The following is a 72,089-nucleotide window of genomic DNA, read 5'->3' as shown; positions in this document are numbered from 1 at the left end:
TATTGTTCAAAGTAGAAATTCTTCTTAAACTGCCATAGGTACATGACCCATCCTCTTGTGCCATAACTCTGAATCTGTGATCCCTCTTACTGCCAAAGACCTCAACTGCTCCTTGATTTCAGCATTTCCCTTTGGTCACAAGATATAGAGTTCTTATTCTTTCTTACCAATCCCCTTCACCCTCCCAGTGAAGAGGTCCTAGAAGATAAAGAAATCAGGATAGAAACTAACAAAGCACTGCAAAGCTTTAGTCAGTTTTGAAACTGATAAGAGGTTGAATTTAAAAGTTGGTACACACAGAACATCTTTAATGAAATCACCTCCTGTCAAGTGGCAATTTCCTACATGAGTAATTTGAGTAGAGTCTCCAGTAGGCATTTGAACATGTCTTGAATTTCCTACTTTAGTAGCATCAACCAACAACCGTTCATTACCTGTCATATGATTAGTAGCTCCTGTGTCTACTATCCAAGTAGGATTAGAATCAGAACCAGATAGAGAAATACTTGCCATATTTGCACTAGGTTCACCAATTGAAGTTTTATTCAACAAATTGAGGATTTGAGAGTAATGTTCAGGTGTAAAAACTGGTGCTATCATAAGTGGAATTGGACGATGAGTTGGAGCAGCATATCCATCTGATTGTGCTAGATTTCCACTTGGCAAAACACCTCTCCTTTTTGACTTAAAATTAGAAGGATATCCTATGATTTTATAACAATTTTCTTTCAAATGTCCTTTCAGTTGCAAAAGTCACATTTCATTAACTTGAAGCAATTCTCTTTGGAATGGCCTCTTGTGTGACAGTATTCACATTCCAGATTATAATTCTTCTTCCCTTGCTTCTGACCATATTGCTTAGTAGTAAATAGGCCAGTAGGTTCCATGTTTTCAGTCAACACACAGTGCCCTCCTGCTACCAGTTTTTGACTCTCATCTTGAAGCAACATCACATATGCTTGATTAACATTAGGAATCATCAAGGAAAGGGAAGGCTTATACTACCGCGGCGGGAGGTCGTCTCCCAACACATTCCCCCTATAGTTGATCTGCCACAGATTGAGGCATATCTTTTGGAGATGGTCACGTCAGCGGCGGCAAGTGGATCATTCATGCGCAGACTTAACTGAAAAAGAAATATTCCCTTTTGTTACCGACCTTCTTCCCTTGACTGGTGTTTTAGGTCTTCTCATCCAAGAGGACACTTTAATCTTGCTTTAGAGGCCCGAATGCTTATCATTCTTTCCTTCTAAACTTCTTTATATCGAGGGATAGGGAACCATATTATCCTGCATTCCTTAAACCTATGTAGTGAGTCGTGTAGGTGGCTTGTTTAAATTAGGATCCGGTCAACTTCGATTCGCCCGGCCAGTAGGCGTGCGGCGTGCTTATCTTGTGTGACAACACTACAGAGCGAGTTGCTCTTCTAGGCGGGCAGCTGTTCGAAGAATCAAATTATCACTATATTTATTCCTTTTTCTACTTCTTCTTCCAAGTGCAGGATAACCCCAAGGGGTTGTGGGTTTTTTTCTACCAATTGGGGCTCTCCCTTCACCACCCCCATGGGGATGGTCTACATGGTTCATAACTACTCCTCTTACTACCCTTTTTATGAATTTTATGAAGGGGACCGGGGGAAGAATTTCATTGTCAAAGTAAAGGGGAAATCCTTATTTCTTTTTTCTTTCCTTTTGGTAGGAGAAAGACATATGCGGTTGGATTAGTACAATTATTGGTAGCAAAAAATCTAGTTAAGTAACTACTAGAACCAAATAGGCTTTCTACATATGCATCGTGTAAAACAACGATTTTTATCAGCTGTAGCAAAGAAAGAAACTTCATTGAAGTCAAAATAGGAAAAATGTTATTTATACCAGTAACCGATTTATGGATGAGTGCTCTTGGAGTAGTCGATCTGGCCCTGAACCTACGTGCCTATGACTTTGTTTCTCAGGAAATTCGCGCAGCGGAAGATCCTGAATTTGAAACTTTCTACACCAAAAATATTCTCTTAAACATGAGATTTCATTAAAATCTGGCTGCGTGCTTGACTATATCCATCATTAAGGCCCATAAGAAACAGTAATAAGCGCTGATATTGCAGATGATTAGCATACTCCACAGATTTTGCACATTCACATGAAGAAAGCGGCATCAATGAGTCATATTCATCCCATAGGTCCTTCAATTTAGAGTAATACACAGAAATAGAAGAAGTTCCCTGTGTTAATGTGAAAATTGCCTTATGCAGATAGAATATACGAGAAGTTGTCACCTTATCAAAACGCTCTCGCAGATCCTCCCAAATAGCGTGAGCACTAGAACAAAATAACACTCCACTAAGCAAATCTCGACTAACATTATGTATTATCCATGATTGTACCATGGCATTGCAACGACCCCAGTGATTAACAAAATTCTGTCCATAAGTGTATCTTGTAATTGTTCCTTCAACAAAACCTAGTTTGTTTCTGGTGAGCAAGGAAACTTCCATGGATTGTCGCCATAAAGTGTAATTCTCCATTCCGATCAGAGGCATTCCGATCGAAAGTGAGCTCGGAGTATTAGAAACATGCAAATACAGAAGGTGATTGTAATCGATCACAATCACATTTTGCGCAGTAGTATCATCCACCGCCATGAGATTTAGGGCACAAAATTGGTAAAAAAAACATAAAATTCACCAAAAAATACCTGAGGAATCTCTCGATCTTCAACTGTCGTCGCAGAAAATCCCTAGATTCACTCAATTAAATCTCCACTAATTGGTGAATTGATCTGTCCGTAAATGCACTCAAATGGAGAAGATGAAGAAATTAAGAAGAAGCAAAAACAGAGAAGAATAGAGCTTCAGTTTTCATTACTCCACGTGCTATCCTTACAAGGCTGTATATATATGCATCTCTAACCTAACTATTGACAGATGTAAATCAACTAACTAATACTCCACTAACATAAGTTAGTTAACACTGCTAGCAACTAACTAACCAACTGACCATGGTTAGCTAACTACAGTCAACTAATCTTCAGTCAAGTAATTGATGTGCAATTGCTGTTTAATTCTTCTACTGTATAGGGATAAATTGAGTTTGTGTATGGAATTAAATATGAGGTGATATATCATGACAACGTGGACTAGTAGAAGAGTGACTGATTGTAACGACCCGACCGGTCGTTTTGGGCCCTAGCATGTCGTTCAGCAGTCAGAGGCCATGAGCAGCTTCATTTCAGGTGTTATGACTTGTACGCATGGTCGGAATTGAATTTCGAGAAGTTCGGAGTTGATTTGGGAAGACGATTCTCATTTTGGAAGCTTAAAGTTGAAAGAATTAACTAGGATTGGATTTTTGGGTAAACGACCTCGGAATCGGGATCTGAAGGTTCCAGCAGGTTCGTATGATAATTTCAGGCTTGAGAGTATGCCCGGTTCGGGTTTTGGATAACCCGGGAGTGTTTTGGCGCCTATTGTGGAAGTTAGCATTTTTGAAGAAATTTCATAAGTTTGTCTTGAAATGCATTTCAGTGTTATCGATATCCGTTGGGGATTCCGAGTCTGTGAATAGCTCCGTATGGTGATTCTGGAGATGGGAGCGCGATCAGAAGTGAATTCGGAGGTCCGTAGATCATTTTGGAGTCATTTGGCTAAAGATAGAAATTTGAAGGTTTTTAAGAAGTTTGACCGGAAGTGGACTTTTTGATATCGGAGTCGGAATCCAATTCCGGAAGTTGGAGTAGGTCCGTAATGTCAAATATGACTTGCGTGCAAAATTTGGAGTTATCGAACCTGATTTGATAGGTTTTAACATCGAAAATAGAAGTTTGAAATTCTAAAGTTCCTAAAGCTTGGATTGGAGGTCGATTCGTGGTTTTAGCGTTGTTTGATATGATTTGAGGCCTCGAGCAAGTCCGTAACGTGTTTTGAGACTGGTTGGTATGATTGGTTGGGGTCCCGGGGGGGCTTGGGTGGATTCCGGATGGTTAACGGATCGAAAATGGAATTTTTGGAAGGCTGAACTGGCTGGTTGCTGTCATAACCGCACCTGCGAGAATTGGGCCGCAGGTGCGGAGCCGCAGAAGCGGCCAAAGGAGCCGCAGATGCGGTTTTGGGCTAGAAGAGAAGGGACCGCAGATGCGGGACCGCACCTGCGGTGGAGAAGTCGCAGAAGCGGAAATAAGGGGGCCTGGGAAGGACCGCAGATGCGGTAGGGTGGCCGCACCTGCGGAACCGCAGAAGCAGTCATAGGACCGCAGGTGCGGAAATTGCTGGAGGCAGAAGGGTGTTTTAAAATCGAGGTTTGAGTTCATTTCACCCATTTTTTCTCTTGGTATGGGCGATTTTGGAGAGCTTCAAGTGAGGATTTTCATCATCAATGATAAGGTAAGCAAATCCCACCTATTTTGAGTTAAATACATCAATTATGTATGGATTTGAGCATGAAATTTGTAGAAAACTTGGGGTTTGAGGGAAAACCTAGAAAACTAACATTCTTGAAATTTAACCACGATTTTGGGGATGGAATTAAGAGAAAATCATATATTTGAGTTCGTGAGTTCATGGGTAAACTTTATCTTCGAGAAATTTCAGAATCCGGGCACGTGGGCCCGAGGGCGTTTTTGTCAACTCTTCGATCGGGGTTAGGAATTGTTATAAATTGGATTATAATGAGTACCTTAGCATATATTAATGGGTTTACATAATTATTGACTAGTTTTGGAGCGTTGTGCATCGATTCGAGTCTTCGGAAGGGCGTGGAATGCCGGTTATGGATCTTCGGAGCGAGGTGAGTCTCCTTTCTAACCTTGTAAGAGGGAATTGTCCCCATAGGTGAAATAATTGATTATGTGCTCCTATTTGTGGGGGCTACGTACACACGAGGTGACAAGAGTCCGTGCATAGCTACTATTATGCTATTGTCCGGGTAGTTAGGACCCAAAAGCATGCTATACTTGGATTATTTGTGAACCTATCGATAGCTTGAATTGCTTAAGCACCTTGAATTAGTAAATGAATTTCTAAAAGGATTAAACTTCATTTTTCTTAAATCGTTAAAAGGGAATTAGCCTTTATTTGGATAAATGTTCCCTGATAAATTCGCAATTGGCCATTTGAGCTTGTATTTCTATGTGTACCTGCGTCACATGTATGATTCGCGAGCAGGTATTTGTTTATTTTATGTTGACTGCGTCGCAGGATAGTTCGCGAGCGGGGTAATAGATGCATCTATGGTTCGCGTCGTTCGACCTTCGGTAGTGCACAGTTTATTTTCTGTTGGAGCGGGCCGTACGCCTCGGCATAATTTGCGCATGCTTGTATTGCTGCCTTGAACTTATTGAAGTTGTTATTGCCTCTTCATGGCTTGAGAATATTTGGATATATAATGTAAAGGAAATTTTGGGAAACTTCCTATAAAAGAAATAATTGTTTACTTGTTTCCTCCTATTGGATTAAAAATCATGTTTATAAGAGTCCACGATTTAATGAATTATTGACATCATTGTTGGACCACTAGTAAGTGTTGAAGTTGACCATCTCGTCTCTACTTCTTCGAGATTAGACGGGATACTCATTGAGTACACGTTGTTTTCGTACTCATACTACACTTCTGTGCATTTTTGTTGCACAGGTATATGTAACTCTAGTGGCCTACTGGGCGTAGCAGCACGGATGATTCGGGGACTAGGTGAGTTGCATTATTCGAGGCGGGCCGCAGCTAGTATAGTCCCTTCCAGTATATTGTATTTACTTTCTGTCCACTGTATTACGGACATATGTTGTATTATATCATTTCTTAGAAATTGCTCATGCACTTGTGACACCGGGTTCTGGGATGGTTTTGTAATATTTTGTATTAATTGCTTGTTATTTAATTTGAATTGAAGCAGTTGCCTCTTTACTTATGAAATTAGAAGGAAAATCTGGGTTTTCAAAATTGTCTAAATTGGAATCTAATTAAGTATTTTAGTTGGCTTGCCTGACAGCAGTGTCCGGCGCCATCACGACCCTTAGTGGATTTTGGGTCTTGACAACATGGTATCAGAGCACTAGGTTCCTAGGGTCTCACGAGCCATGAGCAAGTCTAGTAGAGTCTCGCGGATCGGTACGGAGACGTCTGTACTTATCCTCGGGAGGCTGCAGGACCGTTAGGAGTACTTCCCTTCTTGATTCCTCGAGAGGCTGCAGAACCGTTAGAGATTCAGTATTTTATTCCCGGCAGGGGAAAGGCAATCGGCCTAAGAATGGTCAGATGTGGGCTGGTGGAGTAATGAGACTTGGTATTTGCAAGCGTGGTGGAGCTTTCTTCTATGTTGGGTGTCGTTGTCCTAATTGAACGTACTAAGTTTGTCGGTGTTATGATCTTCCACAATTCGCCTTTCGGGGCAAGATATTGTGAAACAGTATTGGAGATACAACTGTCAGATTATCGCAGGGTGCGGTGGTTTAGGATTGAATCAGTATTTCTAATGTTGACAGTTCGAGAAAGATGACCTTCAGAATGGTCTAAAGTTAGTAGCAATTGTGGGTTCAAGTGCCACGAAGATAGATTTTATTTAAGGCAGCATCTGAGCAGCAAAGGATGAGGAAAGGCATGTGGGAAGTGTTAGGCGGTGGCTAAAAATTTCTAGAAGGCCGAGTATAAGAGGCCAAGGGTCGAGTAGTCGATTAAAGGGATGAGTTCCGCCAAAGTGGGAGAGTGGCAGAGTTGCATATGGACATTAGGGTAGGATGACTATGCGCCTTAAGGAGAGTCGGGGATGACTTGGGAATTTTAGTGATTTGGTGATTGAGGTCTACAGATTTAATTCTGAGCATGGGCTATTATGCGGCAGGAGATTTGATATAACGGGAAGGAGCTGCTGGAAAAGAAGAAGGATACAACATAGCTTTGAACNACCGGGTTCTGGGATGGTTTTGAAATATTTTGTATTAATTGCTTATTATTTAATTTGAATTGAAGCAGTTGTCTCTTTACTTATGAAATTAGAAGGAAAATTTGGGTTTTCAAAATTGTCTAAATTGGAATCTAATTAAGTATTTTAGTTGGCTTGCCTGACAGCAGTGTCCGGCGCCATCACGACCCTTAGTGGATTTTGGGTCGTGACAACATGGTATCAGAGCACTAGGTTCCTAGGGTCTCACGAGTCATGAACAAGTCTAGTAGAGTATCGCGGATCTGTACAGAGACGTCTGTACTTTTCCTTGGGAGGTTGCAGGACTGTTAGGAGTACTTCCCTTCTTGATTCCTTATCGTGCGATTTGATCCTTGGAGGCGTATGCCTTTAATCATTCCTACTAAATCTTACGCGACGCGAACCACTTGTTATAAATCGAGAATTGAAGAACCGTAATGGTACTACAGATGTGATACGGGATGTTTCTCCTTGTATAGCTGATCGGATTATTGTCGTCGCTTTGTAGAAGGATATTTTATTGTTTCAGCCCAGTAGCGGTACTTCTGAGGGCTCTGAGGCTAGGCACAAGTTCCCATGATGCTTACGAACGATGTTCCGCAGTATTGATATGATGGTAGGACGTATGCCTACGTGTCGGGGCAATGAATGACTTGAAGGGAGGTTTACTCAGTGCATAATCAAGAGATTCAGTATTTTATTCCCGGCAGGGGAAAGGCAATCGAACTAAGAATGGTCAGATGTGGGCTGGTAGAGTAATGAGACTTGGTATTTGCAAGCGTGGTGGAGCTTTCTTCTATGAAGGCTGTGATAATATCATTGATTTGAGAATATATGCCTGGAGGGCACTCAGTCTATTGAGTCGTGGACTGCGGATGATTTCTCCGAGTATGATGGATGTTCTTATGTGTTATGAGCGGAAGAGGAGTTATTATGGACCTTTGAAAGGTAATTAGCCTAGTTCAGTGCGATCAGAATTGGCTTGAGGTCGGTGGATGGATTCAAATGTGAATATGGGCTCTATATCAGGCCAAACGTGTTCAATTCAGTAATGCGCTCCTTATGGAGGAGTAGTCAGGGTGTTATTTTGTTGTCAGATATTTCATGTAGTGATACAGTGCGCCGTGTGAGTTGGGAGGCGGCTTGAGAAATTGCTTATGTGTTAAGGATCCTAGTAGAGATGATGTTATATGAGCAGGATGGCTTTTGAGATTTCAAATCGTATATCGCACCTCAGTTGTGCTTGAGTTTTGTGGCTTCTGGCGCTATATGTCTCCCCGGGGATGGAATTATGCACTTAGTGTGCTTGTGACCAATATTCGGTATATTATTGAAATGAGCAATCTAGCTCGGTGCATATCTCCTTATGCGAGTTCTATGGGTGGATCGGTAGCACGGCGCCATGGTTATGTTCTTCGGATCGGGTTGCACACCGTAACAGTGTGAAGCTGAGTACAGTTCCCAGTATCTGTTTTTATGTGTTTTGTTTCCTATTTTACGAGGAAAGCTTATATTAGTTGTGTGCCCGCGTCGCATGCATGATTCGCGAGCGGTGTTGTTGAATTTCCTTCTCAAAGTTTGCTTTCCATTATATCGCGTTCGATATGGTAGCCTATTGGCACATTGTAGCATCATATGGGACTTTTGGTCATGTCGGGGTGGCTTATTGCCTGAGCAATTCACACTGGGTGAGACGTGATCATTGAGTTCGAGATCAGTGCAATCTGAGTATATGAAGTATATTAAGAGCTAAGACCATTGTTTGGTTCAGAATGAGGTGATAGTTCTTGCCAAGAGTATAGACCCAATGAATTGTTGTTTCGGCAGTGGTTATGAATTTATACAGATCTCATCCGTCGTGTCGGTATTGTAAGAGTTAGAACAGGACCTATGTATGTCATACGGTGCAATGGGAGCATCAGATTCGTGGAATTTCGATTAAATTGATTAGAGAATGTTATTGTGGTCCTATGAGTAAAGTGGTGCAAGTTGTGAATTCAGCTAAGGTATGCAGTCGTGTTTTGGGGATGCGTGTAGTTATTGGTACGATGAGCGTATGTTGGAAACAGGTCGGGCATAGAATTTCCGATGTTGGAATTAGGCTCTAAGGCTTATCTGCTTGAATAAAAGGAAATATCTTCAGAATTGATCGAGCTAATGTGCTCAACTGAGTTGTGATAGCACGGGAAGGTGCATGAGGTGTTAAACGATGATTTCAGACTGCTTCATTGCAGTTCTCAGCACGTTCGAGGACGAATGTATGTTTAAGTGGGAGAGAATGTAACGACCCGACCGGTCGTTTTGAGCCCTAACGCGTCGTTCAGCAGTTTGAGGCCATGAGCAGCTTCATTTCAGGTGTTATGACTTGTACGCGTGGTCGGAATTTGATTTCGGGAAGTTCGGAGTTGGTTTGGGAAGAGACTTCTTATTTCGGAAGCTTAAAGTTGAAAGAATTAACTTGGGTTAGATTTTTGAATAAACGACCTCGGAATCGGGATCTGAAGGTTGCAGCAGGTTCGTATGATGATTTCGGACTTGGGCGTATGCCCGGTTTAGGTTTTGGATAAACGGGAGCGTTTTGACGCCTATTGTGGAAGTTAGCATTTTAGAAGAAATTTCATAAGTTTGGCTTGAAGTGCATTTCAGTGTTATCGATGTCCGTTTGGGATTCCGAGTCTATGAATAGCTCCGTATGGTGATTCTGGAGTTGGGAGCGCGATCGGAAGTGAATTCGGAGGTTCGTAGGTCATTTGGCTAAAGATAGTATTTGAAGGTTTTTGAGGAGTTTGACCGGAAGTGGACTTTTTGAAATCGGGGTCAGAATCTGAATCCGGAAGTTGGAGTAGGTCCGTAATGACGAATATGACTTGTGTGCAAAATCTGAGGTCAATCGGACGTGATTTGATAGGTTTAAACATCGAAAATAGAAGTTTGAAATTTTAAAGTTCATTAAGTTTGTATCGGAGTGCGATTCATGGTTTTAGCGTTGTTTGACATGATTTGAGGCTTCAAGCAGGTCCGTGTTATGTTATGGGACTGAGTTGTGTGATTGGACGGGGTTCCGGGGGCCTCGGGTGTGTTTCAGGTTGTATTGCGCTCTTATTTGATGTTTCAACGTCGTTTCTTTGGACATAAAGGGGTACCGTATTAAGCAAATGAGCTCCAAATTAAGTTTTTATTGAACCATTAGATCCGTATCGTAATTATGGAGCCATAGCAAAAAGAATCGTCGAATTTGGACATCGTATGAGGGAGTTATGCTCATTTCCGTGTCGGGAAAAAGTGCTGGTTGCTGTCATAACCGCAGATGCGGTCATTTTTCCGCAGATGCGGGACCGCAGGTGCATTCATTTTTCCGCAGATGCGGAAACTGCTGGAGGCAGTGGGTTTCTTTTAAAAATCGAAGTTTGGCTCATTTTCACTTCATTTCTTCCATGGGAGCCGGTTTTGGAGCAACTTTGGAGTGCCATTTTCATCACCAAGCATGAGGTAAGTGATCTCTACTAGTTTTGAGTATATACAAGGGTTATATATGGATTTAGACATTGAAATTTGTAGAAAACTTGGGGTTTGAGGGAAAACCTAGAAAACTAGTATTCTTGGATTTTGACCACGATTTTGGGTATGGAATTTAGAGAAAATCATATATTTGAGTTCGCGAGGCAATGGGTAAACTTTATCTTCGAAAAATTTCGGATTCCGGGCACGTAGGCCCGAGGGCATTTTTGTCAACTTTTCGATCGGGGTTAGGAATTGTTATAAACTGGATTATAATGAGTACCTTAGCATATATTAATGGGTTTACATAATTATTGGCTAGTTTTGGAGCGTTGTGCATCGATTCGAGTCTTCGTAAGGGCGTGGAATGCCGGTTATGGATCTTCGGAGCGAGGTGAGTCTCCTTTCTAACCTTGTAAGAGGGAATTGTCCCCATAGGTGAATTAAATTGTTATGTGCTCCTATTTGTGGGGGCTACGTACGCACGAGGTGACGAGAGTCCGTGCGTAGCTACTATTATGCTATTGTCCGGGTAGTCTAGGACCCAAAAGCATGCTATAAATGGATGAATTGTAACTTATTGACAGCTCGAATTGCTTAAACCACTTCGAATTAATATATAATTTCAAAAAGGATTAAACATCTTTTCTTACATTGTTAAAAGAGAAAGTGGCTTTTATTTGAATAAATATTCCCCGATAAATTCTTAATTGGCTATCTGAGCATGTAATTTTATGTGTATCTGCGTCGCACGTATGATTCGCGAGCAGGGGGATTGTTTATTTCATGTTGACCGCGTCGCATGGATAGTTCGCGAGCGGGGTAATAGATGCATCTATGGTTCGCATTGTTCGACCCTCGGCAGTGCACAATTTATTTTCTGTTGGAGCGGGCCGTACGCCTCGGCATGATTTGCGCATGCTTGTATTGCTGCCTTGAACTTATTGAAGTTGTTATTGCCTCTTCATGGCTTGAGAATATTTGGATAAATAATGAAAAGGAATTTTGGGAAACTTCCTATAAAAGAAATAATTGTTTACTTGTTTCCTCCTATTGGATTAAAAATCATGTTTATAAAGAGTCCACGATTTAATGAATTACTGACATCATTATTGGATCACTAGTAAGTGTCGAAGTCGACCATCTCGTCTCTACTTCTTCGAGATTAGACGGGATACTCATTGAGTACACGTTATTTTCGTACTCATACTACACTTCTGTGCATTTTTGTTGCACAGGTATATGTAACTCTAGTGGCCTACTGGGCGTAGCAGCACGGATGATTTGGGGACTAGGTGAGTTGAATTATTCGAGGCGGCCTGCAGCTAGTATAGTCCCTTCCAGTATATTGTATTTACTTTCTGTCCACTGTATTCCGGACGGATGTTGTATTATATTATTTCTTAGAAATTGCTCATGCACTTGTGACACCGGGTTCTGGGATGGTTTTGAAATATTTTGTATTAATTGCTTATTATTTAATTTGAATTGAAGCAGTTGTCTCTTTACTTATGAAATTAGAAGGAAAATATGGATTTTCAAAATTGTCTAAATTGGAATCTAATTAAGTATTTTAGTTGGCTTGCCTGACAGCAGTGTCCGGCGCCATCATGACCCTTAGTGGATTTTGGGTCGTGACACTACATTTATCTGTTAAATTTCTTTTGGATATTTACTGATTATGGAATTTACCTGTTTATTTCTGTTTATTTTTAAATTGTGAAAATAAATAATTGGACTGTTTTACTTAGCTCATTACTACTGCTCAGTTCCTTAGTTATTTCTGTTACTACTGAGTCAGTTGTACTCATACTACATGCTACACTTTATGTGCATATCCAGGTGAGTTAGAGCACGGCGATCGTTGAGTTCAGGCCATCTATCTTTGGAGACAACAAGGTAGCTGCTAGCGTCCGCAGGACCTTGTTACTCCTTTTGTCATTTCTTCTTTGGACAGTTAGACAGTTTATATATCTTAGTTCATAGTTTTAGGCGCTCATGACTTAGTGACACCCCGATGTTTAGGGCTCGTTTTCCATATTTTTCTATATTACATTTAGAGTTGATTTAGTTTATGAAAAATTTAAATGTTGAAATGTTTTATTAATTTCTTATAATCGCTTTAGTAGTAATATTTTGGGAAGTAAGCTTGCCTTGTAACACGGTAGGCGCCATCACGACCATGGTTAGATTTTGGGTCGTGACAAGTTGGTTCAGAGCCTAGGTTACATAGGTCTCACTTGTCATGAGCGGGTTTAGCAGAGTCTTGAGGATTGGTACGGAGACGTCTGTACTTATCTTCGAGAGGATGCAAAACCTTTAGTAAAACTTTACCTTCTTGAATTCTTATCGTGTAGCATTGATTCAGCTTGAAGTGTAACTCTTTGAATTCCTTCCACGCATTCGTATGCGCACATGAGCGCTCGATATCAGTTGTGCATCAACGGATTGTGATTCCTTGGATGAGGTGCGAGATGTGATTTTTGTGTGTTGATATTGGGCCAGTCTGGATGACTTGAGGCCGGGTTTTGACTGTAGATTGAGCACTGAGGTGTTCATTGTGTGAGCGCATGCTTGTGGACCTATATGTCCGGTAGTATCCCTATTAGTGGAAATGGTGGCTGGATGGATACATGATGAGTATGATGTGATTGCGAGATGAGTTCATATTATTTAAATGCGAGGAGACACATATTTGAGACTCCAGGTATGTTTTAGACTCGTTCGAGGACGAATGTTTGTTTAAGAGGGGGATAATGTAATGACCCGGTCGTTCGCTCTGAGAGTTATAGCCCCGTTCCCCCCATTTCTGCTTCTTTGTGTAGTGTTTAGCTGTATTGAGTTGTATCAAGTTGGTAGGTTTGGGTTTGGAGTAGTTTTGGAGTGAAATGAACACTTAGTCTCTTAGTTAGAAAGCTAAGTAAAGTCAACCGGAAGTTGACTTATGAGTAAACGAATTCGAATTTGGAAATTTATGATTCAATTAGATTTTAGACTTAGGAGTGTGTCCGAAATGTAATTTGAAGTTCCGTGGTAGAATTAGGCTTGAATTGGCGAAAGTTGGAAGTTTAAAAGTTCTAAGGCTTAAATTCGAGGTTGATTTGGTGTGTTAGTGTTGCTTTGGGTGTTCTGGAGGTTCGACTATGTTCATATGGTGATATAATGACTTGTTGGAATTATTGGTTGAGGTCCCGAGTGTCCACGCCCCCTTTTTCCCAAGAAATCGCGTTTACGACATTTTTTTGGAAAAGACAACTCTATTCCCGTTTGGGAATTGGGTTTTGGAATTGAAGAGTCGCCACCTAATGATTATAGTGCACTAGGACACTTTAAAAGAATTTGAGATGAAGAACCAGAGTTTGGGTAAGGGCTAGAAATTATCTCGAGGGGAAGGTGTTAGGCACCCCTCAAGATCTACTAGTGTGGTTCCCGGCCATGTTACAATTGTGACTTTAAGTGCAAACAACAAGTAAACAAGCAAGAATTACAAATACGAGGGGGTTTTCATATAATAGTTGCAAATAATTTGAAATTAAACGAAGTTAAAGAGGCTGAAATTTGAGAAGAAAGTAGTTTTTGAAATAAAAATAAACAGATAAAAGGAGAGGGGTCCTATGTTTATAAATAATATGGATCACCCCACACAACACCCGGTAGCCGTTTATACACGTGGTGTTATCGCGTGGTCATCATATCCATATCTACCCTTCCCACCCCATTAAGGTATTAAAGCGCGGAATGTCTTGTTATTTATTGCATGCTAGTACCCGTCCCAATCCTATCAGTCCCGGAGGCATTTGGACTAACTAGTTCTAATGGGAGAGGGGTTTGGGGCCTTGTGGAGAGTTTTCAAAGGACAAAATACTAAGGCGTCAATCAAAACACATAATGCAAGTAAAGGGGAAAGCAAATAAGCAAGTAGGGCTCACATAAGCCTCCTAAAATCAGATAAAGCCATAGAGTTTAGCATGTCTTGCACGTACTGGTTTAGTCTTAAATTAAATTAAATTAAAGCGATAAGCGTACTGGTTCAACACATATTTTTGGACAGGAAGTCTACATTAGGCTTACTCGAATGCAGTTGTCTAAGACTGATCCAGTTGATTAGTTAACCTTTTTTGTCTATGTGTTGGATAGAACTATTGATTTTAAAACCCAAGCTGATTTTAAAAGAAAATTTCAGAGAAACAAAAAGTTTCAGAAAAAGGGTACGCGGTTTAACAACTAAACAAGTTCCAGAATGCAGATCGGTTGGGAAATGTTTACCAGAGTTCATGCGAGTGGGTTTAGAAAGAAAAGTCGTTTGTTTTAGTAAAATCAACACTGTTTTGAATAAGTGAGACATTTTTTGCTTTCGAAATCCCTATAGGCATGCTTTCTATACGTGATACCTTTTTAAATACTAATGGAAGCCTTGTAAACCAAGATATCTACATATGCCATTTTATTATTAAACCTATCTGTTTGCCTAATGATGCTATTATATGCAGAGATGCAAACCTCTATAGGCATGGTATCTACATGCGTAGTTGCAGAATTCAGAAGTTAAATCCTATAGACATGCTTTCTACGTATGAAATTGCACAAATTAGAGACAAAATCCTATAGGCATATTTTCTACCCTTTGTGCATAAAAGTAACCCCTCCCTTTTTCACTAAATCCCCATGAGTTTATACAATTTATTACAGACCAGTAGAACAAAACTGAAATTAAAAGTACATCAGAAATTATCAGCTGCATCCGAGGGACCTAATTCAAACTTAGTGTCTAATAATATGAGATTGAACCACTTCCGAGATCAAGATTTCCAAAGCCTTCTCTTATCTAGGGTGTTTCAGAGATCCAAGGAGTTTCAGGAACCCCAGGCAGTGCTTACACCCAAGATATTAATCAGAATGAGTTATAGTGCAGTGTGGAAGAGCCAACCCTCAGGTGTCCAAGTTCAGAGGGAGCTCAGGGGTCCCAAAGCAAGGCTCACAAGAGAGGGGCAGAATTTAAATTCTAAGAATGAGTGCAAGTGAAAGGGGGGGGAGGAATGCCAAGGCAGGCTGGTGGTCATACCTAACCATGAGGTAGGCTGGCACACCCCTGACCAAGCCTGTTCAGCCAGCAAATAAGAGCACAGACCTATTGAAGGTCAGACTATGGTCTAGACAGTGATTAGGACACTGCCAGACCAAGGTCTTAAGCTCAAGATACATATAAAGGGGAAAGGGGAATGGGAATTGAAAGAGTTTAGGACTCAGGGAGTCCAGTCCATATACATGAACAACAATGTCAAGTGTTGTCATGTTTCTGAACCATAACTCAACATACAAAAGGGATTGGGGGATAGGGATTCATGTAGGAGCATAGCAAAGAGACAAACCAACTTGCAAAATTTACATTATGGAAGCAGTAAACCCAATAAAGAATGAACTGGAGAATAAACACATAGGGGAGTGGCAGAAATTAAACAAAGGTAACATACCAGTTGCAGAAGAAGCAAGCAAAGAGAAGCAGGATACTTTCAAACCAAGCCACAATCAAAAGAACCTTAAGCTTATGAGTACAGAGAACTCGAATATTTTTTAAAGAAAATCTGAGTGTATTTTGAGAGAAGAAGTGATGACTTGTTCATGTTCCAACTCCCTTGAAAGGGAAGAAGTACAGGTATTTATAGTTTTGAAAACGAGTAGAAAACAAGGTAACAAATACAGTTTCAACACAAACATGGAAATAATCACAGTCAAAATCAATTAACACAGGTTTTCCCTTTAATCAAGGGATTACTGCTCAACGGGCACTTAACAGGATTAATATAAGGAAAGAAAATCAATTTGTAAGCAGAATGATTGTTGCCATAAAAGGAGCGGTAAAACCATATAGTAGGGGATTAAGTCTAAATACAGGAGTGTACTTATTTTGGAAAGGATCTGGTAAGGCCAAACAAAGAAGGAGAATCAATTAACCCTTAACGGGCGAGTAAAAAATCAGAACTGCACAAGGAAAAGTTTTGAAAATCAATCACGAATTTGAAAATCAATCACAGAAGGGACTCAGTATATAAATGAGGTGCACAAGTAATAGACATGTGAGGCCAAGCTATGGCAAGGAGAGGTAGCATACAGTAATAGCATGATAGTCATGTAGGTCAAATTTCGTTGGCTTAGTAAGAGAGAAAAGATCAGAAGCATGCAAAAGGTTAGGTGAAAACCTTTCTGAAAACATAATCGAGTTTGACAGATAGTAAGAAAGCAGACGCAAAAGAATCACACAAAGAGATGCTGAAACCTTCAAATAAAGTAGAACAATTTCAAATAGGAGAATCGCACAAGTAAACTTCAGGAACTTGAGTAAACCCCGATGAAACTAGGGTTTTTCGAAATCAACCGAGTTTAGAGGCGATAAACAAGTAAAACAAACAAACAGTCTCAGAAGCTCGAATAAACCCCCAAAATTAGGGTTTTCGACACTAATCAGGTGCAAACAAAGTAAATCAAACAGATAGACTCAGAAACTCAAACAAATCTCCAAAAATTAGGTTTTCAACACCAATCAAACTTAGAGATGATAAACAAATGAATCGAACAAAATATTAACAAACAGACTCAGAAACCCTAGTTTGAAATCAAAAGATTTTAAAAAGGAAAATCGGGGAAAATGTTTAAAACATCACATATAGCACAGATCGAGCACAGATCCGAACAAGTAAACGAAAAAGAACCTCGAATAGGCTAGGGTTTCTGAGAACCCTAGAAACGAGAAAGGCTTGGAAGAGACAAGATCAGATCCGGAGTCGATAAGGTCGGAATCAGGCTCAGGAGGCTAAGACACGCCGGAGCAAGGCCGGTGATGGCTGAAAACATCGAATCGATGAAGGTCTGAGCGAGGACCTTCGAGTTCTGGCCTCGAACCTTCAGGTATCAAGCACGTGAGAGCAGTAGGGGGTGAGAATAGGTCGTCCATGGTTAGAACAGCCATAGATTCCGGTGGATTTAGGGGTGGAGGTGGCAGAGAGCGATTAGGATTTCGAGAGAGCTCGAGAGCTTTTGAGAAAAGAGAGGAGTTAGAGGCGGCGCTTCTAAAAGAATGGGGTAGGGTTTAGGGGTCGTTTGGAATTAAAAAGGAAAGAAGAGATCTGGGCCGTTGATCAAAATGACCAATGGCTCAGATTTTAAAAAGAAAACGGGCGGGTTTGGGCGATTGGATCAAGTAATCGGGTTTAAATTGATTTGGGGGTTGGGATTGGGTTCAATTGGGGTGCAAATTGGGTTGTAATTGAAATGAAATTGAGGCCAGATTTTAAATAGCCACTTTTCCTCCGTTTTATTTTATAAAAATAGCAATGATAGTTTTAAAAATAAATTAAAAATACTGAGTAAACAAATATTACATATTTATATTAACTTAAAAATACTGGAACTAATTTTGTAATTATAAAATGCTATTAATCACAAAACAGGCTATAATTGCAATTATATGCAATTTAGCTTTAAAAATACCAAATAAATTTGTAAAAATATGCAAAAATTACCTTAATTATATTTTGGTGCAAATGTGAGAATAAAATGAATTATTCGCCAAAATGATAATTTTGGGAATAATTATTGGATTTTGTTGTATTAAAATGGGCAATGAATTGGTTTAAAAATCATTAAAAATGCCAGAACTCTTGGGTGTGCTTATATATGCACATATATGCTATTTTGGAAGTATTTTGAGTATAAAATTACTAGGGAAAAATTGGGTATCAACAGCTGCCCCTCTTTACCCGGGAAAGATGGAAGAGTTGTCGGGTAAAGATATGATGGCCAATTTTGACCGGAAGCGGCGATTTGAAAAGAATTTGACCGAGCTCTGGTTTCCGAGCTGCCAACATATCCCTGGTTTTACAGGAATCAGGCCGTATGTAGTTCGGGAACCATTGGCGAACATGCCGATGGAGATTTGAAAGAGACAGACACGATGTTTAGGGGGCAAGAGGTATTTGGAATCTGATTGGCTGCGGGAACCGGAGCGGGATCGCTCCTGCTGAGGCGGTCGTTGCTAGCCGATGTACCTGCAAGTGAGCAATACGGGCGTATATCGTGCATAAACTTAAACGTGATGCAAGTTCCCATTGGACCATGAATGCTGTCTTTGGACGTTTAGGATGACGTCTTTGGACCATGATGTCCTGGGCCATGAAGCGCAAAATTAAAGGATTCGCAGGCTATGAAATGATGTTCTCGGGCTATGATAATGGTGCCTCCGAACCATGATGCCTTTAAATAATGCAGTGCAGGATATAAAGTGGGGTCCTCGGGCCATGGCATGGTGTTCTCGGGCTATGAAGATGATGCCTCCGAACAATGACACCCTCGGATGGTTTGACGGTATTTCAGCCCATGAAATGCAAGATTTGGTGGTATTTCAGCCGATGGAATGCAAGATTTGGTGGTATTTTAGCCGATGGAATGCGAGATTTGGCGGTATTTCAGCCGATGTAAAAAAATGTGTAAATGGCGATATTTCAGCCGACAGAAATTTTAAATAAAGCAGCGATGTTTCAGCTAATGCGAAAAATGTAAATGGCGATATTTCAGCCGACAGAAATTTAAATAAAGCAGCGACGTTTCAGTTGATGCAAAAAAAAAATGTAAATGGCAATATTTCAGCCGACAGAAATTTAAATAAAGCAGCGACGTTTCAGTTGATGCAAAAAAATGTAAATGGCGATATTTCAGCCGACAGAAATTTAAATAAAGCAGCGACGTTTCAGATGATGCAAAAAAATGTAAATGGCGATATTTCAGCCGATACCGAGAATAAAGTTGGCGATATTTCAGCCGGTAAAGAAGGGTGATTATAAATTGCGACGTTTCAGCCGATAGGGATTTAAACAAACATTGGCGGTGTTTTAGCCATGCAAGATTTGTATGAAGATGGAGGTATTTCAGCCGATGCAAATAGAGGTGGCGATATTTCAGCCATGCAGATGGAGACAGCGCTTAGTCTCGAAAGGCAGAAAGGTAGCCTTATGCAATGCAAGAAAATGCAGGATGGAGACAGTGCTTAGTCTCGAAAGGCAGAAACGTAGCCTTATGCAGTGCAGATAATGCAGATGGAGACAGTGCTTAGTCTCGAAAGGCAGAAAGGTAGCCTTATGCAATGCAAGAAAATGCAGGATGGAGACAGTGCTTAGTCTCGAAAGGCAGAAAGGTAGCCTTATGCAATGCAGATAGATGGAGACAGTGCTTAGTCTCGAACGGCAGAAAGGTAGCCTTATGCAATGCAGATAATGCAGATGGAGACAATGCTTAGTCTCGAAAGGCAGAAAGGTAGCCTTATGCAATGCGAGAATGTAAAAGGACGAGTAGTAGTGAGACTTCTTAGCTGATAGCTGATATCGTGACTGCTGGGGAGGTTGTGTATGGATAGCAATTACGAACAAGTGATGATTCTGAGAGGTTGCGTTCTTGAGAAAGTATGCGTGCATAAATATACCTGACGATATTGTTAGTCTGGTGCCTGCATCCAAAGAAAAATCGTGAGTTTTGTAAGGGCGAAAGGCTAGTTCGTTTTCCCCTGGCTTTCGGCGTCGCGTATCATTGGGGTAGCGTTGCTAAACAGAAGCAATTCAAACAATAGTTATGCATGATTTAGTAAATATAACGTAAGTAGAAAATAGTTTTCTTTAGATGAACCAACGACTGCGACGTGGTTCAAGACATTGCAACCTTTCTTGCTTCGGAATTTTGAGGGTCCTCCTCAAAATTCTGCCCTAGTTTACTGGGCTGGCGCTTCTGACGGCTGCGCTGAACGGCTAAAAAAAATCAACTTCGGAATTTTGAGGGTCCTCCTCAAAATTCTGCCCCAGTTTATTGAGGTGACATTCCTGGCGATGAATGGCTGAAAACTAACTTCGGAATTTTGAGGGTCCTCCTCAAAATTCTGTCCCAGTTCCAATAGAAGGGAGGAAAAATGGAATTTTGTTTAAATTGTGACCGACCCTATAGGGCTGCCTACGTATCCCCTCTTAAACGGGAATCAGTTCAGGCGTAGTTCAAATTACATCATCATAAGAAATCATAAGTGGTTACACATAGTATCGTTTCACTGCATCTGAATTGATTGGCTTTGGCCAAACTTCTCCGTCCATTTCTGCAAGAATAAGGGCTCCTCCAGTTAGAACCCGGTGAACCATGTACGGACCTTGCCAGTTGGGAGAGAATTTCCCCTTGGCTTCATCTTGATGTGGAAATATTTTCTTCAACACCAGCTGCCCCGGTGTAAACATCCTTGGCTTAAATCTTTTGTTGAAGGCTCTGGACATTCTGTTCTAATACAACTGACCGTGGCAAACTGCAGTCATCCTTTTCCCATCTATAAGGTCTAACCGCTCGTAGCGACCTTTTACCCATTGTGCATCGTCCAACTCTGCTTCTTGTATGATCCTCAAAGAGGGAACTCTACCTTGGCGGGGATGACCGCCTGTGTACCATAAACCAGCATGTAGGGAGTTGCTCCGGTCGATGTGCGGACCGTGGTGCGGCATCCCAGTAGAGCGAATGATAATTTCTCATGCCATTGTTTGTGACTTTCGACCATCTTCCTTAATATCTTCTTGATATTCTTGTTGGCTGCCTCTACAGCTCCATTCATCTGAGGCCTGTAGGTGTAGAATTCTTTTGTTTGATCTTGAATGACTCGCACATGGCTTTCATCAAGTTGCTATTGAGATTGGAACCATTATTAGTGATGATTGATTCTGGAATCCCGAATCGGCAAACAATACGGTCACGGACGAAATCTGCCACAACTTTCTTAGTCACTGGCCTGTATGACGCTGCTTTAACCCATTTGGTAAAATAATCAATTGCCACCAGGATAAACCTGTGCCCGTTTGATGCAGAAGGCTCAATAGGTCCAATAACATCCATTCCCCAGGCGGCGAATGGCCATGGTGAGCTTGTTGCAGTAAGCTCGTTTGGAGGCACCTTTATCATGTCGGCATGTATCTGACAACGATGGCATTTGCGAACATATTCCATAGTCTTCCAAAAATATCCTGCTCGGAGTATCTTCTTTGCTAGGACAAAGCCATTCATGTGCGGCCCGCAGGTCCCTGCGTGCACTTCGTCCAATAGTTTGGATGCTTATTTTGCTTCGACACACCTTAGTAAACCCAAATCGGGAGTCCTCCTATATAGGATTCCCCCACTGTGAAAGAAGTTGTTGGATAATCTCCGAAGTGTGCGCTTCTGAGTGGCGTTGGCAAATTCTGGATATTCTTCTGTTGTCAAGTACTCCTTGATGTTGTGGAACCATGGTTTTCCGTCCGCTTCTTCCTCAACGTGAGCACAATAAGCTGGCCGATCATAGATCTTTACTGGGATGGGATCAATGAAATTTGTGTCTGGATGCTGGATCATGGATGGAAAAGTAGCTAGTGCGTCAGCGAACTCGTTTTGGACCCTGGGGACATGTTGAAATTCCGTTTTTGTGAATATTTTCCTTAACTCCTGTATGTGATGCAAGTAGGGGAGTATCTTGGAGTTCTTGGTTGCCCATTCTTCTCGAACCTGATGTATGAGCAAGTCTGAATCCCCGATCACTAGCAGCTCCTGAATGTTCATGTCNTTTTACCTATGGGGACAATTCCCTCTTACAAATTTAGAAAGGAGACTCACCTCGCTCCGAAGATCCATAACCGGCATTCCACGCCCTTCCGAAGACTCGAATCGATGCACAGCTCAAAACTAGTCAATAATTATGTAAACCCATTAATATATGCTAAGGTACTCATTATAATCCAATTTATAACAATTCCTAACCCCGATCGAAGAGTTGAAAAAAACGCCCTCGGGCCCACGTGCCCGGATTCCGAAATTTCTCGAAGATAAAGTTTACCCATGAACTCACGAACTCAAATATATGATTTTCTCTTAATTCAATCCCAAAATCGTGGTTAAATTCCAAGAATGTTAGTTTTCTAGGTTTTCCCTCAAACCCCAAGTTTTCTACAAATTTCATGCTCAAATCCATACATAATTGATGTATTTAACTCAAAATAGGTGGGATTAGCTTACCTTATCATTGATGATGAAAATCCCCACTTGAAGCTCTCCAAAATCGCCCATACCAAGAGAAAAAATGGGTGAAATGAACTCAAACCCCGATTTTAAAACACCTTTCTGCCTCCAGCAATTTCTGCACCTGCGGTCCTATGACCGCTTCTGCGGTTCCGCAGGTGCGGCCACTCTACCGCATCTGCGGTCCTTCCCGGGCCTCCTTATTTCCGCTTCTGCGACTTCTCCACCGCAGGTGCGGTCCCGCATCTGGGAAAATATGACCGCATCTATGGTCCCTTCTCTTCTAGCCCAAAACCGTATCTGTGGCTCCTTTGGCCACTTCTACGGCTCCGCACCTGCGGCCCAATTCTCGCAGGTGCGGTTATAACAGCAACCAGCCAGTTCAGCCTTCCAAAAATTCCTTTTTCGATCCGTTAACCACCCGAAATCCACCCGAGGCCCCCCGGGACCCCAACCAATCATACCAACCAGTCCCAAAACACGTTAGGGACTTGCTCGAGGCCTCAAATCATATCAAACAACGCTAAACCACGAATCGACCTCCAATCTAAGCTTTAGGAACTTTAGAATTTCAAACTTCTATTTTCGATGTTAAAACCTATCAAATCACGTCCGATTGACTTCAAATTTTGCACGCAAGTCATATTCGACATTACGGACCTACTCCAACTTTCAGATTCTGATTCCGACCCCGATATCAAAAAGTCCACTTCCGGTCAAACTTCTCAAAAACCTTCAAATTTCTATCTTTAGCCAAATGACTCCAAAATGACATACGGACCTCCGAATTCATTTCCGATCGCGCTCCCAACTCCAAAATCACCATACGGAGCTATTCACAGACTCGGAATCCCTAACGGACATAGATAACACTGAAATGCACTTCAAGCCAAACTTATGAAATTTCTTCATAAATGCTAACTTCCACAATAGGCGCCAAAATGCTCCCGGGTTATCCAAAACCCGAAACGGACAAACGCCTAAGTCCGAAATCATCATACGAACCTGCTGGAACCTTCAGATCCCGATTCCGAGGTCGTTTACTCAAAAATCCAATCCTAGTTAATTCTTTTAACTTTAAGCTTCCAAAATGAGAATCATCTTCCCAAATCAACTTCGAACTTCCCGAAATTCAATTCCGACCACGCGTACAAGTCATAACACCTGAAATGAAGCTGCTCATGGCCTCAGACTGCTGAATGAAGCGCTAGGGCCCAAAACGACCGATCGGGTCGTTACACTGATTGGCAAAGAAAAAAGGCATGAGCTTCAACAGGCACGGGCAGAGGAAGGATAAAAGCTCGTACCTATTGATATTCAGCAGTTATATCAGAAGAATGAACTTTTATAGTAAAAGTTGTACAGATACATATTATTGGTAATTAATAGGCATTAATTACGGAAAGCGTTAAGGAATTTGTAGAGAATCAGTTATGATTAACAATTATAACGTTACATTAATGTCATTAATTGTCACAAAGACTCTATTACTTCGAGGTAGCCATAAAAGGGAGAAGATTGAACATTTGTAAGGACATGAAAAATACTATGCAATATACAGATTTATTTTGCTTTCTTCTGCTTATCAAAGTCAATTCCTTTTATTCATTATATATTTGATTATCAGTAACCCGAATTCTTCTAAAACAAAGCTTTGACCGAAATCCCAAATTTTGGTTAAACAAATTGGTTCCGTTGCCGAGACTCTGATAATCTAATCCTTCCTACATTAATCTTTTTATTCAATCAATCATGTCAAATGTCAACGACAACAACAACCAAAGATACCGTTAACTCCAGGAGAATTTGCAAGGTGATGGAACCCCTGCCCTTTCTCCACAAAGTTCTCCTCGACAATCTCGAGAAGGAACTCCTGATGAATCTCAATCAAATAGAAATAATCAATTGGATAATGATGAGGCAATCAACGAAGCTTTGCAAAAGTTAATTGCTCAATGGGTTAGCAAAGCTCTTGAGGCTTTTGCTAGCCAATTGCCGAGCGCACCACCAACACCAACTCCGAATAATAATACCTTGGAAAACCCACGTTCTAGGCTCGTTAATTCAGGCAGTGGTGGAACTCCCAGCGAATCTCGCGATGGAGAACCAGGTAACCTAGTTAATTCTGATTTACAAAATTTAGTATTAACCTTGCAGAAACAACTTAAGGAGCAGAGTGATCACATAGAGCAAATACCTGGAGTACCGCCCGTAATCAAGGGAATAGATATAGATCAATATTCGTAACAACCTTGGAAACCCAATGTTGCTCCTCTACCGATTCCTAAGAAATTCAAGATGCCCGACATCCCAAAATACGATGGCACAACTGATCCACGAGACCATGTGACTGCATTCACTACTGGCGTAAAGGGCAACGATTTAACCAAACAAGAAATTGAATCAGTGCTGGTCAAAAAATTCGGTGAAACACTTACTAAGGGAGCATTAACATGGTACTCACTTTTGCCTGAAAATTCTATAAATTCCTTTGCTGAGCTTGCAGATTCATTTATTAAAGCACGCTTGGGAGCTCAAAAAGTCGAAAAGAGAATGGAGGATATTTTCAAAATAAAGCAAAGAGATTCGGAGCTACTCAGAGAATTCGTAGACAGTTTCCAGCGTGAACGGATGACGTTGCCACGCGTACCTAATAATTGGGCAGCAATGGCATTTACCAGCAATCTAAATGAGAAGAGTTCGGAGGCCACAAGACGACTCAAGGAAAGCCTACGAGAATTTCCAGCAACAACCTGGAATGACGTTTACCACAGATACAGCACGAAGTTGCGGATTGAAGAAGATACTATGACCCAGTTTCAAAAAGAAGAGAGGGTAAGTTCAAGGTGTGTTGAAACTGAAAAAAGGTCCGGTAAAAATAGGTACGAACCTTATATGGGACCAGCGGGACGAGATTCACGATCGAAACAGGATAATTCAAGGTATGATCATAGGTCGAGAGACAGAGAGTCAAGTTCATCATCAAGGTTTAGGAAAGAACGAAACGCACGAGAGACGTGTGATGATGACGGAAGCTCTAGGGCAAAAATCGGCGGTTACAGTTTCAATGTAAGCACAACTGAATTGGTAGCAGTAGTAAGAAGCATGGGTGATAAGGTGCGGTGGCCAAAAGAAATGAGATCAAATCCGAATAGGCGCAATCATGATCACTGGTGTGAGTTTCACAATGATCATGGTCATAAAACGGCAGATTGTAGATTGCTACAAGGAGAAGTAGACCATTTATTAAAGCAGGGATATCTTACTGAGTTCTTTAGTGAAAAAGGTAAACAAGCATATATGAAAAACAGGCAGGAACCTCCTAACCTCCTTCACCAAAAAGGATCGTTAATGTTATAAGCGGGGGAGAAGAAATTAATGGCGTGACGTACACGGCAGCCAAGAAAGTTTCAAAAGTTTCAGTTACACACGGGAAGCGGGTCCGATATATTTTAGAGGAGGGGAGTATTACATTTGATGATGCAGATGTAGATGGCATGCTAACTCCACACAACGATGCACTGGTAATATCTCTACTTGTACATGATACTAATGTGAAACGAGTTTTAATTGATCCAGGTAGTTCCGTGAACATCATTTTGCTAAGAGTATTAAACGAGATGCAAGCCAAAGATAAGCTAGCACCTAAGGCACATACGTTATCTGGCTTTGACAATTCAAGCGTCGTGACAAAAGGGGAGGTAGTACTTACAACATCCGCAGAGGGAGTTGTAAAAGATACAAAATTTCAGGTGGTGGAGATGGATATGGCTTATAATATGATTCTCGGGAGACCATGGATTCACGAAATGGATGTTGTGCCATCTACCTTACATCAAGTCATTAAATTCCCATCACCATGGGGAATCTGTCAAATCCGTGGTGATCAACAGACGCCTGGGATCATCAATTCCGTAGCAGATTCAGAAAAATAGAAATTACAGAATCCAGTTAAGGATACTACAATGCAAGCCTCAACTGAATATGGACCAACAGATGTGGATTCAAGGCCCGACTGCATCTAAGAACCGGAAGAAAATGGAAACATCAAAACAACGATTGAGGAGTTGGAGGCTGTAGAACTATTCACAAAAAAGCCTGAAAGGAAAGTCTATATTGGGGCCAACTTGAGCCACGAAATGAAAGGTAAGATAACTGAATTTTTGAAATCTAATGTAGATTGTTTTGCCTGGTCCCACTCTGACATGACAGGAATACCTCCGGAAGTAACGACTCACAAGTTAAATGAAGATCCATCATATACACCTATCAAACAAAAGAAAAGAAAGCAGGGAGCGTTCAAAAATCAGGTGATTCAAGATGAGGTGCAGAAACTTTTAAAAATCGGGTCTATTCGAGAGGTAAAGTACCCTAATTGGTTAGCTAATACTGTAGTAGTACCAAAAAAGAATGGTAAATGGCGAGTTTGTGTAGATTACACTGACCTCAACAAAGCTTGTCCAAAAGATTCTTTTCCATTACCACATATAGATCAACTAATTGATGCTACTGCAGGGCATGAATTGTTAAGTTTTTAGATGCATATTCAGGGTATAATCAAATCAAAATGGATCCTCTAGATGAGGAAAAAACTTCATTTATAACAGACAGGGGGCCTACTGTTATAAAGTAATGCCATTTGGCCTCAAGAACGCTGGTGCCACATACCAAAGGTTGGTGACCAAAATGTTCCAAGAACATTTAGGGAAAACCATGGAAGTCTATATAGATGATATGTTGGTTAAATCCCAACAATCAAGGAATCATATACACCACCTGTCTGATACATTTCAGATTCTCCGTAAATTCAATATGAAGCTGAATCCCGAGAAATGTGCATTTGGCGTTTCATCAGGTAAGTTTTTAGGTTTTCTTGTTTCTAACCGTGGCATTGAAGTAAATCCCGCACAGATTAAAGCTATTGAAGAAATTCCTGATATGCTTACAAGTAAGAAAGAGGTACAGAGACTGACGGGAAGAATAGCAGCCTTGGGAAGATTTATTTCCAAGTCATCAGAAAAATGCTTTAAGTTCTTTTCAGCTCTTAAAAAGCAAGATCAGTTCGAATGGTCTGGAGAATGTCAGCAAGCACTCAAAAGCTTGAAAGCATACTTGTCAAATCCACCGTTGCTCGCAAAACCAAAAGAGGGGGAAAGGTTGCTTATCTACCTTGCTGTTTCAGAAGTAGCGGTGAGTGCTGTTTTGGTTCGTGAAGACCAAGGTAAACAATCTCCTATTTACTATGTTAGCAAATCATTACTAGATGCTGAGACACGGTATCCTCAACTAGAAAAGCTTGCACTTGCATTAATCATGGCATCTAGGAAGTTAAGGCCCTATTTTCAATGTCATCATATCTCTGTAGTAACTGCTTATCCCCTACGTAATATATTACACAAACATGAGTTATCAGGTAGATTAGCCAAGTGGGCCATAGAATTAAGTGAATATGACATCACATATCAACCTAGAACTGCAATAAAGTCACAGGTGTTAGCAGATTTTTTGGCCGATTTTAGCCAAGGGATGCAACTAGAAGCAGAAAAGACTACAAGTATTTAATGGATCTAATCTAGGAACCTGGACCTTATTTACTGATGGCTCATCAAATGTGAAAGGAGCAGGTCTGGGTAATTGTTTTAGTACCACCTACGGGTGAAACCATACGACAAGCTATAAAATGTCATCCTGTGACTAACAATGAAGCAGAGTATGAAGCTGTGATTGCAGGTTTAGAACTGGCACGCGAACTTGGCATAGAGCAGGTCGTAATCAAAAGCGATTCGCAGCTTGTAGTTAACCAAATGCTGGGGACTTATACAGCCAGGGAGGCAAGAATGCAGCAATACCTGGAGAAGGCGCGAGATCTGGTGAGACAATTCCAAACCTGGAAAGTTGTGCAGATACCACGAGAGGAGAATGTTGAGGCAGACGCCTTAGCTAATCTTGCATCTGCGGCAGAAGTAACGAATGATGAAAATGCCTCTGTAAAATATCTATTCCATTCAGTACTCGACCAAGATAGAAATGAGGTAAATTTCAAGAACTTAACTTGGGATTGGAGGAACGAGATTGTCGCTTTTTTGCAGTATGGAACTATCCCTGAAGACAAGAAAAAAGCTCACGCACTTCGCAAAAAAGCTGCTCGCTACTGTTTAAAGCAAGGCAATCTTTATCGTAAAATGTTCGGTGGTCCTTTAGCAAGATGCCTCGGACCTTCTCAAACAGATTATGTGATGAGAGAAATACACGAGGGACATTGTGGAAATCATGCGGGAGGAAGATCTTTAGTGAAAACCATGATTAGAGCAGGCTATTATTGGCCCAAAATGGAAGAAGAAGCGGAAAACTTTGTAGCTAAATGTGACAAGTGCCAAAGATACAGCAACAATATGCATAGACCCGCGGAATTGTTACATCCAGTCATTGCACCGTGGCCTTTTATGAAGTGGGGGATGGATATCGTGGGTCCACTACCACAAGCAAAAGGCAAGGTAAGATTTTTGCTAGTACTCACTGATTACTTTACTAAGTGGGTAGAAGCAGGTGCTTTTAAATAGGTACGAGAAAAAGAGGTCAGAGATTTCATTTGGCGAAATATCATATGCCGATTCGGCGTACCAAAGAAAATCGTATGTGAAAATGGCCCACAATTTATAGGCGTGCAAATCACGGAGTTTTTTCAAAGTTGGCAAATCAAAAGGATTACCTCAACGCCTTATCATCCGGTGGGTAATGGACAAGCTGAATCGACGAATAAAGTCATTATCAACAATATGAAGAAACGATTGGAGGAATCCAAAGGCAATTGGCCAGAGGTGTTACCTGGTGCTTTATGGGCTTATCGCACGACAGCAAAAACAAGTACGGAGGAAACACCATTTTCACTGGTATACGAAGCTGAAGCTTTGATCCCAGTCGAGATAGGGGAGCCGAGCAAGAGATATGCACAAGCAACTAAGGAATCCAATAATGAAGAAATGCGAATAAACTTAGATTTACTTGAGGAAAGGAGGGAAGCTGCGTTAATAAGAATGTCAGCACAAAAACAGGTTATGGAACGATATTATAATCGGAAAGCTCGCCTAAGATACTTCAAGATTGGGGACTTCGTACTCAAAAAGGTTTTTCAATCCACGAGAGCGGCTAACGCGAGAAAGTTAAGTCCAACTTGGGAAGGACCTTATAAGATTCACGGTATCACAGAAAAGGGAGCATACGAGCTGGAAACAACGGATGGTAAGATTTTACCTTCACATTGGAATGTCGTTCATCTGAAAAGATATTATTTCTAAGGAAAAGAAGTATCCACTGGCAGGTACCCTCATTTTCGAATTTTATTTTTTAAATTATTAAAATTTTACCAACGATTTTAGATGATAGGCAAAAATCTAACCCGTACTAAATGATGAGTCACGACCTGCAAGACACGCGAAAAAATATAAATTCTCGGTCTAGGGTTACAATTTATTCTGATAGAAATTCAAACGGGTTTAGCAGTCTTCATCTATAATCGCACCTCCGAGTCCCGTATGTTTTTTCCTTTTCAGGAAAAGGACCAAATAAGAGGAGTAAACAAGTGCTCGAGATTTCATACTTCAAAGCTCAAACACTTGAGGGACTATATAATATACGACATACATATAAAGAAGGCAAAGAAGACTAAAAAGATAGTCGAAAGTACAAATCAAAGCCTCAAAGTCTACTCATCGAATGAGTCAAGTTCAGAGCAAAGTTACGAGCCAAATAACACAAAGCCATTCGAAAAACCTTGTAGATTTCAAAAATCAGGTTAAAGGCAATGTATAGAAACAGGTTGTAAAGGAAAACCTTGAGTTTTATTTTCTCTTTTGAAATCTGTTGTAAAAGAAAACAGTTACGAGAAAAGTTATAGAAGTTATTTGAACATATGTAAGATGATATTTAAACTTGACAAAGTTCAAATAAAAACTTTATCAAAGTTATTTCAAGAAACATGTGTGTTCCTATTTCTTTTGTCGTACGTTTACACCATTATGAAGTTGAGACGTCTTCTTCATTAAGTGTCGAAAATAAAAGGGCCCTCTTTTATAAAATTCATGTGTGATTCGAAAATCCATGAAGTTAACACAGCATTTTATAAGACAAATAATGCAAAAAACGGGTAAAACATAAACCCACGAATTAATTAACAAGTCATTAAAGTATAAAGGCAAAGACAAGCAAAACAGAAGCTCAAAATAACTAAGTTAAAACAGAAAACTTCTTAATATTAAAAAGTTCAGACTAAACTTAGTCATAAACTATTTGTCATTTATACAAAAGTGCCCCGAAAATATCTGGGGACTTATCATTTCCAAAAAAAACTACACCCCCAAATGGGACCGGGGGTTACAACCACATTCACAAAAAAAAAAAGGGAAAGTAACATGTCATAAACTTTTCACTGAGGGGTTGAAGAAGGATCTGAAACAGGGTCATTAGCAGCAGAAGGTTCGAGATGGCTTGAAGGAGTTGGAGCATTCACCATACCCACATCATCTTTAATGTGCTCGGGAATATCAGTCATAGGAGAAGGGAAGTCTTGGTTTTGCTGAGTTTTTTCAATAGTCTCTTTTATTTTGGCTAACTCAGCATCCAAACTAAAGCCCTCTTGGCCAACTTTCACTAGGGTATCGTGGCGTGTGTTTAAAATTGCCCAACTCACTTCCATTGCAGTCTTGTCCTCAAGAATCTCGTAATCTTGTTCCCACTGATCAATCTCGTTTTTAAGCTTTTCATTTTCAGCCAGGGCAGAATCATAAGAAGCTTGCAGAGGAGCGAGTGAACTCTCTAAAAACTGACCTTGTTAGAAGACTCATGAAGATCTTCTTGGGTCTGAGAAAGTGTTTGCACGAGTTCACCAGCATAAGCTTCCTTCTTGCTTAGAAAGCCTTCAGTTCTCTGATTTCTTCACTAGCTTTAGAAAGCTGCTCAGAGAAAGATGTTTCGAGGAGATTCTTGTCCTTATCAGCTTGATTTGAGGAAGCCTTCTCGATTGCTAACTCTGAAGTTAAAACCTTCAGTTGCTGCTCTAAGGTACACTTACTCTCTTCTAACACTTCCATGTCAATTTGAAGACCTTCATACTGTTCTCTCCAGTTGTCCGCTCCAACTTGATAATCATGCATTAATTGCTCCGTGTGGGAAATTCTTTTCATCATCTCCGTGCCAACTAGATTGATCTAAAAAAGGAAAAACAGTAAGAACCTTAAATAGAAGAAGGGTGGAGTAAAGTATGAAAAAGAATACCTTTAAAGATGATTGCACTATGTCATTCATCCAAGTCAAAGAGTTGTGACTCTCAAGCTTGGATTTCTCAACTGGACCAATTAGAGGCTTCAACCACACATCAGCCCGACCTGATTTCCTCAAAAGGTTACCATCGGCAGGAACCTCGATGATAACCTGCCTCATAGCTTCACTTCCACTGGAGGAACCAACTTCAGTATGATGGACAGCTGTAGGAGGGACTGTGGAAGGAGTCAAAATAGCCTGGGGGCAGAGCAGCGACAGCAGCGGTCACAACCGGTAAAGAAGATGCCACAGGAGCAGGCATGGAAAATGAGGCAAGGGGCGCTTCATCAGAAACTGGATCTAAACTTTCACTATCAAACCCACGAGCAAAAAACTGATCAACAGAATCACGAGCAGTCGCGGGAGTGTCATCATCAGAAATCACCAAAGTGGCTTCAACAGGCTCAATTAAAGGAATAGAACGAGGGGGAGATGCTTCATCATCTGAAATAATGCGTCTTCTAGCTCGTGGCCTTTTTATCAAAGAACCCTCATCTTGTTCTTCCTCTTCTTCAGAATCTTGATCAGCGGAGGCTTTCCTTTTCGATGAAGAACCTAGAACAATATCTTGGGCTCTTTCCAAAGAAACTATGGAAGCTATGACGGCCTCAACACTTATGCCTCGAATGGGAAATCCTGATAAAAAGAAGGATTAAAATAAGTTTTAAGGAAAGAAGTAAATAGAAATACGAAGGATATAAAGGAAAAGCATTTACCGTGAGTTTTCACGTTCCAACCAAACCGATGAGAAAGGTTTTTCCAAGATCTACCTTCCATCAGAGCAAAACTTAACAACTTTTCTACCCAACCACGGAAATTGGAAATTTCATCAACAATTCCCATGGTTGCTGAAAAAGAAGAAGAAGTTAAAATGACAATCATCAAAAATAAAAAGAGAGGCATAGAAAAGTTATGAAAAGAAAACTTACGTGCAAAATTCTATTTCTCAGGAAATGGAACATTCCCTTCACCCACTAAACCAACAGCGGGGGCAACAACAAACCTGGCATACCAGCCACGGTCTTTATCGTCCTCTGGGCTGACCAGAACTCTTTTACTTCTCGCTACTAAGGTAAAAATTACATGACGGAAAAGTTTGGGAGAATAAAGATGGATTAAATGGAAGAAAGTAAAAGGCAAGCCAACTATGTTGGCCAAATGCCTCAAACAAGCAACGACCCTCCACGCGATAGGGCCAATTTGTCCTAAGCAAACATCGAAAAAACGACAGAATTCGAGGATAACCGGGTCAATAGGAGGTTTGAAATTCAAAGTAAAAGGGTATGTATATACGAAAGAAAACCCAATCAAATAAGAAGTGATTCTTTGGTTTGCATTGGGGATTATAATGGGAAAATCATGACTCCAGTGGCAATCCCTACGAACCACGGAAATCAAACCTTTAGTGATCTGAGTTGGGTAAATATCAGCACGATCTAATGAAGACATAGAAGAAACTTGGTTTCTGATGGACTCTCTATCATTATAAAAAGATAGTTCAGCAGGAACAATTTCGTCAACCAAAGGTTCACAAAGAGGTTCATTGGGCTCTTTATTTCTAGATGAAGACCTTTGAGAAAGGGAACCTCTAGTTCTAGAAGGTGGATTTGAACTCGTAGAAGGAAGAGAAGGACCCCGAGAAGATGAAGAACCTAAATTACGAAGTCTTCCTCCTCTCCTACTCTTAATAGGAGCAAGAGGAAGGTTATCAACGATAGGAACTCTACGAGGGTTAGGGTTTGAGGAAGACATAATAGTACGAGGAAGAAGAAGACAAAAGTTGAATATTCTGAACCTTTTGTAAAAAAGACAAAGATGAAGGCTTATATTTATACTCAGAAGCAACCGTCAAAGGAAAAGACACAATGATAGAAACGTCATGATGAAAGTTGTCATTTCATAATTAATGAAGCCGTTAAAAAGCCCTAAAAAGCGCTGAAAAGTTGCAGAACCAATCGGGAGGTGCCACGTGTCGTGAACATTAAATGGGAGTGATATATGAAGCATCAGTTCCAGAGAAAAAATAATGGCGGCAAAAATTCCCGCTCTAATGAGATCCACTTCCCAAATATTCTATTGAAGAATAAATGGCAAGTGGGGGGACTACCTGTATTGGGAAAAATTGAGTTCGTGTATGGAATTAAATATGAGGTGATAGACTAGTAGAAGAGTGACTGATTGGCAAAGAAAAAAGGCACAAGCTTCAACAGGCACAGGCAGAGGAAGGATAAAAGCTCGTACCTATTGATATTCAGCAGTTATATCAGAAGAATGAACTTTTATAGTAAAAGTTGTACAGATACGTATTATTGGTAATTAATAGGCATTAATTACGGAAAGCGTTAAGGAATTTGTAGAGAATCGATTATGATTAACAATTATAACGTTACATTAATGCCATTAATTGTCATAAAGTCTCTATTACTTCGAGGTAGCTATAAAAGGGAGAAGATTGAACATTTGTAAGGACACAAAAAATACTATTGCAATATACCAAAGTCAATTCCTTTTATTCATTATATATTTGATTATCAGTAACCCGAATTCTTCTAAAATAAAGCTTTGTCCGAAATTCCAAATTTTGGTTAAACATCTACATCTTTAATGTATCATAATAGCTTTTTAATTGATCTCTTAAAGTTAATAAACTACTCTTCAACTTTATATGCTATTACGCGTTAAATGTTTAGGCCTAGCATTCAGCATGCGAAGTATTCTGAGGTCTCTCCTCTTTAACTCAAGAAAAAACGTGAAGGCTAATGTAAACAAGATTGTCTCAGTCCTTAACGACATCACTAAAGAAAGACTAATCGTCCAAGGGACTATTCTTCATGGGCATTTGATAAAAACAGGCATTTCATCTCAGAAACACATTGCCGTTAAGTTGCTTATTATGTACCTTAAATCCAGAAAACCAAAGGAAATTGGTCAGATGCTGAAGGAGTTTGATGGGTTCAATTTAGTTGTGCATAATTGTCTGATTACTGCGAATCTTGAGTGGGGAAAGATGGATGAAGCTCGTCGGCTGTTTGATGAAATGCCTGAGAGAAATGAGGTTTCTTGGACTGCTATAATTTCGGGGTTTTTGAGGTTTGGAAGAGTTGATGAGGCTATTTGCTACTTTGAGAGAAACCCATTTCAGAATCTGTTTTCGTGGACTGCAACTATAAGTGGGCTTGTTCAAAATGGGTTGAGTTTTAAAGCTATGAAGCTGTTTGTAGAGATGCTTCAATCTGGAGTAATACCCAATAATGTCACCTTTACTTCTGTTATGAGAGCGTGTGGAGAGTTGAGTGATTTTTATTTGGGAACGTGTGTATTGGGTTTGATTGTTAAGGTTGGTTTTGAACATGACTTGTCAGTTTCAAATTCTTTGATCACATTTAACTTGAGATTGAATGATGTTGTTTCAGCTAGGAGAATTTTTGATAGGATGCAGTGTAGAGATGTTGTTTCTTGGACAGCGATACTAGATATGTACGTTCAGATGGGAGACTTGGCTGAAGCTCGTCGCGTCTTTGATGAGATGCCAGAAAGAAATGAAGTTTCTTGGAGTACAATGATCTCGAGGTATAGTCAGAATGGTGATGCAGAAGAGGCGGTGAATCTCTTCCATCGCATGGTTCAACAGGGGTATAAACCAAATAAGTCATGTTTTGCTAGCGTAGTAAGTGCATTGGCCAGCCTGGAAGCTTTGATAACGGGAAGGATTGTTCATGGACAAATTTTAAAAATTGGGATTGAGAGAGATGCTTTCATTGGTAGCTCACTGGTTGACCTGTACTGCAAATGTGGAAGCTCAAAGGATGGACGTGTAGCATTTGATTCGATATTGGAGAAGAATGTTGTTTGTTGGAATTCAATGGTCAGTGGTTATAGCCTCAATAACCAACTTGAAGAAGCTAAGGAGCTATTTGACAAGATACCCCAAAAAAATAACATCTCATGGAATTCGCTAATAACAGGTTATTTAGAATATGAAAAATTCGATGAGGTATTTGAAGTTTTCAGTGACATGCTTCTGTCTGGAGAACAACCAAGTAAGTCTACTTTCTCCAGTGTTATATGTGCTTGTGCGAGCTTAGCTTCATTAGAAAGGGGGAAGAACTTGCATGGTAAGGTCATTAAACTTGGCTTTCACTCTGACGTTTTCGTGGACACTGCCCTTCTAGATATGTATGCCAAATCTGGTAATGTTGAAAGCTCTAAGAAAATCTTCAAAAGGATGCCCAAACGTAACGAGATTTCCTGGACAGCTATGATTCAAGGGCTTGCAGAAAACGGCTTTGCAGAGGAAGCACTTGCTGTATTTGAAGAATTTGAATGGACGAAGTCCATTACGCCTAATGAGCTTATTCTTTTAGCAGTTTTATTTGCTTGTTCCCACTGTGGTCTTGTAGACAAAGGACTCCATTACTTCAATTCAATGGAAAAGGTCTATCATATGCAACCGAATGCTAGACATTATACCTGTGTAGTGGACATGCTGTCTCGTTCAGGACGCCTTTCTGAAGCAGAGAAGTTCATCTTGGACATGCCTTGTGAACCAGAAGTTCAAGCCTGGGCAGCTCTCTTAAGTGGTTGCAAAACATACAGAAATGAGAGGATGGCAGTAAGGGTAGCCGAAAAGATTTCAGAGCTGGCAGAAAAGCATCCCGAAGGATATGTGTTGCTCTCAAATGTTTATGCTTCGGCTGGAAGATGGTTGGATGTCTTACACACAAGAAAAGAAATGAAGGAAAAAGGACTGAAGAAAAGCGGGGGATGTAGTTGGATTGAAGTGAGAAACCAACTCCATTCATTTTATTCCCAGGATGGTTCTCACAGTGAGTCCACAGAGATTTACGAGGTTTTGGAACTACTGAGGTCAGAAATGCAGCTTATATAGATTGCTTCATATTTTGAGGGGCAGTTAACTGAAGCCAGTTGCAGCACAGAGGTCCATTTTGGGAAAATTGAGTGAATAAATTATCTCGTGGAGCAAAAGGTTTTGAACCATTGCTGCAGAAATGCCTGCCTGACACTGTAATTTTGTAAAGTGAAACTGACTTACTGACAATGTATAAGTCTACCTTTTGACCTTTTCCGCCATAGACAAAGGCTCTTTGGATTAATATATTCATTGATTATTCCATACAACAACAACGTCGCCTCAATCCCAAGCAAGTTGGAGTTGCTATATGAATCATTATTGTCCATGTCACTCCTTCAAAGCTCATCTCGGTCAATATGATATAATCCATTGATTATTCCGTCATTTGTATACTTCCATAATACTCCTACTTCTCGGAAAGATGATGATTTGACACAGGAACACTGGTTACTTGTAAATGTCTATCGGTGGCAAATTTTGGAGGATAATGGAGAGTGGTTGCCGAAACTATGCTCGTCTTAATGTGTATAACTTCTATAGATTGAAAGTGTAAAATTTTTGTTACTTTATTAGGTCACTTACGAGAGATCTTCATAGTAACCGTTCATAAAAAGTGAGATCAGTAACTTGGAAAATGATGCAAGTTACTTGTTACTACAGTTAACATAGTGTAATTCTTTTTTACATTGCATGTATATACATCCAATAAAATGATTTCTTTGCAAGGGGATATATATAAGTTTGAGGTGTTTTAATAACTAACACGAACTGATACTCCACTATATTGAATCAACACCTACGCTCAATTCCAAATTAGTTGATGTTGGTGTTATATGATTCTGAAATTGCTTTAGGAACTCATTCTCCATGGTTAGCAGTTTGAGCCAGTGGCGGACTTACGTTTTCAAGTATGGGTGCTGAAGCACCCATTGACTTTGGCCAAATTATGTTATCTATTCATAGATAATATTTAAAATTTTGAATAATTGACCATGAGCACCCACTATGATCATATTTGATCATTGTAAATTTATGCTAAAATTAGTGAAGCACCCACGACATATAAATCCTGGATCTGCCACTGGTTTGAGCTAACAGTAAAACTAAAAAGAAATCCTGTCTCTATTTATTATTAGAGAGATGATTTAATTAAGTTTCCTCAAAGATAAGATGAAGTTTGAAAAGAAAAGAACGACATAGTTGTTAAAAAATAAAGGGAAGCGGCGCCGTTCGGCTAATTGAGATTAGCGGGTAATTCAAAGTTAACGACTAATTGAGGTGGTTGTTATATTACATGTGTAAGGACGAGATCAAGAGAAGGTGACGGTCCAGATTAGCCCAGTTAAACATATATATACTCAGAAAAAGCGTGAACGAATTTTGGCATGCTCGCCTCTCCTTACTCCTGCTCTTCTGTAATTATCTCTCCCAGTTTTTCGATTCTTCTTCTCTCTCATCTCATCTAAATTTTTCTATATTCTCCTTCATTCTTCGATGATAATCACCCCCTACTTATCGAGCTCCATTGTTACAGGTTAAGCTCGAAGTTGAAGCTGTTTCGACGGTGCTTGTTGCAGATTATTGAGTTTAGTGTGTGTTAATCAATTTCTTCTAATAATTCTGTATCAATTGACAATACAATCAATCTATTTAATCTTTTTAATTTTTTGAAACATTTTTTTAGAGAGCTCCATATTGAGGTTGTATTAATGTTTCAATCCCTCTTTTTTTTTTTTTTTTTAATTGTGTGATTAAGTAATTTTATTGGTATTTTTTAGTTGCCAAATTTAAATTTTAAATTAATATATAATATAAAAACAATACCGATTTTAGGTAAAAACAACAAATGTCAAATTTGAAAAAAAGACAATAAACATTGAAAATAACAAAGCATGATTCTAGAAGTTGAATTACTTGATATTAAAATATAATTTCATTGCTCTGACGCTTAAAAACTTGAGAAAGGATAAAAAAAGTAAATGCAATTTAATCTATTCAATGTTCTTAGTGTTATTATTGAGAGAAATTGTTATGAACTTAACAAAAGGTTGACTTAAACTTTCATATAACTAATTACAATAGAAATGCAAAGGATATAGTCATAAACTAAGGAAATAGTAACAGAAAGAAAGGAGACAAGGGAGACAGAGCCACATAGAGAAATAGGCGAGGGAGAGAGAGACCAGGAGAGAGGAGTTTCCAAATAACAATTCGCATAATCTCAAAATCACCGACCACTACTCTTTTAATAGAATAGTTCTTGGGCTCACTACACAACTCGGATCCCAAATTAGCCTAACCGTATTGCGTGTTCTCGGCCTAGTAGCTATTTGTGAGTTGATATTCTTATTGGGTTGGAATTGATTCATAACAGAAATAAACGGTTTATGAAAAAAAAAAAGAATGCACAAAGTATATATAAATTACTAAATGATCATTATTTAACCACTTTTACGTAAAGATCCTATATTTTTATTTTAAAACATTCATTACTTTTCCAAAAAATTTAATATAAAATTCACTATTAAATAAATGATGCCTCACTAATTTGGGCCTGAGGTAAAATAATCTGTTTGGCCAAGCTTATTTAAAGTAAAAAGTATTTTTTTATTCTTTCAAAAAAGTACTTTTTTTTTCTAAGTTACATTGTTTGGCCAAACTTTTAGAAGAAAAAAAAAAGAAGGTATTTTTGAGTAGAAGCTCCAAAAGCACTTTTTAAAAAAAAACTTAGAATCAATTTTTAAAAGCTTGACCAAACAATAATTACCGCACAAAAATGCTTTTCAAATTTATTAGCCAAACACAAATTATTCTCACCCGCACTTTTAAAAAAAAAAATTCTTAAAATAAGCTCATTTTCCAAACAGGCTATTAGTGGCTTAGGCCTTGGAGCTTGCCCTGGTGTTAATTTGGATCGCTGTAATAGTTAATGCCTAATAGAGTAGTAGTAGTACTCGGTTCAGTTTGTTGTAACTTCTATTATCGAATTCTGACTTCCATTTGAAGTTGCGATAACCGTTTGATTTGAATTTCAAATTCGATGATCATGGATGGCTACGCACTTAGGTCTGTGATGGACTTGCCTCCTCTATTCCGTTCAACTTTCAGTTTCAGGTACTATTCTGTGCACTTTTTTCTACTCGATTGCTTTAAAACTTGATTTTTTGTTTTGCTGACATATTTTATGTAAATTTCTTAAGGCTTCTGTTAGTCAGCACTGTGATTGATTGCTCATGTGCGCTTACTGTACTGGAATCCTTGAAATTAAGAAATTATATACTCTCGTATTGCGTTTTAGGCATCACCTGAAATTTGTACGTAAGTGACCAAGTGTGGGGATAAATGTGAATATAGAGAACATCTATTAGAGAACCAGTACTTTGTTTTAAGAAATAGTTGAGTATTTGAATGAAATGAGTCCAACTGGAGCAGAAGGATATATATATATATATATATATATATATATATATATATATATATATATATATAGAGAGAGAGAGAGAGAGAGAGAGAGAGAGAGAGAGAGAGAGGAAACATGTAACAGACCGCAACTAGTTTAGTGTTGAGACATAGTAGTTATAGTGTAACATAAATCATTTAAGAAGCTCTATACATAGACTAGCCACGAAGCTTGAATACTGTTTCCAGACTCCTAGAAATGTCTCAATGCTGCTAACTCTTTTCATTTGCTCTTGGTCACAAGTCAAATTCGAGATGGCTGTTTGATCAGCAGCTTCACATCTGCGCTATGCTATTACTGTATTACATTCTTTAGTATCCCAAATTAGTTTGTAAGGTTTTAAATACTGTTGTTTCTACATGCAGATACTTTAACTCGCTGCAGAGCGAATGCTTTCCAGCTTGTTTCCTATCGGATATGAACATGGTAATCTCGGCACCAACTGGAAGTGGAAAAACAGTGCTTTTTGAACTATGCATTTTGAGGCTTCTCTCAAGGTTTATCTCAGGAGAGGGGAAATTTATTCACATAAAGGGGTCTCTGAAGACTGTAAGTCTCTATCAATGTTTAGCGTAAGATGACTGAATTTGTAATTTCAACGATAAGGATCTCTATTGAAAGAAAGAACTCAACGTGCTGGAATACTTTCAATTTGTGATGTCTTAACTGCATGCCTTGTCTATTTTACTTCATACCTGCAGCTCAAAAGATCCTCAATTACTTATTTTAGATTCTCTTTTTGCTACTACTTTTATCTAGCATATACAAGCACCAAGAGGATCATCTTTTGGGATAAAGAATTAGTGCACCTCAATACATCACGTTTTATTGGTCATTCCTACTTACATCCTGTCGATTTATGTTTATAGTTGCATATGTCAGTCAGAATATTCACAATGATTTTTGCCACTATTGCCTACTCCAGCCCGTGCGAAGAAGATTATGAGCCACTATTGCCTACTCCAGCCCATGCGAAGAAGATTATGTGGCCATTTGAAATTTTCAGCATATTTCAGTCATTTAACCATACTGCAACCTCCTTTTTTCTTTTGATATACAGATATATGTTGCACCCTCGAAAGCTTTGGTACAAGAGAAGCTTCGCAATTGGAACCAAAAGCTTGGCTCATGGGGGATAAGCTGCCTGGAACTGACTGGGGACAATGAGTACTACAACATCAAGGATATACAGGATGCTGACGTAGTTCTTACCACTCCTGAGGTCAGACTATTGATGAAAACCAGCCATGACTTTTTTTTGTTGTTTCTTGGCTAACTATGTGTTTGTCTTTGAATTTGCTTTTTTCCTGCAGAAGTTTGATGCTGTGACTCGTTATCGCATAAAAGATGGAGGCCTGAGCTTTTTTGGTGATATTGCATTGGTGCTAATTGATGAAGTCCATTTGTTGAATGATACTCGTGGAGCAGCTCTAGAGGCAATTGTCAGTAGAATTAAAATGCTTTCTCGCAAACCTGAACTGAAATCAAGTGCTCTAGCTAATGTCCGTCTTATAGCTGTTTCTGCAACCATTCCCAACATTGATGACCTTGGTAAATTTCAAGACAGTTCAAACAAGCCACCCTTTCATGATAATCGCTGATGTAGTAGCTGACTGTAGCTCTCTCTTTGTGCAGCGGAGTGGCTCATGGTTCCCCGGCAAGGAGTAAAAAGGTAGAATTCAGTATATATGGCATCTATCAGTCGTTCTTATTGCGCAAAGAATGATCATTTTCATTCTATATGACACTGTCCAATATGCAGGTTTGGAGAAGAAATGAGACCCGTGAAGTTGACTACAAAAGTTTTTGGTATTTACTAATCCTTACGACTGATGTTCTATTTGATTCAGTCCTGGTTACACCCAAACTCATTGAGTCGAAACAGTTTGTGCTTAGTACTACCTGTATTTCAGATTAAATGTCATTGTTTGACTTTTCACAGTTTTAAGATCTAGATAAATCCGTATTGCTTGGTATTAGTTTGGAAGGTGAATTGTGAATTTGAGTATAATATCAGAAAGTGTAAAACTAAAAAAATGGAAGTGTAAAACTGAGTTGGAACAGGAATATTAAAGTTGGTCTCAGTTAGTTCTTTGAGTTGGATTTTGTGAACCAAATGCCATGTAAGTGACAAAGTATTTTATTGGAAACAGGGTACTTTTTGATAAAATTATGGGGAAGTACATTGAGCAATCTGAATCATACATGTCACTATAATGCCTATGAAATGCATTAAGCGCCTCTGTCGGAAGTGCATTGACATGTTTCTCTGGGGTAACCGCTGCTTTGTCTTTTATTGAGTTCTGCATTTTCAACCCTTTGTCTGCAGGATACACTCCGGCGAAGAATGACTTCCTATTTGAAAAGGTATGTTGTTTGTTGGCTTTTCTTTTTCAAGTTTCTGTTTAGGCGTCTTATCACCCCTTTCATTGAATAAAAGTTTTGCATGTCTCCTCCTTCCCGCCTATCCAATTTCATGTCTTGCTTTGTCAAATTTAAGAATCGATTTTAGGGGATGGCAGGAGATTTCATTATTACACCTTGAAATACCTCTTAATGTCCTGATGATACTGTTGTTTTTCTTTTCCAGCGCTTACAGAACTATGTCTTTGGTAAGCATAAGAAGCTAGTTGGGACATCATATACCTCCTATTTTCAATTTCTACTCCTTTACTATGTTCTACACATTTTCTCGTGCTAAGCATGAGAAATTGTACAGATATTCTCATGCAACATTCTAGAGGAAAATCTGCTCTAGTTTTTTGCTCAACCAGAAAAGGAGCACAAGAGGCAGCACAGCAGCTCTCTCAGGCTGCAATGACCTATGGTCATTCAAATCCTTTCATCAAAAGCAGAGAACAACAAGAAAGGTTAAGGGAAGCTTCACTATCATGTAATGACAAACAAATGCAGTCTTATATTCTTTATGGTGGTATGTACTATTCTCCCTACCTTTTGTTGCAGCCCTATCAGACCAATGATTGAAACAAAAATGTGTTTTTCATTTTCCCTCTTTTTTCCTTTGAGGCGGGAGGTTGAATATGGAGTTGTATTGAGCAATAGACCCTGCAGATTAATGATTATCTGTGTTATGCAGTTGGTTATCACAATGGTGGCCTTTCCATGAATGACCGCAGCCTCATTGAAGGCCTATTTCTTAATGGTGATATTCAAGTGCTGTGCACTACAAATACTCTTGCCCATGGAATAAATCTACCAGCGCATACTGTTGTGATCAAATCAACTCAGCACTAGTATGTCTCCAGCAATTATCTAATTTTTTTCATAAGTCGGATTGTCATCTTTGTAACTCTATCATTTTCTTTCCAGCAATAAGGAAAAAGGGATTTACATGGAATATGACAGATCAACGGTCCTGCAGGCATGCTCCTCATCCCTGGGGTTCCTCTGCTACGTCATTTGTATTCTGCGATCTAAAAGTGTAGTCTATGTCTGGCATTCAGAGATCATGATTTTGTCCACACTTGGAAACTACGACTTTAAAGTAAAAATATTCTTAGTTCCAGATAAGAGCTATATGTTGTCCAACTATTATTGTAGATGTCTGGAAGAGCAGGTCGACCACCTTTTGATGACACAGGAATGGTCATAATAATGACCAGAAAAGAAACTGTGAGTCTTTTATTGTGATACAGATAAGGTTCACTGCATCATAAAAATTTGACGTAGAAAGAGTAATTTTATGTTTCTTTTCTCCAAGCATTTCTCTGCCCTCAGTCAGTAGCTAATATACTGTACTCCATCTTGATCATTACTGCTAATTTTCCTATCTGAAACCTTCTTTTACATATTAGGTTCACTTGTACGAGAATTTATTAAGTGGATGCGAACTGGTGGAGTCACAGTATGTAATTATTCATCTTGTTCGTTAGTGGTGCTCTTCGATCTTGGGTGCATGCAAAAAGGACTGTCTTACCAAGAAGTTGACGTGGTTTTCTTTCTCTTTAGATTGCTTCCATGTGTTACAGAGCACCTAGCAGCAGAGATTGTTCAGCTCACCGTGTCAGATATAACAGGAGCAATTGAATGGATGAAATGCTCATATTTGTATGTAAGAATAAAAAAGGTATATCATCCTGAGCAGATTGATGGAGAACATGATCTATCTGAATTTTCTGTAAAATTTTACTCCTAACGTTTTTCACTCAAAATATAGAACCCAGAGAAATATGCAGTAAGGAGAGGGCTAAGTGGCGACAGTTTAGAGAGCCATATGCAAGGTGATCAATAACACTGGTAAACTATGAAGTCATTTCAAGTTCATCTAGCCATGTGTGCTCACCTAAAATTTGTTTTCCAGATATTTGTGTTCAGAATGTACATGAGTTGTCAAGGTATCAATTGATTTGGACAGATGAAGATGGTTTCCGCTTAAAGCCTCTTGGTATGGAAATTTCAGAATGCTGTATAGCATAATATCCATGTTGGAAATCTAAATTCTGCCTCTTGTATATGCAGAACCTGGAAGATTGATGACGAAATATTATCTGAAATTCGACACTATGAAGCACATCATGCAAGCCCCTGGGAACTGTAGCATAGAGGATGCACTTCAAATTATTTGCAGTGCTGAGGAACTTGCCTGTATCTATTCATACTCTACAAAATTAAAAAAATTTGAGTAATTACAACTGGTGTTATATCTCACTTGCCTGTAATATGAAGGGATACAACTGAGGCGCAATGAGAAGAAGCTCCTGAATGACATAAACATCGACAAAGACAATCGGCTTCGCTTTCACATCCTTGGGGACAAGGGGAAAAGAAAAAAGCGGATACAAACCAGAGAAGAGAAGATATTTGTTTTGGCAAATGACTGCCTAACGGGGGATCCTTTAGTCCATGATTTATCCCTTAGCCAGGTTTCGCCATCAATTTCATGTATTATATTACCATGTGCCAAGAATAATGCTTCTAATAGTCTTTTAATGATGTAGGACATGAACTCTATATGTGCAAATGGCTATAGAATTGCGAAGTGCATGAAAGAGTATTTCCTATTCAGGAAGAACTATCGAGGAACTTTGAGTTCAGCACTTCTAGCCAAATCTTTGTATCAAAAGGTCTGGGATGACAGTCCATACTTGCTGAAACAATTGCCTGGTATTGGAATGGTGACAGCAAAGGTTTGTAGCTTATGTTCATCTGATAGTCCAAGTCTTGGGACAAGAGACTGAACCCTAAGTTTTCTTCTGACATACACTTATCTTCCTGCATAGGCACTGCATTCAATGGGAGTAAAATCATTTGCCTCACTCTCTGTGGCTGATCCAAGGAAAATAGAGATAGTCACTGGAAGAAAATATCCTTTTGGGAATCATATAAAAGAGTCATTACTATCGTTACCCCCAAAAGTTGAGATGAAGGTTGAGGAAACTGAGAGCCAAAGGCAAGGGAAGTCCAAGGTTATGGTAACGCTGACTAGGTTGTCACAACCTGTGCAAACAACTAAACGACATTATGCTGATATGGTATGCTAATTACAGGGACCAACTCGCATACACACTATTTTGTCTCATCTCGCACTCATTTTATTGTAGAATTTACTCTGACATTCAGTTGAAAATTTTCTGACAGGTGGTTGGCGTTGAAGAAGATAATCTGGTACTATTTCATGAGAAAATAAGGTAATATATTCTTTAAGATAAAGTGGGCACTTTAAAATGCCATCATTTTTTAGAAGCTTCCCAACAAAATAAGGACATCTCAAAGCATGTTTGTATCAGTTCAAATTTAGAATGCCATTATTTTTCTTCAAAAAAAGAAGATTCCAACAAAACATTGACATTTTCGAAGCATGTTTATATTAATTCAAAATTTAGGCGTCCATCATCTACTTTTGTATGACTAGCCATACATTTTGACACCTTTTGAATGATTTGCATGGGTGTTCAACTTATGATCTAATGGTGTTAAGTTTCTCTTCAAGTTCTTTAGCCACTAAAATGACTTGAAATTTCTTTTTTTACCTGCAGGGTGGATGACTTCCCTAGGTACTCTCAGAAGCTTGATCCTCATTTCCAGATCAGGCCTGAGAAACTGCTAGACTGTACCAACTAGATGATCAAATTCATGAAACTCTTTTGAGTGTATGTCATAGTTAGTAGTGATCTGCACTGATATTTTGGTTTTCTTTTACAGCCCTTATAGCAGGACAGTTCTGGTGCCAAGCCCTCAGCAAGGGAAGCTGACTGTTAAAGCAGATCTGATATTTGATGAATTTAGTTAACTCCTCAGACATTCTATGTGTAGCTTCATTTATGTGTACTCCTGTGCCCCTGAGTGTTATCTGACTAGATCACACCATTTTTATGCAGTTGGTGTGGATCTCCATCAAAAGGTTTTATTGATAAAGGAGATTGGCCTTAATTTTGTGAACAAGTACAGAACCAAGCAGCTTTCTTCGTTCCAAGCCAATGATGCCTGCGTCATAAAGGACACAGAGGGTGCAGCTCAAGCTTCATGCCAAGTGTCTAACACTTTACCTGAACCTGAATGGAGCTCAGACATGTGAGAGCTAACTTTTCCTTTTTATGGGCGTAAAGTATTTGATAACCATGATGGTTGACAATATGACTGCTAACTCTGTAGCCTCTGTTCCTTATTTTGATTTGGGGTATGCATATTAGATATATGACCTTAAATATGAGAGGGCAGTTTAAGTTTTTAATAAATTCCGACTGTGTTTGATGGACCCTATGAAATAATTTTGTGGAAACTGAAGGATCCAGATCCCATCGTTCTCTCTTACGTATGACGGGTTGAATCTGCTTCCACAGTGAATACTAACTGGCTTTTTGTTTCTGTAATCAGGCCCAGTTTCAAGCTAATAGACGAAGATATAGAGGAAGGTAGCAATTAAATTCTCACATTTAGTGTTTCATGTACGTCAATATGTCACTGACTTCTGTTGCTATATACATCAATGAAGTGGTAACTGCTGCTGTGGTTGAAGATGATGAATGCAGAATCATAGACAAAAAGACTATATTTGACCATATACGTGAAAAGGGTAAAAGCCTCCCTGCTTTTACCCCATTGAAAGGTACATGTTCACCATCATTAGAGACTTTGAAACACATCATAAAGCGCACTCGCGAGGAGCAGCTTCTTGTTAAGAATGCTGGAGTACCGGAAGAAGTGACAAGAACCAAAGTCCCACGTCGCAGCATGGTCATTCAATCTGCAGAATATATCGATCTAGAAGAAAATAGACCATTCTATAACAAAGATCAGAGACCAGATAGCCATCACGTCTCTAATGCCATTTACCTGGCTAGTCCAGGTAATATACGAAGTCCTTGGTACTAATGTTTGTAGATTATATGCAGGCTGACATCAAATTACACTGTTCTAGGTGAGCTTTCCTTTGAAACTGGGAGTGTTCCATTTGAAACAGTGGCTGAAGAAATGGCATTCGATTATAAGCCTATGGATTCTAAGATCTTCCACAGCTTTGAGAATGTGAAGAACACAGAATCCAAGTTACTCAGTATGGCAAACGAAACCTACACAGTGCACCAACCTGAGCATAATTCTGCCATCTTTGGGTTTCAAGAGACAATTCCAACAAAAGTTGCGCAAAACGCAGTAGCTAATCTGGATCTTGAGCCTGTGAACACAAAGCGAAAGGCAATTATAGAAATTAAAGAGGTTGATGATTTAACTCTTAATGGAAACACACCCTGCACTAGTGACAAAACTGACCTTTCTTTAGTGACCTCAAGAAAAGCTGCAGAGGAAAGATCAAGATTGTTGTCATCTTCAGATTCTTACGTTAATATGAATAAAGTTGGATATCCACTACGTTCTCCAAGTTTCCAGGAACAACGGTGCTCTTCTTCAGTACAAGTGGGAGAAACCAGCCAAGCAAATCCCTATGGGTTTAAAAGTATTTTCTCATTTCTGTTTGAGTGAACGTGGTTGTATCTAGTATGTTAAATCCAATGCCTTGCTTTTCTCAACTATATTGAGAATAATGAGATGTCACTCTTGGAAGTACGCGTAAAAGTGAAAGATTAGCCGAGAAAACCTGTTTGGCCTCCTTTGCTTTGTTGAATAAGATTACTCTCCGCGATAATGTTCTTTCAGAAGAATTTGTATTGCTAATGCTATATATGAGGCATAAGAATTTGTACACTATATTTTAATTTGGTATAGTAGGTAATGTTCCTTGTTTTTTACGCATCGATAAAAAAGAAAGTTTTCCTGAAATACTAAGTAATAATTCAAAATCTAGTACTTTCGTGAAATCTTACTGTTGGAGAAATTACAATTGAAAATACGATGAAGAAAAATAAATAAATATTCTTCAGGATGAGGCGCGGATATCTCGCTCTCTTTAAGGAGATTCAAGCCCACTGCAGCAATTCACTGGTCCAGCAGTAATCCTCTTGACCTGTCTCCCCCAGGATGCAATAGCCCGATCACATCGTATGACTCGAACAAACTCTGGACAAGTTGTTGAGTCCAAAGCTCCACCAAAATGAACTCCTTCCTTCAACAAAAATAATATTCTCTTTTGTAGAGATTAAGTTGGAGACTTAGATTTTCTCCTTCTCATAACTCTCTTTTTCACTACACCAAGTTTACTTTTTTCATACACACTACCATATTTTTCCACACCAAACACAAGGAAGAAACACCACTATTTATAGGTGTAGAATTTCTTCCATGAAATAAGTAACATAGTGGTATAATAAAGTTATAGAACATGGTTGGTGGTTACAAAATTTAACATTTAGTGGGTAATTAGTGGTAGATCATGGCACTAGTGGTTTCAAGAGTTACACCAAAATAATGACCACTTTCTTGCCAATTTATAACCACTATCTCACAAGAAATAATGCACTTTAATATTATAATTTTAATGTTAAAATGCACTAATACCAACATTCCCCCACTCATTTTAATATTAAATTAAGAGAGTTTACCAGTTGAAGGGAGACTATTATGCATAATGAAGGTATGCTCTACATGCATTGAACCTCCACTTAGTAAAACAGCAATCTCTACTCCTGAGTCAGTAGTGGTCTCAGACTTGAACTATGACTGCTTTAGGGAAATAAAGTATCACTGCTTACACATAATAATCAAGGTGTTGACATGAGCTTTATTAGCCAGCACATTACGGCCTTGTGCTATCCCGGTTTTCATGAGTGTTTTTGAGAACAAGCCCAATTCTCATAGGAAGCGGCCTACTTCCACACTCACATAGGTGAAATCTGTCAAGGGTGCTCCTGTAACTCTAACACCCCACTTATACGAGCTACAGATTTTCATTAAGAGTTAATAAAACTCAACCTCGGAAATCATTACAGGATAAATGCACTCACACTATAGGGATGGAACAATAAAAAATAGTGCATTTCAAACCAAGTCATCATATGATTCGTTTTTCCCATTGAACCTGGTTATAGGATCTCTAGTCCCCAGGTTGGGTTTCCTCATATATGACTTATGAGCTTGTGGGCTTCAATCCCATCCCCCTCGATGTGCTCCAAACCCTTTCTCTTGCCAAGGCCTCAGTCAATGGATCTGCAAGATTATCACAAGATTTAACATAATCAACATTAATGGTACCGCTTGTCAAATATGATCTCATAGTAATGTATTTTCTCCTTATAGGTCTGGATTTACCATTGTAATAACGGTTTTGTACTCTACCAATTGCAGCGGTGCTATCACAATGAATTAAAATAGGAGGAATTAGTTTTTCAAAATAAGGAATTTGAAATAATAAATCTCTCAACCAATTCGCTTCCTCACTAGCTGAAGCTAAAGCAATTAGCTCAGCCTCCATGGTAGAGTTAGCAATTATTGTTTGCTTTTTCGATTTCCAACAAATAGCACCACCTCTCAAAAATAAAATGTTCCAATCTGCATCAGAAAAGCCTTCAAGTACAGCAGTATATTTTTTATAAGAAAAGCCATAAGTTTTTGTTCCAAGTAAATACCTCATAACTCTTGTTATGGCATGCCAATGCTCATTATCTGGCTTGCTTGCAAACCTGCTAAGTACTCATACTGCGTATGCAATCTCAAATCAAGTGTAATCAGTCACATATTCTCAAACTTTCAATTAAGCTAGTATATTCCTTTTGATTTATCATATCATTGTCACTTTGTACAGGAAATAACTCTTGAATCAAAAGGGGTTACAACATGCTTGCGATCAATAAAATTATATTTTTTCAACATTTTCTCAACATAATGTGACTGGTCAAGGAAAATTCCACCACATGTTCTAGTAATTTTCATTCCAAGAATGAAATTTGCCTCCCCCAAATCTTTCATGTCAAATGGCTACTCAACATGCTCTTAGTTTCTCCAATCACATTCATGTTAGGGCCAAATATTAGCAAATCATCAACATAGAGGCAAACATTACATGTGAATTATTCCAAGACTTATGATAGATGCACTTATCACACTCTTTGATTTAATCAACTTTCACTCATGCATGAATATTCAAATTTTTCATGCAAGAATTTTTTATTATTATTTACCCCCACTATTTCTAGAATTATGAAAATTCAAAATTATAAATAATAAATCACATACTCATAAAAATATAAGGTAAATTATTATTTTTACCTTTGCTCTGCTTGAGTTAACCATATAATTTTTTTTACCTTTCAATCTCATAAAGAGAGTGAACTTCTGTCTTGATATCCGCTATTTTTTCAACTGCATAAAAAAAATTGAATATCCTTAAAACTGTTGGTGAAATTACAAGTAATTACAGTTCAAAATAAGATGAAGAAAAATAAATAAATATTCTTTAGGCTGAGGCGCGGATATCTCACTCTCTTTAAGGTGAATCAAGCCCACTGCAACCAAGTTTTCACTGGTCCAGCAGTAATCCTCTTGACCTGTCTCCCCCAGGATACAATAGCCTGATCATATCGTATGACTCGAACAAACTCTCGACAAGTTGTTGAGTCCAAAGCTCCACCAAAATGAACTCCTTCCTTCAACAAAAATAATATTCTCTTTTGTAGACATTAAGTTGGAGACTTAGATTTTCTCCTTCTCATAACTCTCTTTTTCACTACACCAAGTTCACTTTTTTCATACACACTACCATATTTTTCCACACCAAACACAAGGAAGAAACACAACTATTTATAGGTGCAGAATTTTTTTCATGAAATAAATAACAAAGTAGTGGTATAATAAAGTTATAGAACATGGTTGGTGGTTACAAATTTAACATTCAGTGGGTAATTAGTGGTAGATCATGGCACTAGTGGTTTCAAGAGTTACACCAAAATAATGACCACTTTCTTGCCAATTTATAACCACTATCTCACAAGAAATAATGCACTTTAATATTATAATTTTAATATTAAAATGTACTAATACAAACACTTACAAAAAAATACAGGGTAAGGTTGCGTACAATATATCCTTGTGGTCCGGCCCTTCCCCGGTCCTCGCGCATAGCGGGAGCTTAGTGAACATGGCTGCCCTTTTTTATTACTTTCGTGAAAATTATATTCAATTTAATAATTTCCTTGCCACATGTGGTGCCAAAAGGCACACTTCTATTTTTAGTAGGCGTTTGGACATAAAATTTGTAATTTATAGATAAAATAGTATTTGGAGTTAAGTTGAAAAATGATATTTGTAATTTAAATTATATTTGGACATGCATTTTATTTGAAAAAATATTACAGTTTAGAAATTTTTTCAAAAACTTTCAAAATTTCATGGACAAATACATTTTTGTTAGAAAACGAAAGAGGAAAAATTTCTTATGGACAAACGGGGCATTAAGGGACCCCTCTTGAAAAAAGAAAAAGGTTGTCCATGCTGGCGATTCTTGAACGCCCGTAGCGCAGGACATATCAACGTTGACTTTCGTGATTTGGTCAGAATCCTCAATTCCCTGTCGACCACCATAACTAGCGTAAAGTTCGTCGTAGCGAATATTTACCCTTTCGGTAGCTGCTAGAATATTTTTCGGAGCTTCTAGAATTCTGTCACAAGGAATTCAACTTTTTAACCCTCTATTTCGAGCCCCTGTCCTTTTGCTTCTCTCGCGTCACCGTCTCACCGACTTGCTTTCTGAGGTTTGTTTCTTCCCTTCCTTTGAATTTTCGTTGTTCTACTCGATTTCTATGGTTATTTACGTAGTAGATGTTTGCTATGGAAAAAGTTTTTGCTTTTTGTTGCTTGATATTATAAATGTTTGATTTCAAGTTATGTGCTTGTGGTTCGCGTAAACTCAATAATCGGATTATGATTTGGAAGAAGCAACAATCCTTGTTCTAACAAGAAACAAAAAAAAGGAAAAAATAAATAAAATTCTTTTTGATTTGCGTAGGAGTCAATTTTGCTATACGAGAAATATGCACGAGATATTCAGCATCTACTTATATTTCTTTATATGGTACGTTGGTAGAGAGGTGGGAAATTTGGATAAAACTTGATTTCTCCGTCCCAATTCTTGTTATTTTTGCTTATTGATGTTAGTTTCAATAGTCTTTGAAAGGTGATCAAGTTTCAATATTTTTTTCATATCAAATAATCAAAATAACATTTTAAAACATTATTCAAAATGCACTAATTAGAACCTCAAAAGCAAAAATTGGCAGCCAGTTGAGAGTTGAGACAGAGGAACATGTTGCATGTTATTTTGATGCAACTTTTTTTTTACTGTTCGTTTGTATGAGTAAGCGATTCAGTGTTATTACATTGAGGCTGGTTTGTGGAATCGACACCTTTCTTTTACATCCCTTTTCCCTAAAGAAGAGGAAAAGATGGCAGGTTCCCATGTTGCACATGCTGTGTACAAGGGTCCAAGTGTAGTTAAGGAGATACTGATTGGAATTACTCTTGGCATGGTTGCGGGAGGTTTCTGGAAGATGCACCATTGGAACAACCAGAGGAGAACTAAGGAATTCTACGATATGCTTGAGAAAGGTGAGATCAGTGTTGTGGTGGATGAGGAGTAGCTTTTCAACTACCTTTGCTTCAGCATGGAATTAGCTTATATGGTAAATGAACAATGCAAATTTTAGATGTTACTGATTAAGTGATGTGACAAAAATTTAGAGTTTCTTTTCATTTCAAATAGTTCTTGAAATTTTCAGAGGATGGTGTTCTCTAGGGACAATGTAAATGCTTTTGAAATTTTTACCGAACCTGGCGTTTCTGGCATTTAGCATGACTATATTTTTCTGTTAATGGTCTACTTTTTCGAGCTGGGGAAATTCCCTTCTCTTGGGCTGTCAATTGTTAATAGAATCTATAGCTTTCGTGACTCTTGTTGAGCAGATTGTAAGTTGCTGCTTGCAATCATGAAGTTTTAGCTTCCAAAATCACCATGAATCTGATAATATGGTTGTCCTATGTTAAGGAGTTGGTTTGCTTTGTGTATCTGGTTGATTCCAGTACTTGATGCAATTGGCGAATTTTCAAACTCTCTGGTTTCACCTCTATGAACCTGCCCAGTAGCAAAGCTACCTATTAGGAAGGGGGTTCAATCGAATCCCCTTCATTAAAAATCTATGCTGCACAAATGGGTCATTTTTTTTTTGGTGTGTGTGTATGTACGTTGTTGAGTCCTCTTGACATAAGGGAAGCTTTTAGTGTCGTAGTAAAGGTGGTTCAAGAATTGCCTTAGAGGTGGCACTCTTCTATTTTTTGAATCTCCTTGTTAAATTCATGGATCCACCATTGAGCCTACGTGCAAACCAATAGATGCCTCAAGTGCGAAGAATTGGTGTACTTGATTATTGACTAAGGTAATTGCTTCAATAGAACTTATACATGTAGGCGGAGCGGATCCCGGATTTAACTTCTATGGGTTCAATCTTTAAGGTTCTTAGTATTTAATTCATTATATCCTAAAGTTATGCGTTCATATCCATAATTTATTGCGATTTTAGTTGTTTTTGTACATAAATTTGTTCTCTGCATCGAAAGTTATGGATTCAATTGAACACGGTGTTATAAAGGTACATCCGCCCCGCTTGCAGGTCCAATCTGAAAGCTATTGCATCTCTGGTCGATGATGAAGCAATTATGCCTCAGAGGGTGCAAAGGTTCCCTTAACACGATGGCCTTAGTCGTTACTAACAAGCAATTGCCATTGGGTACTTCACAAGATAGGCGAGAGCATTTTAAGAATAAAAAATGGCTGTTTCTTTTACTTGGATTTAGGTTGCTCTCAAGTGTTCAGAATTAACAATTAAGCCGACAATAAAACATTAAAATATTCGCGACACAAAAAAATTGATAACTCCTCTATTTTAAAATTTGTGCACAGCAAACCAGTCAACAACCACACCTGGCAAATAGGTCAAATAATCGTTTCTTCTTTACTATTGTTATAAATATATATTATTATGGATGTTCATCTGGTATCCCGTTGTAAATAAATTTCCTGAAGAAGCTTATTCATATAGGATTCTGCTGTAAATATATTTATCTATTTGGTACTCTATTGGAAGTAAGCCTCCTGAAGAAGCGTATCATTTCGGTACTTCATTATGGATAAATAATACCACCGGTAGAATATTATCTATATCTTACACACCAGCTTGCAGTAGCAGCTTACACACCAGCTTGCAGTAGCAGCTTACACTGTAGCTTCCTTTCTTCTATAAATAGAGGATATTTCATTTCATTATGTACATGAATTTGAAGTTGAATAATATATCAATCTCTCTCTATACTTGTCTTTGGTTTATTTACTTCACAGTCTTTATTTTATAACACGTTATCAGCACAAGACTCTGCCATTTGAGCACTTACTTCGAATTTAATTTCTACTTCAGTGTTCAACTCTGATGTAAGGCGATGCTCTTACGTCCGTGGTTAGATCTTGTTCATTCGAGCATCATAATGCTGAATATATCCTTGAGGTGGTGCATTTTTCTTCTTGGCAATAGTGATGTAGATATCACTTATCTAGAGTGGCCAAATTTTCGTAATTTAATTTGAGCCTTTTGCTTTTGTTTTAATATCTTTATCGCCTGCTTGGTTATGTATTACGTATACAATACCTATTTTGGTTTGTTTTCATCCTTATTATCTTAATAAAGGATTACAAAGTGGATAACATTGTTAGATCCACTTAAACTCCAGCGGAGTTTACAAGAAATATACAACCACCAGAAGTGGTTATGTTTCATATATCTTATTGTAACTAAATTTTGTTAACCACCAGAAGTGGTACATGCCTATGACCACCAGAAGTGATAATTTAGGCTTTCTATGGCTACAATTGAAGATAAGCTACATAAATATTCTCTATATTACATGCCCGCCTCGATTTGCTCCCGAAGTAGTAAATATTTTAAAAGAGGTTAAAGCATCACAATTTGATGTGATTAATGCGCGTTTAGATAATTATGTTTGATATCCTGAAGGATGAGAATTTTTTTATAAATATTAGTCCATTCCCTGAAGTGAATGTGACAATATTAATAAAGCCGTACATATGAGCGCGCTATTGATGTAAATATATGACAATTCACCTCCAGAAGAGGTAATGAGAATATATACTCATTTTTTCGTATTTTAAATTTGCTCCTGAATAAGTAACACAATTGAAATTTTCTCCTAAAGCAGGAAAATATTATGAAACTGTGTCTTTCTGTACTTAAATAAAATAATAAGCTATTCAAAGTTATTTTTGAAGCACATTTTCATGCCCTGGAGTGAATGAAGAAATACCACAACTCACCTCCTGAAGAAGTAAAATAACAAAGGATATAAATCTTATTTTTGTGGCATAAAGATCATTGTCGCACGTACCCGTTGTACGTAAAATATCTTGAATAATTTTATTAATATCATTCCAAGGCAAAAGTATTCTTGTAGAATGCTTTCTACTACAACCAAGTTAATATGTTATGGTTAGTTATCGAGTTCCCCGAAGGAAATAACAACTCGTGTATCTATCCCTAGAGGATATAATGACTATGTGGTTACCGCTTTGATATAAAATATCCAGATGTTAATGGTGTTTTTCCTTGAATGAGATATTTGTCACAAAGTTAGTGGTAGAATATTAAAATTCTTAATTTTTGTCATTTTATAAATTTAGAATTGGCTTTATATTGTCTATTTTATTATGATTTTCTCTCATGATACCAAAAGTTTCTGAGCAATATTTGATATACAAGATATATCAACAACTCCTGAAGAGCTAACTATTTGTCTAGAAGACATATGACACTAGTCGTTTCCGATAAATATTAGATTGTGGATAACGAATGAAGGCTCTTGGAGAGCTTATATAAAAATATATCATTCATATTATATGATTATGGTCAAAATATATGTTGTAGTAAACTAGAAGTTTACTAATACAAATGACAATCATACTGAGACTACAAATGATTGAAAGATTGAAAATCTTCATGTTTCCACAATCATAGGGGGTAAATATGTATGCGAGAAGTTACCTGCCTTATTCTTCAATTTGTACAACATCATGTATCACAGTAAATCAGAAGTTTACTAATGCAAAAACAGCTACAGTATATCAGAAATTTACTTATATAAAAGTAGCCACAGTAAATCAAAAGTTTAGTAATGCAAAAGCAGCAACAGTAAATCAAAAATTTACTTATACAAAAATAGCCACAGTAAATCAGAAGTTTAGTAATGCAAAAGTTTGTGCCATAGTAAACCAGAAGTTTACTAAGAGATAGCACATGCCATGATAAACTTGAAGTTTTCATTTGCCATTTTTAAATGAGCTATTTGAGAATTCAGATAAGCATTCTTCAAGAATTCTCCTGTGTTGCTTGTTCTCATAATAAATTGATTATACCAGCTAAAGTTGGGACTAAGACCCCTGATTCTGAAATATATAAAAGGTGAATATAGGCCCATTCACATATCATGTGAACCACTTATAGATGCATATATAAGATGGTTACATGTATGTTTATTGTCAACCTGCAGTTTGGCATTTGGAATTGCTTTTCTCACTAAGAGTATAATTTGTAGATTATGAAATCAAGATAGTTCATCTTGATAATGCTGGTTTATATACAAGCTAGTTTAGCAGTGAATACCTCCTATTAATGGCTAAACTATTATTTATGAGAACAAAAATTCATGTGTTGGTCCAAGATTTTTTAAATTGCATATAGCAGCACTTGTATGCATCAGACCAACAATATATGATAAGTCCTCCCCTCACAATTGGTTTAGGATCAGAAATCAAATATTTTTATCTTTTGATGTGTGGTATATGATTAATTTCTCTACCACAATGCACAAAGATATATTTTCCAAAGAAGATTAGGGATATATGTTAGTTTTTCTAACATTTGGGGGATGGAATAAACAACAGAAAAATATGCTAATTATCTTATATATGATCCTCACTTAGAAGATAATTCAATTCAAATGCCAGAAGCATTTGCTGATCCAAAATTTAATATCATATTTCAGCTGCAAATGCTCCTATTAAAATTAAACTCCTTGAAGGATAGAGTTTATTATACGCATGAAGCGTGGTAGACTAATCGATTCCAAAGGTAACAATCCTTGAAAAAATGATAGGAGCTAATGATCAAAGTGACCATAATGAGGAGGAAATAAGCTCTAGAAGAGCCCACGACATAACATTTCATGAAACTCCCGAAGAAGTTCAGATACCTGAAAATAAAGAAAGTGATGAGATCTCAACAAGTTATGTCGCTTAGGAACTGATACAAAATAATCGTCGATGATATATTTGATACAATATAGTGCACAATATTGTAAAAGATTGTGACGGACCTGTAGTCCAGACACCTGAAGATGTCATGCCATTTAAATGCAACGCATAACCTATATGACTCATTTGATTAAGTCTATATGAATATCCCTGAAGGATTTAAAATGCCTAAAGCAAGTTTAAAGTCTCGAGAAATGTACTCGATCATATTACAAAGGTCTTTGTACGGTTTAAAGCAATCTGGACGCATATGGTATAATCGCCTCAGTGAATATTTACTGAAAGAAGGTTATACTTGTTGTTTATATTGATGACATAAATCTTGTTGGAACTCCAGAAGATCTCCAAAAGGCAATTGAATATCTTAAGAAAGAATTTGAGATGAAAGATCTTGGAAACACAAAACTTTATCTTAGTTTGCAAATTGAACATTTAGCAAACGGAATTTTTTATCCATCAATCTGCCTATACAAAAAGGGTCTTAAAATGCTTTTACATGGACAAAGCACACCCGTTGAGTACACCAATAATTTTTTTGATCTCTTAAAGTGAATAAGGATCCGTTCTTACCTCCAGAAGAGGATGATGAACTCCTTGGTCCTGAAATACCCAAGTCTTTATGAGGGGGAGTAAAGTATGCACTGTACTCTTTTTTCCTTGCTCAGGTTTTTTCCCCTGGGTTTTGCTGGTAAGGTTTTTAATGAGGCAGCTTGCAATGTATATTATTAGTGTGCTCTTTTTCCTTGACTGGGATTTTTTCCCACGGGGTTTTTCCTAGTAAGGTTTTAACGAGGCACATAATAATGAACATCCAAAGGGAGGTGTAATGATAATATTATTGTGGATGTCCATTTATTACTCCATTATAGATAATCTTAATGAAGAAGATTATCCATTTAGTACTCCATTGAAGTTTATCTACAAACAGCTGATGCAGGCAGGTTGCAAGCAACTCAGTGTAATGACTTGCAGCGGCTTCTTGGTTTGATGAGATTAATTTAAATTGATATGAAATAGCGGCGGGTAATATTCTCTACAAATTAAACTTTTGAGAAGATGATATATAAGATTGGAATGTGGAGACTCAAATATTTGAAACAAGGTTTTCATCAGGGGAGTAAAATATGCGATGCACTCTTTCTTCCTTACTAAGGTTTTTTTCTTCCCTACAGGGTTTTCCTTATAAGGTTTTAAAGAGGAACAATGAACATCCAAGGGGAGTGTTATAAATATATATTATTATGGATGTTCATTTAGTACTCCGTTGTAAATAAGCTTCCTGAAGAAGCTTATCCATATGGGACTCCGCCGTAAATATATCTATCTATTTGGTACTCTATTGGAAATAAGCCTTCTGAAGAAGCTTATCATTTCGGTACTCCATTATGGATAAATATTACCCCCGGTAGAAGATTATCTATATCTGGTACAGTAGCAGCTTACAAGCAACTTACAAGCAGCTTACACAGCAGCTTACAAGCAACTTACAAGCAGCTTACACAGAAGCCTGCAGTAGCAGCTTACACAACAACTTCCTTTCTTCTATAAATAGAGGAGATTTCAGTTCATTAGGTACATGAATTTGAAGTTGAATAATATATCAAACTCTCTCTCTATACTTGTCTTCAGTTCATTTACTTCACACTCTCTATTTTATAACAACTATGACCAAAAAAAAAAGAGGAAGAATTATACAAAATGAAGCGAACTCCCAGGTTAGCTCTATGAATAAAAAAATTTCCTTCAAAAAATTTTATAGGTCCAAATTTGGAGACTCCGCAGTAACGGATAAGTAAGACAAGGATGGGGTTGACCATGATATAACTACTGAAAGTCGTTCTCACAAAGGCTGGTGTGAAAAGCATGCAACCAAGATGAGAGGATAACGGTAGTATAGGTTCAGAAATGGACAAAACGAGTATTTTTTTGGATATTCTTTATGTTGTACTTTTTTATAGGATTTTTTGGGAATATCCCTTATAAATAGGAAGAGGCAGAGAACAAAGAGGGATCTTCTGAACCCTAAGAGAAAAATTACATTGTAAAGGCTGACAAAAGAGAATATCAAAAAGTTGTCTTGTTTGACTACTGAAGCACATGTTGTTCTATCTTTATCCATAAATCCAATAATTCCATACCCATCTTAACTTCTCACTCTTCCATATCGCAGGCAGAGAAAAAGATCATCCCAATCATATAATAATTGGGTGAAAGATCCTTTCTCATTACATTTATTGCCATTATTTACATTTATTGTATATTTATGCCATCATATTTATTGTCAATCATAGTGTATTAAATCCGTTATTTAATGCTCTTGAGCACCACTCATTGCGCAAGTGCTCTATTTCATTTGGTCTAGAATTTATTAAGTTCAACTGAGATTCACCCTTTAATTCATCATAAATTGGTTTAGCATTTATAAGCTCAAACAATTTGGCGCCGTCTGTGGGGAGGTTTTAGTTGAAATTTTAGTTCCTTCTAGATCATAAAAAAGACAGCCATCTCTTCCTCGCTTGCACAAACTAACGATGGCGGGAAAAGAAGAGGCAGGACAGAAATCCATAGCAGGTGTCACTACCAATATTTTGAACACCATCAACGAGGATGACAGGGAAGACAACGAGAATGTGGCACCAGACGCTACGCTCAGGCGAAGTGACTCACCTTCTCCTCATGAAAGTGTAATCGCTTCACGCGAGAAAGGAGCGTCAACATCCACAGTCAAGGAAGCACCCCAACAGTAAGAAAATTATTGGAAGAATGGCTGACGAGTACCCTGAACAACATACTCGACAAGCCTATCCAAAGGGAGAATAGAAACACCGCGCAAGCAGATGTCACAACGTTCACTGGCGAACAGTCCACCCCTGAAACAGGTAACACTTACACCACTGTGATGCAGGTAATGACGCACTGACAACCATTTTGAAGAAAATGGAAGAAATGAAAAACAAAAATAAGGCACTTTGCGACCAGATGAGGGAGCATCAAGAAAGGGTCGACAAAATACCGGGCGCCCCAAAATTGCTACCAAAGCGAAACGTTGGCCGGTTCGTCGAACAACCGTACAACGAGGAAGCAGCTCCACATGCCATTCCCAAAACCTTCAAAATGCCACCATACTTGAAGATATACGACGGTACTACAGACCCCGAAAATCACATCATCCATTACGTCATGGCGGTGAAGGGCAACGACCTTTCGAAGGAGCAAGTACCATCAGTGTTACTGAAAAAATTTGGCGAAACCGTAACGGAGGGAGCCTTAACCTGGTATTCACAACTGCCGGCACGATCAATAGCAACGTTCTAGGAAATGGCCGACAAGTTCGTCACCGCCCATTCCGGGGCTAAAAAGGCGGAGGCCAGGGTGAATGATATATTCGACGTCAGGCAATCACCTAACGAGGGACTCAGGGACTTCCTCGCTCGGTTTAACAGGGTGAGAATGAGCCAACCAAATGTATCAGAAGGGATGGCAGTAGCAGCTTACCACAACGGGCTGAACAGGAACGGATCGAGAGCAACCAGAAAGTGATTAAGCAAACTCACGAAATACCCTCCCACCACTTGGGAAGAAATCCACAATGCCTACTGCGCCGAGGTGAGAGCTGACGAAGACGACCTTAACGGCCCGACTGTTACATCTCGCATTTTTGTACGTTAAAATTTTGTTTTCAGTTAACGACGTAGACTCGGGGATGAGATCATCTTGACGTTAACGTACTTACGCTATTTATAACAAGCGATAAATAAGTGTTATGAAGGATAAAGGGGTACACGGATTAAAGAAAACGAGATCGTTGAAAGTGGCCAATCTAAAATAAAATACGGGTCAAGCGATAATACCCGATAATTATGAACTCGTACTATGCAAGGTGCCATATGACCACGGTAGTATAATATATAAAGTATATATGAGGTATTTTAAAAAAAAATAGAATCTTAAGTAATTTGTGGTAATTTTTAAAATTATGCGGGTAATTAATTAATTACCGGGTAACAGAACATTACCTAGTAACTAATAAGTGGATAAAACTTAATTAATTACGCTCCAAAGACATGTGGCAACACATGAAATGACTAAGCAGGAAATGATAACTATCCACAAGTAAGATACATGTACAAGTCTTAGAAAAAAGGGACACAAAAAATGACGTTGGTCACTTTCAGAAAGAAAACAACAAGGATTTCTTTCTTAATTTGAAAGGATAGAAGCTAAGGAAAACATTGGAAGTCTTCATTCCAAGCCAAGTTCGTTCAAAAACAGAAAACTTTTCGTCCAATTCTTGCCAAATTAGCTTGGCTTGAAACCAAGAACCTTGAAACAGAAAACATTTCGTCCAATTCTTGCCAAAATTTCGATTGAAATTTCAAGGAGCAACCCCAATTTCGTTTCTGAATTTCAAGGAAATCCAACTGTAAATTTCGTCCATATTTCGCAGAAGTAGATTCGTTCAAATAATTCAAGAAACAGGTATGTTAAGGCTACCCCTTCTTTCTTTTGGCATGATCCATATGATACGAACGGAACGTGCAAATGCACAAATTCCATGAATGACTCTATTCATAGAAGTATTAGAGATATGTATGTTCTTGAATTTCCATGTGTTATAATATTTTATCATCTGTTCATGCATCCCAAAAAAATACGAAAGTTGAAAAGAGTTTACTTTATGATATTATTCAAAGGCAAAATGGTCTTATGATATTCCGAAAGATTTATTAACGTACTTTTCATGCATTGCATTCATGTACATTGACCCGTGACCAGATGGCGTTATATAAGCGTATATATGTATGTATATGGGATATGGGAAAGTTTATGGCGTTATATACGCACCACCACCTGATCAGCTGGTAAACGTTGATGATTTTGCCCACAGTGGCCGATATGATATGATGGGATGCCCTCAGAGACTGATGATGTTATGAAACATGTACCTATGCACGAACATGATATTCATACGCATATGCATGACGCTAAAAGTAATTTATGATTTACAGAGTTATCCAGACTTACAGGTTGAGTGAATTACTCTATATTTCTTCCATGTCTATTATGTACTTATTTATGTGCCTTACATATTCGGTACATTTTTTGTACTGACGTCCTTCTTGCTTGGGGACGCTGCGTTTCATGCCCGCAGGTCCCGATAGATAGGTCGAGAGCCCTCCAAGTAGGCTATCAGCTCAGCGAAAGGTGTTGGTGCACTCCATTTGCTTCGGAGTTGCTTATTTGGTTAGTATGATTTAGACGTGTATTATTTGATATGGTGGGACTCTGTCCCGACCTTTATGACATTTATGTACTCTTAGAGTCTTGTAGACATATGTCGTGTATGCGAAAGATTGTACGACCTTGTCGGCCTATGTTTCATGTTGGCCTATTAGGCCCGTATGTCACGTGTATATGATGATGTAATAAGAAAGATACGTTACGTTGGTACTCGGTTGAGTAAGGTACCGGGCGCCCGTCGCGGCCCATCGGTCGTAAAAAAGTGGTATCAGAGCAGTTCTGTCCTAGGGAGTCTACAAGCCGTGTCTAGTAGAGACTTGTTTATGGGTGTGTCGTGCACCACACTTATAAGCAGGAGGCTACAAGGAATTTAGGATTATCACTCTTTCTTCTTACTCTAGATCGTGTGGTAGAGCTTACTTATAAGAATTTAAATTCTGAAATTCTATTTTATTCGTAATAAGACGATGCCTACATCCGGACAGAAGGTTGGAAAGAGAGAGTTGTGGAAGAGCTGAGTCGGAAGAATTGGATTTTTTTTATGATGCCTACGATAAGTAAATATGAGTTCTTTAGCAGATCATGGGTGTACTGAAAGGTGTAAGCTTCCTGATAAGAAGCCTTAAGGCAAGAATGCCTATCCATCTTTATGGTGAAGGACAATGAGAGATTAAGAAGATAAGTACAAGTTTCAGCAGGTAAAAGGAGCAAGGTGAAAAAGGGTACGAGGTACCCAGCTAATGAAGGTTAACAACGTTTATAATTGAGGCAGAGGAACATAAGCTTTTGAGTTATATTCAATAGTAATAGAGGTATATACAATTGGTCGCATCCATTCCAGATATGCCCTATGGGGATTAACAAAAGTAGTATAAGAAGATATGATGGATGAATTGATTGCGTTAGTTTACATTTCCGAAGGATATTGCAAATGTGCTAATAGATCTCTTTATGAGACACCTAGATGGTGCACTCTAATATAGTGCAGCTGTCGCGCCCCCTTTTTCTCGCGAAATCGGGTTTATGACATTTAGGAAGACAACTCGTTCCTTTTTGGGAATTGGGTTTTGAATTGAAGAGTCGCCACCTAATGATTTAAGTGCATTAGGACACTAAGAAAGGTTTGAGTCAAAGTAACCAGAGATTAGGTAAGGGCTTGAAATTATCCCAAGGGGAAGGTGTTAGGCCCCCCTCAGGATCCACTAGTGTGGTTCCCGGCCAAACTATTGTTGTGACTTAAGTGCAAATAATACATAGGCAAATAAAACTTCAAGTAAGAGGGGATTTTCACATAACGGTTCCAAATGAGCAAAGTTAGAAAGAACGAAAGGGATACTGATTTTTCCTTAGAGAAATAGTTTAAAATTTGGAAAAAAAGAAGCAAAGAATCAAAGAAACAAAGGGAAGGNCAAGGCCGACGCCGTGGGACGGAGCCGTTACTGGATCGCCTAATATTTGTCCGGGACATCAAATACGACCTAAGGAACCATATTCATCGCCCCGCCATGACTAAATAAGATTTTTTTGCATTTTACGGCAATTAAACTTGAATTTCACCAGTCGTGCTTGTATTTCGCCTACCATGGCTCAAGCCCGACGCAGTGGGATGGAGCCGGAACCGGATCGCCTAATATTTGTTCAGGACATCAAATACGACCTAAGGAACTATAGTCATCGCCTGTCATGACCAAATTACATTTTTTGGCATTTTATGGCAATTAAACTGGAATTCCGCTAGTCGGGCCTGTATTTTCGCCTGCCAAGGCCCAAGGCTGACGCCAAGGGACGGAGTCGGAACCGGAACCGGATTGCCTAATATTTGTCCGGGACATCAAATTCGATCTGAGGAACCAGTCACCGCCCGCCATGACCAAATTATATTTTTTGGCATTTTACAACAATTAAATTGGAATTCCGCCCGTCGTGCCTATATTTTTGCCTACCATGGCCCAAGCCCGATGCCGTGGGACAGAATCGGAACCGGATCGCCTAATATTTGTCCGGTCCATCAAATACGACCTAAGGAACCATGCTTACAGCCTCTCCATGACCAAATTACATTTTTTGGCATTTTACGGCAATTAAAGTGGAATTTCGCCCGTCGTGCCTGTATTTTCGCCTGCCATGGCCCAAGCCCGACGCTGTGGGACGGAGCCGGAACCGGATTGCTTAATATTTGTTCGGGACATCAAATAATACCTAAGGAACCATAATCACCGCCCTGCCATGACCAAATTACATTTTTTGGCATTTTATGGCAATTAAACTGGAATTCCGCCAGTCGTGCCTTTATTTTCGCCTGCCATGGCCGAAGCCCGACGCCGTGGGACGGAGCCAAAACAGGATCGCCTAATATCTGTCCGGGACATCAAATACAACCTAAGGAACCATAGTCACCTCCCTGCCATGACCAAATTACATATTTTGAAATTTTATGGCTATTAAACTGGAATTCCGCCAATCGTGCCTGTATTTTCGCCTGCCATGGCCCAAACTCGACGCCATGGGACAGATCTGGAACAGTGTCGTGCCCCCTTTTTCTCGCGAAATTAGGTTTATGACATTTGGGAAGACAACTCGTTCCCTTTTGGGAATTGGGTTTTGAATTGAAGAGTCGCCACCTAATGATTTAAGTTCATTAGGACACTTGGAAGGGTTTGAGTCAAGTAACCAGAGATTGGGTAAGGGCTTGAAATTATCCCAAGGGAAAAGTGTTAGGAATCCCTCAGGATCCACTAGCGTGGTTCCCGGCCAAACTATTGTTGTGACTTAAGTGCAAATAACACATAGGAAAATAAAACTTCAAGTAAGAGGGGGTCCTAGGTTTATAGATAATATGGATCACCCCACACAACATCTGGTAATCACTCCTCAGTGAGGGGCTACACGTGATGTTTTCGCGTGGTCATCATATCCATATCTACCCTTTCCCACCCCATTAAGGTATTAAAGCACGGAATGATCTCGTTTACTTATTGCATGCTATTACCCGCCCCAATCCCATCAGTCCCGGAGGAATTTGGGACTACTAATCCTAAAGGGAAGGGATATTAGGCTTGTTTATAGTTTCAAAGGCAGAAACTCTAAGGCGACACACAAAAACACGTATAGCAAGTTGGGGGGAAAACACATAAACAAGTGAAGGGCTCAGATAAACCTCCTTTAAACCAAAGAAAGCACTTAGCATGACTTACACATTCTGCTTAATGGCCTGATTAAACTTAAAGGTTGAGGCAGACTGATTTATTACATAGTTCAGATAAGAAGCCCGAAGCAGGCCTGCCGGTTGGTTGTAGCTAATAAAAACTAATTCAGTTTATAATTTTAGCCCTAGGGCTTGCCTAGGTGTTGGACGAGGGTCCTATAGGCATGATATCTACTGATTTCAGAAACAATGAAATAAACTGAATGTGTACTGGTTAAGAAAGGTTGCCAAATTATTAAAGGAAGACAAGTTTTAGCAAAAGGTTATAGGTTCTGCAAATGGTAACACATCGTTATTACTGGTTTTAGACTTATAAGCGAGTGAAGCGATTCAGACTTGATTAATAGCTCCTATGGACATGCTTTCTATGCGTTGTTGACTTTAAACCCTTTTATAGACATGGTAAAATGCAGAAACCCTATAAACATGATATCTAGGTGCTGAATTTTATTTAAAGCCTATGAACATGATATCTAATTGCAGTTGACTGATTAAGACCTATAAATATGATTGCCTAATGAAAAATGGATACACAAGATTCAGAAAGACCTATAGGCATATTCTCTATATGCATATACAGAATTCAGATTTCCAGGTAATTATGGACATGGTATCTATATGAGAGAATGCAGAATTCCTACAGACATGGTATCTATATGAGAGAATGCAGAATTAATACAGACATGGTATCTATGTGAGAAAATGCAGAATTCAGGAATGTCTATAGGCATGTTATCTATATGAAAGTGCAGAAATTCAGAAGTACCTATAGGCAGGTTATCTTTATGAGAGTGCAAAAATTCAGAAATACACCTATAGGCAGGATGTCTACCCTTTGCATACCTAGTTATCCCTCCCTTTTTCACTAGCCACCCCTAAGAGTTCATTACAAATTATTACAACCCAGAATAAAGTAAAAAAAATACATCAGAAATTAAAAGTACAACCAAGGAGAGCCTGATTCAGACTTCCTGTCTGAAATATGAAGTAAACCAACTGCAAGAGATCATGTTCCAAAGCCTTTCTCCCATTTGGATGTGTCAAAGTTCCCTAGGAGCCTCGAAAAGGACTCCGGGCGATGCTCACACCCAGATGCATTATCAGGTTGGGACAGGTGCAGTGTGGAAAGGCCAGCCCTCAGGTGTCCAAGTTCAGAGGGAACTTAAGGTCGCAAGGCAAGGCTCACAAGAGGGGGGCAGAACTTAGAGACTAAGAGAGAGTGCAAGTGCAGAAACAGAGTTCTAAAAGGGGGAAAGGGAAAGGGAAACAGTTACAAGTAAATACACATAGGGGTACAGGGGAAATAGGGAAATTGAAAGAGGCAAGAGCAGGCTGTGGGCATACCCAGCAATAGGGAGTGCTAGCATACCCATAAGCATGTTAGAACACGCTGTTTAGAGGCTGGGATCCCAAAGGATCAAGTTTAATTCATGGACAATAACTTACATATTGCCATGTCTTAAACCATAGCTCAAACACATAAGGGGTGGGGAGTAGGGTTTCATAGCAGAAACAAGCAGAAAGAAATCAGCATGCTAGTTTAAATGTTGAACTCTACAGAAACAGTACGTAGACATGGATACACAAGCGGTAAATAAACACATTGTTGTGATGCTGAAGCTTAAATCAGGACATACCAGTTTCAAAGAAACAAATAGAGAAAAACAATAGGTCTTGTAAACAGGCCACAATGCAGACAAGAGAGAATACTATTGTGTGTGAGTATGAGTTCAGAAGGATTGTGAATGTGTTGAGTTTGTGAAAGAGTCGTGCCTTTATAGTGTGAAAATCAGGCAGAAATAAGGTAAGAGATCAGTTAAAGAACTGATTATCAAATAAGAATCAATCACACAAGACCTCCCTTAATTAAAGAAATTAGATTCAAACGGGAAAACTATTTAAGGGAAGAAGTCAAATAAACATCTCTTGTGCAAAGCATGCAATTAGGTGAAAATACATAAGAAGTTATTTAAGGACAGAATTTTGAAGTACACGGTTGTACAAATAAGGTAAGAAAATCAGTTAATAGCCAGTAAATCAAAGGTCAGGGATCTTGTAATTACTGATCCATGAATGAACCAAGTCATAAAAACCGAGAAGGGTTTTAACTTAAGTCGAATCACAGGGAAATCAGCAAACAAGGAAAGAAAATCAATCAGTCCTATTCTGAAGGAAGTCTGAACTAATCACAAAATTTGAAAGCCATTTAGAGGGAAGTCCGTCACATATAAAGAGCATACAGACATGTCAAGCATGAAAGAAGATGTTGTGTCATTGTAAAATCAGTAGAAAAATAGACCACAGAAGCATGGTTGTCACATAGGTTAGCAATATAGAAGAGAAGTAGCATCTAATAGCATACAAAGGATCCAGTGTAAAAGAGTTTAGAAAAAATCAAAATCGTATGAAAGACGAGGATCCCAAAACTCAGTTCAGAGACTCGAAGTAGGTCTGAAAGAGTTAGGGTTTTAAAAAAACCAATTCAAACAAATCAAACAACCAATGGTTTCCAAACTTGGAAGAACCCCAAATTCTTGGGTTTCTACCATCAATCGAGTGCAGAGATGAGAGGGCAAGTAATCAAGGCAAAAAATACTGACGAAATAACTTCAGAAATCTTAGAAAGAAGTTGAGACTTTTGACATGCATCTTTCAGTATAAGAATCAAAGTAGGGGAAACAACATAAAAAATGCAGTAAGAGACACTACATAAGAAATACAGTAGCATAATAGAAGAACAAATAGAAGAAACACAGTAGAAGAAATACCATAGGAAATACAGTAAAACATGCTAAAGCTCAGAGAAATTTTAAAGGACAATTTGACGAAACCCTAGATCGGAAAAGATGAAGGTTCGGAAGGTGTAGCTTTGAGAGGATTTTGAGAAAAATGCTTAAGAGCTTAGAGAAAACACATATATACAACGGATCGGAAAAACCTCGAAGGGTTAGGGTTTCAGAAGAACCCCAGTAGTGAGAAAGGCTTGGAAAAGTCACTGATCTAAGCTGGAGAAGTTAAAATCAGGCTCGAGCAGCCATGGCACGCCGGAGCAAGGCCGGAGATGGCCGCAGAACTCGAAACAAACGAGGCCTGGACCAAGCTTCGTCGTGGTCAGGCCTTGAATCTTCAAAAACCAGGCATGTAGGAGCAATAGGAGGTGGGTATAGGACTCCCATAGCCTTGGAAGCCATGGATTCCGGTGGCTTTCAGGGCGGAAGTGGTGGGAGACGGCTAGGGTTTGAGAAGCTTCGAGAGAGTTTGAGTGAATGGGGGAGTTCAAAGGCGGTTGGTGATGCCAAATGAATAGGGTTTGGGGGGTAATGGGTAAATAAAAACGGTAAGGTTGAAATGTGGTCGTTGATCATTTTGATCAACGGCCTGGATTAAACGGGGAGCCGGGCGGGTCGTTTAAACGAGCAGTGGATCGGGTAGTTTTAGGAATTGGGCTGGACAATTGAAATTGAAATTGGGTTTAATTAGGGGTGCCAAATCTGGCCAAAATCGAAATAAAAACAGGCTAACATTTAAATAGCCATTTTCCCTTATTTACTTTATAAAAAATAGTAAACTAATTTCTGGAAACAAATTAAAGGTGCTAAACTAATTAATAATATATAAAATATTAAATTAAAAATACTGGAGTCAATTTTGTAAGTATAAACGCAATTAAATCTTAAAATAGGCTAATATTGCAGTGATTTTGNTGGACGGTTAGGATGACGTCCTCAGACCATGATGTCCTGGGCCATGAAGCGTATAGTAAAGGATTCGCAGGCCATGAAATGATGCTCTCATGCTATGAGAATGATGCCTCCGAACTATGATGCCTTTGAATAATGATATGCAAAAGATTAAGGAATCCTCAGGCCATGGCATGGCGTTCTCGCGCTATGAAAATGGTGCCTCCGAACAATTACGCCTTTGGACAATTTGGCAATCTTTCAGCCCATGAGATGTAGTATTTGGCGATCTTTCACCCATGCAATGCAGAAGGTGGCGATCTTTCAGCCGTGCAAGTATAAGATAACGATCTTTCAGCCGTGCAAGTATATAAATGGAGCGGCGATATTTCAGTCACGCAAGTGTAAATAAAGCGGCGATCTTTCAGTCATGCAAGTGTAAATGAAGCGGCGATCTTTCAGCCATGCAAGTGCAGATGGAGGTAGAGCTTAACCTCGGAAGGCAGAATGGTAGCCTCATGCAATGCAGGAAATGCAGATGGAGATAGTGCTTAGTCTCGGAAGGCAGAATAGTAGCCTTATGCAATGCAGGAGATGCAGATAGAGACAATGCTTAGTCTCGGAAGGCAGAATAGTAGCCTTATGCAATGCAGGAGATGCAGATGGAAACAATGCTTAGTCTCGGAAGGCAGAATAGTAGCCTTATGCAAGAGATAAATGGTAATAGAGTTTTCTTAGCTGATTGCGATATTGTGGTGGCTGGGGATATTGTGTGCGGATAGCAACTGTGAATAGGTGCGATGGTTCTGAGAGTTGTGTTCCTGAACAATATGGGTATATAATATGTTTGATGATTTTACGACTCAGGTGCCTACATCCAAAGAAAAATTGTAAGTTTTGTAAAGGGGAAAGGTTAGTTCGTATCCCCGCTGACTTTGCTTGACCTACTCGGCTCTGTCTCGGTGATATCAGCATGTATCATTGTGGTAGCGTTGCTAAACAAAGCAGTTTCGATAATAAACATGCATGATTTTGTAAAAGTTTAACATAAATGTATAATTAAAATGGTTTTTTAGATGAACCGACGACTGTGACGTGGTTCGAGACATTGCAACTTCTCATGCTACGGAATTTTGAGGGTCCTCCTCAAAATTCTGCCTCAGTTTGATGGGTTGACTTTTCTGACTGCTGCTCGTGCTACGATCGGCTGAAATTACTTCGGAATTTTGAGGATCCTCCTAAAAATTCTACCCAGTTTCTAATTTCGGGGGAAATGAAAATTTTATTAAATTGTGACCGAACCCATAAGGCTGCCTACGTATCCCCTCTTAAATGGGAATCAGGTCAGACGTAGTTCAAATTACATCATATAGGAAAACATAATATTACACATAGTAGCGCTTGACTGCATCTGAATTGATCGGTTTTGGCCAAACTTCTCCGTCCATTTCTGCAAGTATAAGGGCTCCACCTGTTAGAACCCGGTGAACCACGTACGGACCCTGCCAGTTAAGAGAGAATTTCCCTTTGGCTTCATCTTGATGCGGGAAAATTTTCTGTAACACCAGCTGCCCCGGTGTGAACTGTCTCGGCTTGACTCTCTTGTTGAAGGCTCTGGACATTCTGTTCTGATAAAGCTGACCGTGGCAAACTGTATTCATTCTCTTCCCATCTATAAGAGCTAGCTGCTCTTAACGACTTTTCACCCACTCTGCATCGTCAAGTTCTGCTTCCTGTATGATCCTTAAGGAGGGAATTTCCACCTCGGCGGGAATGATTGCCTCCGTACCATAAACCAGCATATATAGGGTTGCCCCGGTTGATGTGCGGACTATGGTGCGATACCCCAATAAAGCAAATGATAGCTTCTCGTGCCACTGCTTATGCTTTTCTATCATTTTCCTTAGTATCTTCTTAATATTCTTGTTGGCGGCCTCTACGGCTCCGTTCATCTGAGGTCTGTAGGCTGTAGAATTCTTGTGTTTGATCTTGAAGGTTTCACACATGGCCTTCATCAGGTCACTGTTGAGGTTGGAGCCATTATCAGTGATGATTGACTCTGGAATCCCAAATCCACAAACGATGCGGTCGCGGACAAAGTCTGCCACGACTTTCTTGGTTACTGCTTTGTAAGATGC

General features: G+C 39.0%; 2 protein-coding genes across 3 annotated transcripts; both read left to right on the top strand.

The window, feature by feature from the left end:
* The first annotated feature begins 34,415 nt into the window (after positions 1 to 34,415).
* Positions 34,416 to 48,275, top strand: LOC109218561 (DExH-box ATP-dependent RNA helicase DExH17). Its single transcript, XM_019382936.1, is given in 29 exon segments — positions 34,416 to 36,654; positions 36,786 to 36,812; positions 39,659 to 39,766; positions 40,478 to 40,661; positions 41,173 to 41,334; positions 41,426 to 41,663; positions 41,748 to 41,784; positions 41,875 to 41,921; positions 42,442 to 42,479; positions 42,703 to 42,724; positions 42,832 to 43,044; positions 43,210 to 43,366; positions 43,443 to 43,494; positions 43,674 to 43,745; positions 43,928 to 43,977; positions 44,082 to 44,199; positions 44,290 to 44,353; positions 44,434 to 44,517; positions 44,592 to 44,717; positions 44,799 to 44,995; positions 45,071 to 45,259; positions 45,353 to 45,604; positions 45,711 to 45,760; positions 46,109 to 46,126; positions 46,275 to 46,357; positions 46,451 to 46,643; positions 46,947 to 46,984; positions 47,065 to 47,418; positions 47,491 to 48,275. Coding segments are annotated over 29 exon segments (5,943 nt in total). The 5' UTR covers positions 34,416 to 34,444; the 3' UTR covers positions 48,051 to 48,275.
* Positions 48,276 to 52,046: 3,771 nt separating this feature from the next.
* Positions 52,047 to 53,361, top strand: LOC109218562 (cytochrome c oxidase subunit 5C). Of its 2 annotated transcripts, none has more exons than XM_019382937.1 (2): positions 52,047 to 52,210; positions 52,890 to 53,361. In XM_019382937.1, the coding sequence occupies exon 2, from the start codon at positions 52,901 to 52,903 to the stop codon at positions 53,093 to 53,095; it is 195 nt and encodes a 64-aa protein (XP_019238482.1). In that variant the 5' UTR covers positions 52,047 to 52,210; positions 52,890 to 52,900; the 3' UTR covers positions 53,096 to 53,361. The 2 variants fall into 2 exon arrangements, with proteins under 2 accessions (XP_019238482.1, XP_019238483.1); XM_019382938.1 differs by having other exon boundaries at positions 52,048 to 52,210; positions 52,893 to 53,361.
* Positions 53,362 to 72,089: the final 18,728 nt, after the last annotated feature.

This window comes from Nicotiana attenuata, unplaced genomic scaffold (genome assembly GCF_001879085.1).
Source record: "Nicotiana attenuata strain UT unplaced genomic scaffold, NIATTr2, whole genome shotgun sequence".
In the NCBI taxonomy this organism is placed as follows: domain Eukaryota; kingdom Viridiplantae; phylum Streptophyta; class Magnoliopsida; order Solanales; family Solanaceae; genus Nicotiana; species Nicotiana attenuata.
The sequence above is the reverse complement of the archived record's forward strand: the minus strand, read 5'-3'. Positions and strand labels throughout refer to the sequence as shown.

Coding starts and splice junctions, on each gene's coding strand:
- LOC109218562 (XM_019382937.1), top strand. CDS start 52,901: ATGGCAGGTTCCCATGTTGCACATGCTGTGTACAAGGGTCCAAGTGTA.